Below are 72,089 nucleotides of genomic sequence, written 5' to 3'. Positions count from 1 at the left end.
GAATGGTCATAAAGTGTCTCCACTGAAATTGCAGTACTGTCAGAAAGTAATGAAGTATTTGGGTCACCAGATTGAGAAAGGGTCAAGAAAGATATCCAGAGAAAGGATTGCAACGATATTGCAGATAAGTCCCCCAACCACACAGAGAGACGTCAGGATGTTTTGGGGGATGGTGGGCTATTATCGCCAATGGATTCCAAATTTTTCAGTCATTTGAAGACCATTGCAGAAGCTGACTCATAAGGAGGTCACTGATCCCATAGTGCTAGATCAGAATGAAATGAAAGCGTTCACTGAGTTGAGAGAGAGTTTGTGCAGAGCTCCAGCACTGGATATGCCTGATCACACAAAGCCTTTCACTTTGTTTTGTCACAAGAGTGATATATGTTCTTTTTCTGTCTTGACACAAGTCCATGGAGGTGCACATCGCCCAGGAGCAAATATTTCAGCTACTTTGGACCCAGTCGCAGCAGCCTTACCAGGTTGTTTGCGTCCAGTTGCCGCAGTTGGTCAAAGTCTTTCACGGCGTGAAGGCATGGTGATGGGATGTCCCCTGACTGTAATGGTCCCTCACTCTATTGAGATTTTACTGACAAGGACGAAAACCCAATACTTGACTGGTGCGAGGCTGACTAGATATGAAACGAGTATTATGGGATCACCGAACGTGACATTGAAAATGTGTAAAGTGCTGAACACGGCAACCTTACTTCCCAGTCAAAATGCTGTAATTGCAAAAGAGGAAGATGTTGAACATGACTGTCTAGAAGTAACTGAGTTGTGCACAAAACCGAGACCTGACATTAGAGATACCCGATTGGTTGAAATTGACCAAATTATCTTTGTTGCTGGTTCTTGTCTGAGAGACAATACAGGGACACTGAGAGCAGGATATGCTGTGTGCACAAATACAGGTACCTTGGAAGCTTCCTGGCTTCAAGCAGTGTATTCTGCCCAGGTAGCGGAACTGGTAGCCCTCAATAGAGCGTGCCATGTTTCTGATCAACTGAAAGTTACAATCTATACAGATAGGCAGTACGGATTTACAATAGTTCATGATTTTGGTCAATTGTGGTCACAAACAGGTTTCCTGACCTCTTCTGGTTCACCAGGTGAGAAATGGTGAGAGAATCAAAGAACTGTTATATGCGATTCAAATGCTTGAAAAGATTGCTGTGGTGAAATGCAGTGCACATCTGAAGTCGCAAGACTATGTGTCATTGGGAAACGAATATGCGGATCAAGTCGTAAGGTTTTGTGCATTGAACTGTATTTCATTTAAAGACAAGTAGGAACTGTTACCTGAAGAAGACAAAACTTGTACAAGTTATGCATTGAAAATAATTGACACTTGGGAAGAACTAAAATCTTTGCAGAATAAAGTTAAGAGGGAGGAGAAATGTTCATGGAGCAAATTGAAATGTGTACAAAGATAAGATAAATTGTGGGTTTCTGAGGAGGTTCAATTGGTTTTGCCAAATAGCCTGTTGTCTCAAATGGCAAGATACTATCATGGTCAGGCACATATTGGTAGAGATGTCATGGTTCATCTGTTCAAACATGATTGGTTCAACCCAAAGTTTAGACAAGTTGCTTAGGCAATTTGCCATTGTTGGGTCATTTGCCAACAGTTAAATGCAGGGAAAGGGACAGTGGTTAATCTGAGCCACATTGGAAGAGTAGGCGGTCCATTCAGCAGAATGTAAATGATTTTTATTGAGATGTCTGTGTATGGAGGTTTGAGATATGTGTTGTTGATAGTTTGCATCTTTAGCCACTGGATTGAAGCGTACCCTACACAAAAAAATGATAGTCTCACAGTGGCGAAACTACTGCTTAGGGAACTGATACCGCGTTTCAGGTTTCCGATCTCTTTAGAATCAGATAGGGGAAGTCACTTCAATAGTGACGTAATTAAATTACTGTCTGCAGCATTGAACATTGAGCAGAAGTTGCATTGTAGTTACCGCCCTGAAGCATCAGGACTAGTGGAACAGATGAATGGTACCTTGAAGTCAAGAGTTGCAAAGATGGGTGTAGCTGCAAATTTGAGATGACCTGATGCGTTGCCTCTATTATTAATGTCAATGAGAAACAAACCTGACAGGAAGACAGAATTGTCGCCTCATGAGATCTTCATGGGCAGAGCAATGAGGTTACTAGCGGTGCCAGCAAATGCACTTGTCAAAATAACAGATTATATGGTGTTGGATTACTGCAAGGGTCTGACTGATGTAGCCCCCTCTTTTTTTTTCTCAGCGGGTGGAGGCCACCACACTGCCACAGATCCATGACCGAGGGCACAACCTGAGAGCTGGGGACTGGGTTGTCATCCGAAAGCACGTGAGAAAGACGTGTTTAGTGCCTCATTTGAAGGGACCTTACCAATTGGTCCTAACGACTACTAAAGCTGTGAAGTGTGCTGGGATTCAGAACTGGATTCATGCTGGCCACACGAAGAAAGTGGCATGTCCACTGGATAATGAAGAAGCGTTGTTGAGAGTACCAACAACAGTGAGACAGGTCTCAGGTCTGAAAGGAGATCAAAGAGGAACTGAGACCAGATCTGAGCTCGTTGAGGACGGTTCAGTCACTCCTGTGAGAGACGAGGGAGGAGACCTCCAGGAGAGTATTGAAGAGCCTATCTCAACTGAAGCAGCAGGAGAGCCTAGTCAGAGAAGAGCTTTCCCAGAAGCAGACAATCTTGAGGGACAGACAGAGCAATTGCCAGACCCAGAAGGGGAAGGAGTTGAGGTGGCTCAAAGTCAAAGTGATCTGACTCCTCCCGAACCAGTTGCAGGTCCGTCAAGAGAAAACACCACTGAGCAAGGAAAAGGTTCAAGTTCAATCTTGAAGAAAATACTGACTAAGGGACCACTGAAAGGAGATATGTGGCCAGAATCACAAGTGGAAAAAGAGAAAGAGGTGGTTGTCGAACCAACAATAGAGGAAAAAGTAGATACCACAAGGAAAGAAGATGTAAGGGAAGGGGAATTGAATGGTGATCGAAAATTGAAAAGAAAGAGAATAGCAAGTTGAAAATACGCAGGTCCTGAATGGGTGTATGCAACTACAAATGAATGGCAGCAAGAGTTTTTGTCTTTTTGTTTTGATAGGCAAGTTCTGGGTCAGTATTTTGGCATGTGAAGGAAGCTAATGAACTGAATTGTTGAAACAATCTGATAACATTTTTGAGAAAGAGACTGTTGAAAGTAACCAGAAGAGACATTGATAACCTGATTTGACTTTTGAAACCTGATTTTGACAAAGCAGCTAACCGATTTGGACAAGAAAAAGGGATCCTGTAAGTGAAACTGAACTGTTGAAAGAAGAATTGTCCATTTTTGATCTTTTGCTGCAAGTTTTCTAAATTTATTCTGCTTTCTGATTCTTTAGAGATCATGAGTAACATTAGTCAACAAGGTAGGGGTGCTAGCCACTGTATATATATGTGCATTGGTTTGGCAATTATGTGTGGGATATTGTTTGTGGTGTTGATTGTGGGTATGTCTGTTCTTGATACGAGAGGAGCCAACCATATGTCTCCTTTTGAGATGACTACTGCACTAACGGCATTGGAGAAGTTTAAGTTAGATGAGAAATATTTGCATGACTATACTTATGTGCAGGGAGACCTCTTTTCTAACGTTTTCTATCGCTTATTAACCGGTTCTGTGCCTTGGACGAGATGATCTCGTCCAAGGCTACAGTTCCCCTGTGCCTTGGACGAGATCATCTCGTCCTAGGCACAGGGGAACTTGGGGGCGCGCTAGCGTGCCCCCCGTGCACCCCCCTTCCCCCGCCCCCCCCACGGCAATCCGATGACGTCAGCGCGCGCACAGCGCGCTGACGTCATCTAGTGTTGCCGGCGTGCTGGAAGCCATTTGCTTCCAGCGCGTCTTCGGAGCAGGAGCTCAAAGGTGAGTCCTCTCCGTTTTTGGGGGGCGGGGGGGTTGAGACAACAGACACGGTGGGAAAGGAAAGGGTTTTTCCTTTCCCCCTGTGTCTGTTTTCTCAAGATTCCTGCTCGACGATCGCGGGCAGGGCCCGCGATCGTGGAGCAGGAATCTCCACTAGCCACCAGGGATTTTCTTTTTGCCTAAATTTGGGGGCGACCCCTTGGGCAAGGGTCGCCCCCCCTGGGGGCAATTTTTATTTGTATTTCACCCCCCCCTGGGGGCAGATCCGCCGATTTTTCGGCGGATCTGCCCCCAGGGGGGGGCGAAACCACTAGACACGAGGGATATCTTTTTTTATGTTTGTTTTTGGGGGCGACCCCTTGGGCAAGGGTCGCCCCCCCGGGGGCAATTTTTATTTGTATTTCGCCCCCCCCTGGGGGCAGATCCGCCGATTTTTCGGCGGATCTGCCCCCAGGGGGGGGGGGGGGGAAACCACTAGACACCAGGGATATCTTTTTTTATGTTTGTTTTTGGGGGCGATCCCTTGGGCAAGGGTCCCCCCCCCCCGGGGGCAATTTTTATTTGTATTTCGCCCCCCGGGGGCAGATCCGCCGTTTTTTCTGCGGATCTGCCCCCAGGGGGGGGCGAAAACCACTAGACACAAGGGATATCTTTGTTTATGTGTGTTTTTGGGGGCGACCCCTTGGGCAAGGGTCGCCCCCCCCCGGGGGCAATTTTTATTTGTATTTTTCCCCCCCGGGGGCAGATCAGCCGATTTTTGGGCTGATCTGCCCCCGGGGGGGTGCGAAAACCACTAGACACCAGGGATTTTGTTTTTATTGTTTATTTTGGGGGCAACTCCTGTGGCAAGGGTCGCTCCCCTGGAGAGCTTTTTTTTTTCTGTTTCGGCCCCCCACCCGGTGGCAGACCAGCCATTTTTGGGACGATCTGGCCCGGGGAGGTGGGTGGAAGCACACTAGGTGCCAGGGATTGTGTTTGGTGTGTGTTTGGGGGCACCCCTTGGGCAACGGTCGCCCCCCTAAGGTGGGGAAAATTTGTATCGCCCATCTCTGCCCATAATTTTGTAGGGCCATCTGCCCCCAAGGAGGGTAGAGACCACCAATACGGCAGGGATTTTTTTGTTTTGTGTTGTGCTGGGGGTGCCCCCTTGGGGAAGGGTCGCCCCCTGAAAGGGGGCACAGAGGTGTTGCCCATTTCTGCCCCCCTTGGGGTCAGATTGGCCAATTCTTTTACGCCCATCTACCCCGAGGGGGGCAGGATCCACTTAGGTACCAGGGACAACTTCTAAGTTCTTGGTGGTGGGGTGTTTGTCAACTGGCAAAGTATTTGTATTTGTGATTATAACAATTTATTTCTTCTTTTTCTTCTAGTTCAACGCTTTTGCTTCCTTTGCTGTGGATCTTTGCGGTTTTGGCAGTAGTTGTCCTGTGGTTTGCATAGTTGCATGTTTTAGGTAAGTGAACGCAATTTACTCCAAAGGAGTATTGTTGACATGTTTGTAGGTGGTGTACTAAATGCACTATTGTGTGTTTGACATTGTCCTTAGATTTGAGCACAGTGGTGTTTGTGTTGTCATATGTCTAAATTGCTTTTTTCTTTTTTTCTTTTTAGTGGGATATCATTGGTGATTGCTGTCTGTGCAGAGTAGTTGCTTGGTGAGTAGCTATTTCAGGCAACTGTGTGGTATAGTTTTTTGTAGTACATAACTCTTTGTGATAAAGCTACACTTTGTTTATTACTTATTTTAGTGCTAGTTGTTGTTGGCAATCCATTTGTTGTTAGGATCATGGCTAGCCTCAAAGTGACCGCTCAGCAGGTTGTTCGCATGCTCTTTGAGTCGTCTTCAGACCATGATTACGACACTGACTCTGCATCTGAGGCAGAGGAGGAAGCAGGAGATTCTGGAAGTGAGTTTTCTGTCCGAGAGTATTCTTCTGATGAGGAAGCTACTCTCAGTGCAGATGAAGAGCCTGTGTTAGAGGAGGACATTGATGTGCCAAGAGTGCAGCAGCCTAGGGCTGCAGGGTTTCCCATTGGAAGACCTGACACCTGGATTGCCCCAAACATGGAGCAGCCACAGTTACCTGCATTTACTGGTCTCCCAGGGTGTAGAGTTAATACGGAAAACTTTCTGCCTGTCCATTTCTTTCACTTGTTTATGGACGATGTATTTTTGGAAGAGATTGTGGAGCAGACAAATGTGTATGCAGAGCAATATTTGCGGGACAACGCTGCCAGACTTAAGCCTCAGTCTAGAGCTACTCATTGGGTTCGCACATATCTGGAAGAGATGAAAAGGTTTTTAGGTTTGTCTTTCTTGATGGGGTTGATCAGGAAGCCGTCACTGGCTTCTTATTGGTCTACTAGTCCCTTGATGGCAACTGCTATATTTCCTGCAACTATGACACGTAATCAGTATTTGCTTCTTCTTCGTATGCTGCATTTTGTAGACAATGCTTTAGCCTTGCCACGAGATCACCCTGATTGTGGCCGACTTTTTAAGATTAGGCCTGTCCTTGATCATTTTGTGGATCGGTTTTCAGAGGTCTATGTCCCAGGCAAAGAGATAAGTGTGGACGAGTCTTTGGTCCTTTTCAAGGGGCGTTTAGTTTTTAAGCAGTACATTCCTAGTAAGAGGGCACGTTATGGGATTAAATTGTATCTGCTGTCAGAAAGCAGTACAGGATATGTGTATAATTTCCGGGTCTACACTGGTAGGGATTCCAGTATTGACCCTCCTGGTTGTCCGGCCACTTTTGGAGTTAGCGAAAAAATTGTGTGGGAACTTGCTAGACGGCTGTTTAACAAAGGTCACCATTTGTACGTAGATAATTTCTACACTGGAGTGAAGTTGTTCAAGGAGTTGTTTAGGGTGGACACTGTTGCTTGTGGCACAATCCGTTCTAACTGGAAAGGCTATCCAAGGGAGCTTGTCTGTAAAAAACTTGAGAGGGGACAGTGCAGTGCCTTGCGGAATAATGAGCTGCTAGCTCTGAAATTTTCAGACAGGAGGGATGTGTACATGCTATCGACCATCCATGATGAGAGTACTTCCCCTGTGGCTGTTTGGGGTCAGGTTGCGGAAGTGCGCAAACCTGCGTTCATTTTGGACTACAATAGGCACATGGGTGGTGTTGATAGAGTAGATCAGAGGTTAGAACCTTACACTGCTCTTCGTAAGTCATATGTGTGGTATAAAAAGTTGGCCCTACATTTATTTCATTTGGCAACTTTTAATGCCTTTATTGTATACAAGGATTGTTCACCCGAGTCAAGGATGACATTTGTTAAATTTCAGGAGTCGGTGATAGAAAGCCTTATTGTGGTGGAACCGGCAAGAGTTCCTAGAGTAGAAGTGGTGGAGGATGTGGCTAGATTGAAAGATCAGCACTTTCCAGATCACATTCCTCCCACTCCCAAAAAAGACATGCCCACAAAGAAATGTAGAGTATGTGCCCGGAGATTAATCCGGAGGGAGAGCCGGATGTACTGCCCCGAATGCCCTTCAAAGCCTGGGCTGTGTGTTCCCGGCTGTTACAGAAGTTACCATACCCAAAAACAATTCTGGGAAATACCTTGAGCGTAAGCTGTCTGTTTTATATTTTCATATGTTTCACGGTTGGCATCTGTTGTGTATTTAGTTAGAGCTTTTGTGTTTGTAGTTTTGTGCTTATTTTATAATTAGTAGTTTCTTTGTTGTTTATAAATAAAAAAAAGTGATTGCGGTGTGCGTGGGGTGGCGCTTGGCTGGCGGTGTGCGTGGGGTGGCAGTCCACACTCCCATCAGCTGGTGTGATTCTTGTATCAGGCATGTGGGCGTATGTAAGTGATGGGCCCTTGAGTGGCGCGGTCTGTCGATGTGAGTGTTGTAATGTGCTGGGCCCGTGGCTGGCGGTGTGAATGGTCTTGTGCGTGTCATGTATGAAAGGTGTGTGAATGGCCTGTAAAGCGGTTGGTGCCTTGTCGCGGCTTTACAGCTCACGAGCGGTGAGTCATTGGTTCACTTTTTTGCCTTTCAGTTATTAGCAGTGCATTTCATTTTTGTGAAATCTCTTGTTAATAAAATTTGATCCACTGAACCATCACTCACCCTTGTGCCAAATCCAACCAGTATGTGTTGTAAAAAAAGACAAAACCTGCTCCGCTGTAATCAGGCGTCGCTGCACACCTGTGACACGCTAGGTGCCTCGGGTGGGACCCCGATGATGAAGCATGCCACCAACTTGGTTGGTGGGTGAGGGGTCTTCTTCACATAACCTAAGTGTGTTTCTTTTCACAATTTTAGTGTTTGGCACATCACGGACGTATGTGCACACATCAAAGTGATATATTCCAAAAATGCCTGTATTTGGGGGGGGAGGGCCCACCTATGTTTTTGGTCCAGGGTGCGGCTGTCATGTGGGGAAACCTACAAAACCCAGAAACTTTTTAAAAATAGGCACCCCGAGGAGTCCAGGGAGGTGTGGCTTGCGTGGCTCCCCCAACTATCCATTCTATCCCTTCAGGTTTTGGGCCTTATTCTGTTGCAGGCACCTGGCCCACCCACACAAGTGAGGTATCATTTTTATCGGGAGACTTGGGGGAACGCTGGGTGGAAGGAAATTTGTGGCTCCTCTCAGATTCCAGAACTTTCTGCCACAGAAATGTGAGGAACATGTGTTTTTTTAGCCACATTTTGAGGTTTGCAAAGGATTCTGGGTAACAGAACCTGGTCCGAGCCCCGCAAGTCACCCCATCTTGGATTCCCCTAGGTCTCTAGTTTTCAGAAATGCACAGGTTTGGTAGGTTTCCCTAGGTGCCGGGTGAGCTACAGGCCAAAATCCACAGGAAGGCACAGTTTTCTTTCAAAAAATGGGATGTGTCCACGTTGCGTTTTGGGGCATTTCCTGTTGCGGGTGCTAGGCCTACCCACGCAAGTGAGGTATCATTTTTATCGGGAGACTTGGGGGAATGCTGGGTGGAAGGAAATTTGTAGCTCCTCTCAGATTCCAGAACTTTCTGCCACAAAAATGTGAGGAGCATGTGATTTTTTAGCCAAATTTTGAGGTTTGCAAAGGATTCTGGGTAACAGAACCTGGTCCGAGCCCCGCAAGTCACCCCTCCTTGGATTCCCCTAGGTCTCTAGTTTTCAGAAATGCACAGGTTTGGTAGGTTTCCCTAGGTGCCGGCTGAGCTAGAGGCCAAAATCTACAGGTAGGCATTTCGCAAAAAACACCTCTGTTTTCTCCCAAAATTTTGGATGTGTCCACGTTGCGCTTTGGGGTGTTTCCTGTCGCAGGCGCTAGGCCTACCCACGGAAGTGAGGTATAATTTTTATCGGGAGACTTTGGGGAACGCTGGGTGGAAGGAGATTTGTAGCTCCTCTCAGATTCCAGAACTTTCTGCCACAGAAATGTGAGGAACATGTGTTTTTTTAGCCAAATTTTGAGGTTTGCAAAGGATTCTGGGTAACAGAACCTGGTCCGAGCCCCGCAAGTCACCCCTCCTTGGATTCCCCTAGGTCTCTAGTTTTCAGAAATGCACAGGTTTGGTAGCTTTCCCTAGGTGCCGGCTGAGCTAGAGGCCAAAATCTACAGGTAGGCACTTCGCAAAAAACACCTCTGTTTTTTTCCAAAATTTAGGATGTGTCCACGTTGCGCTTTGGGGTGTTTCCTGTCGCCGGCGCTAGGCCTACCCACGCAAGTGAGGTATCATTTTTATCGGGAGACTTGGGGGAACGCTGGGTGGAAGGAAATTTGTAGCTCCTCTCAGATTCCAGAACTTTCTGCCACAGAAATGTGAGGAACATGTGTTTTTTTAGCCAAATTTTGAGGTTTGCAAAGGATTCTGGGTAACAGAACCTGGTCCGAGCCCCGCAAGTCACCCCTCCTTGGATTCCCCTAGGTCTCTAGTTTTCAGAAATGCACAGGTTTGGTAGCTTTCCCTAGGTGCCGGCTGAGCTAGAGGCCAAAATCTACAGGTAGGCACTTCGCAAAAAACACCTCTGTTTTTTTCCAAAATTTAGGATGTGTCCACGTTGCGCTTTGGGGTGTTTCCTGTCGCCGGCGCTAGGCCTACCCACGCAAGTGAGGTATCATTTTTATCGGGAGACTTGGGGGAACGCTGGGTGGAAGGAAATTTGTAGCTCCTCTCAGATTCCAGAACTTTCTGCCACAGAAATGTGAGGAACATGTGTTTTTTTAGCCAAATTTTGAGGTTTGCAAAGGATTCTGGGTAACAGAACCTGGTCCGAGCCCCGCAAGTCACCCTTCCTTGGATTCCCCTAGGTCTCTAGTTTTCAGAAATGCACAGGTTTGGTAGGTTTCCCTAGGTGCCGGCTGAGCTAGAGGCCAAAATCTACAGGTAGGCACTTCGCAAAAAACACCTCTGTTTTTTTCCAAAATTTAGGATGTGTCCACGTTGCGCTTTGGGGTGTTTCCTGTCGCCGGCGCTAGGCCTACCCACGCAAGTGAGGTATCATTTTTATCGGGAGACTTGGGGGAACGCTGGGTGGAAGGAAATTTGTAGCTCCTCTCAGATTCCAGAACTTTCTGCCACAGAAATGTGAGGAACATGTGTTTTTTTAGCCAAATTTTGAGGTTTGCAAAGGATTCTGGGTAACACAACCTGGTCCGAGCCCCGCAAGTCACCCTTCCTTGGATTCCCCTAGGTCTCTAGTTTTCAGAAATGCACAGTTTTGGTAGGTTTCCCTAGGTGCCGGCTGAGCTAGAGGCCGAAATCTACAGGTAGGCACTTCTCAAAAAACACCTCTGTTTTTTTCCAAAATTTAGGATGTGTCCACGTTGTGCTTTGTGGTGTTTCCTGTCGCCGGCGCTAGGCCTACCCACGCAAGTGAGGTATCATTTTTATCGGGAGACTTGGGGGAACGCTGCGTGGAAGGAAATTTGTAGCTCCTCTCAGATTCCAGAACTTTCTGCCACAGAAATGTGAGGAACATGTGTTTTTTTTAGCCAAATTTTGAGGTTTGCAAAGGATTCTGGGTAACAGAACCTGGTCCGAGCCCCGCAAGTCACCCCTCCTTGGATTTCCCTAGGTCTCTAGTTTTCAGAAATGCACAGGTTTGGTAGGTTTCCCTAGGTGCCGGCTGAGCTGGAGGCCAAAATCTACAGGTAGGCACTTCGCAAAAAACACCTCTGTTTTTTTCCAAAATTTAGGATGTGTCCACGTTGCGCTTTGGGGTGTTTCCTGTCGCCGGCGCTAGGCCTACCCACGCAAGTGAGGTATCATTTTTATCGGGAGACTTGGGGGAACGCTGGGTGGAAGGAAATTTGTAGCTCCTCTCAGATTCCAGAACTTTCTGCCACAGAAAGGTGAGGAACATGTGTTTTTTTAGCCAAATTTTGAGGTTTGCAAAGGATTCTGGGTAACAGAACCTGGTCCGAGCCCCGCAAGTCACCCCTCCTTGGATTCCCCTAGGTCTCTAGTTTTCAGAAATGCACAGGTTTGGTAGGTTTCCCTAGGTGCCGGCTGAGCTAGAGGCCAAAATCTACAGGTAGGCACTTCGCAAAAAACACCTCTGTTTTTTTCCAAAATTTAGGATGTGTCCACGTTGCGCTTTGGGGTGTTTCCTGTCGCCAGCGCTAGGCCTACCCACGCAAGTGAGGTATCATTTTTATCGGGAGACTTGGGGGAACGCTGGGTGGAAGGAAATTTGTAGCTCCTCTCAGATTCCAGAACTTTCTGCCACAAAAATGTGAGGGACATGTGTTTTTTTAGCCAAATTTTGAGGTTTGCAAAGAATTCTGGGTAACAGAACCTGGTCCGAGCCCCGCAAGTCACCCCTCCTTGGATTCCCCTAGGTCTCTAGTTTTCAGAAATGCACAGGTTTGGTAGGTTTCCCTAGGTGCCGGCTGAGCTAGAGGCCAAAATCTACAGGTAGGCACTTCGCAAAAAACACCTCTGTTTTTTTCCAAAATTTAGGATGTGTCCACGTTGCGCTTTGGGGTGTTTCCTGTCGCCAGCGCTAGGCCTACCCACGCAAGTGAGGTATCATTTTTATCGGGAGACTTGGGGGAACGCTGGGTGGAAGGAAATTTGTAGCTCCTCTCAGATTCCAGAACTTTCTGCCACAGAAATGTGAGGAACATGTGTTTTTTTAGCCAAATTTTGAGGTTTGCAAAGGATTCTGGGTAACAGAACCTGGTCCGAGCCCCGCAAGTCACCCCTCCTTGGATTCCCCTAGGTCTCTAGTTTTCAGAAATGCACAGGTTTGGTAGGTTTCCCTAGGTGCCGGCTGAGCTAGAGGCCAAAATCTACAGGTAGGCACTTCGCAAAAAACACCTCTGTTTTCTCCCAAAATTTAGGATGTGTCCACGTTGCGCTTTGGGGTGTTTCCTGTCGCCAGCGCTAGGCCTACCCACACAAGTGAGGTATCATTTTTATCGGGAGACTTGGGGGAACATAGATTAGCAAAACAAGTGCTATTGCCCCTTGTCTTTCTCTACATTTTTTCCTTCCAAATATAGGAGAGTGTGTAAAAAAGACATCTATTTGAGAAATTCCCTATTATTCACATGCTTGTATGGTCACCCCGGAATTCAGGGATGTGCAAATAACCACTGCTCCTCAGCATCTTATCTTGTGCCCTTTTTGGAAATGCAAAGGTTTTCTTGATAGCAATTTTTTACTCTTTATATTTCAGCAAATGAATTGCTGTATACCCGGTATAGAATGAAAACGCACTGCAGGGTGCAGCTCATTTATTGGCTCTGGGTTCCTCGGGTTCTTGATGAACCTACAAGCCCTATATATCCCCGCAACCAGAGGAGTCCAGCAGACGTAACGGTATATTGCTTTCCATAATCTGACATTGCAGGGAAAAGTTACAGAGTAAAACGTAGAGAAAAATTGATGTTTTTTTCACCTCAATTTCAATATTTTTCTTTTTCAGCTGTTATTTTCTGTAGGAAACCCTTGTAGGATCTACACAAATGACCCCTTGCTGAATTCAGAATTTTGTCTACTTTACAGAAATGGTTAGGTTTCTGGGATCCAGCATTGGTTTCATGCCCATTCCTGTCACTGACTTGAAGGAGGCTGAAAGCACAAAAAATTGCAAAAATGGGGTATGCCCCAGTAAAATGCCAAAATTGTGTTGAAAAATTGGGTTTTCTGATTCAAGTCTGCCTGTTCCTGAAAGTTAGGAAGCTGCTGAGTTTAGCACTAGAAACCCATTGTTGATGCCATTTTCAGGGGGAAATCTACAAGCCTTCTTCTACAGCCACTTTTTCCATTTTTTAAAAAAAAAACGAAATTTTCACTGTATTTTGGCCAATTTCTTGGCCTCCTTCAAGGGAACCCACAAAGTCTGGGTACCTCTAGAATCCCTAGGATGTTGGAAAAAAAGGACGCAAATTTGGCTTGGTTAGTTTATGTGGACAAAAAGTTATGAGGGCCTAAGCGCGAACTGCCCCAAATAGGCAAAAAAAGGCCTGGCACAGGAGGGGGAAAAGGCCTGGCAGCGAAGGGGTTAAGTGAGCCTGTTGAGACAATGGATGTGAAGACTTGTTTTGTGTGTACACAGATTCCTTCATCAGTCGAGGAAGGAGTCACATATCATAGCTTACCTCTAACCTCCGGGATGGGTTGAAGTCTGTTACTAACACGGCTTTATAACCAGGAGTACATTCAGTACTTCTATTCAAATCAGGATCTTGTGTTTTCGTGTGTTCCTATAATTAGTTATTTGAGTAAAGTAGCTAAGGATAATGACATAGTATTAGTTAGAGCATTCTTTGAACCCGCATTAATGTTTGGCACAGCATATGCGCACTGCAACAATCTGACATGCTTGCTTACAACTTTAGAGAAGAGATTTTTAGATCACACAGATGACAGGAGAGAAGCGTTAAAGGAGAAATTAGAAAAAGACTTAGAGAAAAGGTCTTACATGAATGATTATGCTTATAGTGCAATTAAAACGCAAGGAAAATTAGCTTTAGATGCACAACACATAGGGAAGCTTTGCATATATATAGGCCTAAATTACACACTGATACTTTAATTGTGGGTAGGAGTGAATGCAGGCATGTGTTTTTGTTTCAAAGTAAATGGACTTTTATGTTGAATGGGCAGGACCCTGCAATTCCAGGGATATACTATATTTGTGGACTTAGTGCTTATTACCGTTTTCCCAGAGGATGGTATGGGACATGTTATTTGGGGATAGTTTTCGCAAAGATTTATCAAATGGAGGATTTGAAAACGTTTCAGAAAGTGACTGAATTACATCTTAAGAGACAAAGGAGGGAGTCCTATTCTGAGATAGTGGGAGATATATTTCCGACATTGGGCTCAGATCCCCTGACTGAGAGCTTGATGCCTTGCAGATCGACTGATGACCTGAGGACGAATACTGATTCTGCTTTGCTGACCCATGCCGAGGATAGGTATACATTGAAATGTGATTATTATGCATATTTTGCTTTTCCTTTCTAGGTACCAACTGTGCTGTTTTGTCTATGACTCTATCATAGTTAGATGTTTTCCAAATTTGTGTTACTAAATCATTTTGCATGAAGCCCAACATGCTGATGCTAATCTGGTGTTAGTTGAGGATTCTGACTTATGACGAAAGAGACTAATGTCTGATGGATTTCTCTGCTTAACTACATGCATTACATCTCGTTAACGCAGCTGATTCTGCTATTGATTTGCACTATCACTTTAAAATGTGTTGTAGTTCAAGCCTTGAATTAGATTATGTTTCTTCCACCGCTTTGGACAACCAGTGTTGTTTTTGTATGAATTTCATTTGATATTGAGATTAACCTACATGACCTTAGCATTGTTAAATAGGGAAATAAACTTACTAAACTTTTACTAAAGGTGTTGTTATTCATGGCTGAAAGGTCATGGTGCATGACACTTACTGACTCCATTGATTATTGATTTTATTGATTATTAATGATTGTTGATTATTGTGTATTGATTATTGATTATGTCCTGGAGCTATGGTAAGAGCTGCTTAGTTGTGAGTCAAAAGGTTCATTGACTTATTCGCGTCCCCTTGTAAGTATACTTATTAAGGTCTGACACAATAACAACAATCCAAAACAATCATGCAAATCAAACTTTGGAAAACTGTAAGAGGAGTGAAAAAAAAAGCTGTACTGAACTGGTTGAATTTACCATTGACATTACTAAATTGCCATAGTAAAATGTATCCTACCACATCTACTTGGAGAAAATGTCTTGTGAATCGGAGCTGTTGCATTTCAATACTAGGCTATTACCTCCGCTCCTTTGGTGGAGGATGGGCCACCTTCCAAACTTCTTATCGGATTCATAGCTCCTATCTGCATAACACTGTGATACTGATGTCTGGGTATTGATGATGTTATTTTTCAATTGCCTGTGGTGATCTGTTCTCACAATACTAGTGACTGTGCTGCTACCAAAGATCAAGAAATGATGTTACTGTTGAAAGTGCTCATGCTGCTAGCAAAAACAGAGCAACAGTGCTGCTGTCTGAAGGCAGGTACTTCTGTGTATTTCATTCCCATGCTCTACACTCATATTGAGCTGGCTTTAGCTGAGAGCACGTTGGGTGGCCCTACTATAACATAGCACTCTTGATGACCCCTATATATCAAAGCCAAAGTATTTTCGATGTAATTTTGTAAGTGGGATAAGCGCTCTATGGCATGTGCTCTTGGAAGGAAACACGAAAAATGTCACGTGGCACACAATAGCAAATATAAGTAAGGGGTGACTCTCTCATGATGAGAGACCTCTAGGAACTCTCCAATAATTTATTGGAAGATGTTGCAGGAAACTTCTTTGACTTTGAATGTATACGAATAACCCCACGGTACCTTTCCCACTGCCTTCAAATCATAGCACCTTCATTAAACAAAGTAATTAACCAGATTACAAATCCATAGCCACCATGTTGTGTCCAATTTCGAGGGAGCAGCCCATATGTGGCTATGGATTTTTGACCTGGTTAATAAACGTATTATTTCTTTCCAAGTGAGGTATGGTTAAACAATTGTGTTAGACATTCCCAGTATATTGTACATCGCAACATTCATTATATGCGTCGATTCCTTTTTCTTTGTTGGTGTAATGTTTTGAATCTCAATAAAAAATGAAAAACAGAGATCTGTGTATTGACCAGAGACTGTCGTGATTTCGTAATTCCATTCAAGGTGAGAGCCACACTGGAATTTGTCAAGAGTTCCTTTCCAAATAAATTCTGCCAAATATGCTGCTGCTTGACACACCTTCAACTTTGTAACGACGCTAGGAAGTGCTTAGAAAACTGAAGAGGTCATTAAGAGTTCTCCCTTTTGGTGTATCCCGATGATACGGAGGCTTGGCTCTTGGGACAATCGACAGTCATCATCAGGATGTTTTTCTTTAGTCATTTTGTTTATTCCCTTTTCTTTATAGTAAAAGTAGATCAGTCAGAATGTATGAGATAGAACAATGAGCAGTGCTAATTAATTGAGTCAGTAGTCACCATATTATATGACACACACATGAGTGTTTCATTTCTATTTGTGAGAATCAGTTGGATGAATAATAATATATTTCATTTTAAAAAAATCTTCCGCAATTTGGGAAATTGCTAAAAGACTGTACATGGTGTATAGTACGCAGGTCTCTTAAATTTCCACATATCCAAACAAACGTTGAGAAAACTAGTTGTGTGACTTTTGAGTTGTGAATGCAACATGGACGTAGGCACAAAAAACCCACGCAAACATTGACAAGTTTCAACGAACAGCGACATTAGCCACAGGCGATAGAGAATAATGTTTTAGGAGCAGTCCTAACTAGCTGGGCTTGAAGTAAATGTGAACATATTTCATTTTCCTTCCTCGCTATATAGCTCATTGAAATAACTTAAACACAACACAATCGGAATTGTCTCTGAGAACTCACATGATAGGTCACATTATAATCCTCCTCTGTGCGGTTCCTGGAATAATGAAATTATGTACCCGGTGATTGAAGTGAACCTTGCCCTTCCGATAACCTTGTAATATTGTGTCTGTGGGTGCAAACGAGCTTTGACTACTGATTGCCTATGGTGAATGTTCTGGGTGTGTTGACGGCACGCATGCATGGCTGCTCGTTTTGCGGTGTGTTGTGCTATGTGCAAGGAAAGATTGCAACTTTGATCCCCCTGTTATCTTACGGTTCCCCCAGTGCTTTCGGCATTCCCCGTCTAAATTATATATTTCTTCACTCAACCCAGCTCCCCCTCACCCTTCACCACTGACCTCCGGCTTTTCTAGCTGAACGGATCCGTTCCCTTCATAGTCACAATTATTTTGGTCTTATTGTAGTGAAATCATGATTACCATGCTTCAATTAAATACAACCGAGCTGTTAAGATCAGTACAGCACAGTCTCGAGCTCTATGCTGTATCACAGACACAGAATAGCTACAACGTGCAACGGATGTCTTCAAGAGTTGCCAGGGTTGGCAGCTGCAACCCCTGACTCTCCCCTTCTGACCTGTGGCTTTGTGACTCCAGCGCTCAGAGATCAGAAAGACAGTGCCAGGAACTGAAAGGAAAACGGTCCTCAAATAAGCCCTATTTACTTTCTGCTGCTTCACTACCACAATGGCCTTCAGCATGTCCATCACACTGAAGAATATTTTTATTTTGCAAAACAAAAACCCATACCTGTCATAAAAGTTTTCAAAACTGTATCACTTTCCAAAAAAGTGTTTATTCTCCATTCACCTTAATGGGATAACCCAGTTATAATCCTGACTTCACTCACATTTTTGAGTCAAGAGGATGACAGATACGAATACATTCTGAAGAGCATGGAATGCACTCTCTAAATAATTAGAAAGTTGCGAAGGACAAAACAGTCTCTTCTGTTCATTTCAGTCTGCACTCCAGCAAGTCGTGTTTCACTTTCTGCTGCTGTGTAGGTCGCACGTCCCTGGAAAGTCCCCTCTCCCCCCCCCCCCCCCCCTCACCTTCCCTGAAAGCTGGAGGAGAAAAGACAATTCATTTTGGTAGAAGGTCGCTCACATCGCCTGGGATCAGGGGAGGGGTTGGTATGGTGTGATACAAAACCCAGGTCCTGCTGCCTGCTGTCCAGGTTCTCAAATGCAGTGACCTGGTTACCATCTGCCTTCTTTAAAAAAAATTCATTTCCTACAGTTAAATACCCTTGTCCTGGCTGGTGCACCATTCCATGTTTGTCCCCTGGCACCCTTGATCATAGCTGTAAATATTAATAAAATACAAAAATAGCTATTCGACATACACGTGTTTAGTACTACAGGTGGCCTGGGGGCTTGTATGTTGAAGCTGCCAGAGCTTCCCTGATGCTTTGAGTTTGTGCAATGTAAGGATCGTAATCAGAATGCATTCCATGCCCCTCTTAGTGTTACTGCAGCCGGGTACATGGATCACAGAGTCTTTAAATGGAAAGGTAGTTGGTCGACAATTTCAGGTAGTTTCTGCGTTTATGCTACCATCTATTCACATCATTCTGGGATTTGCGGTTTTCACTTTACGATTCCAAGCGTATATTTTTAAAAATCACGACTAGGAATGTGTTGCTGCATAAATTCGTAGTTATCATGAATGTCAGGGTACCTCTAGCAAAGCTGGACATGTCTAGCCCAACTCTGGTGGTGAAGGAGTATCTATTGGTGAGGTAAGCTTGTATTGCAGCAGCTCGTGCTTTTCTTCTTTCATGGGCGAGGCTTGCACTGTTATTGCTTCCTGTACTGCATTGTGAGTGATAGGCTGACACAGAAAGGACCTGATTCTAACTGGCCTTTAAACCCGGTTGGTAATAACACCCATTAGATAGTGACATTAGTGGGTGCGGTATTTACAGGGTGTGCAATTATCACACATTTCGAGGTTAGAACTCCAGATTTAGCAATAGCATACTAAAGGCCTGATTATAAGCATAGGTGCTATTTATTGCACATGATAAATAATACCACAGGATATGTTGTTTTTTGGGTGCGATAACTAGCACCTACTACGAGTTGGTAAGGGAGTTACATTTGGATTTTTGTGTTTAATGCACTAAAATCCACTTGCTACATTAAATCCTGTATGCCATTCCCTAGTTAAATTTCAGTAGGCTTGAGCTGCTCAAATTTACCAAAGGATGAGGTATTTAATTATCGGATATGTTAAATACCTTCTAACGCATAATTCCATTCCCTGCTAAAACAGAGGTTTACACATGGGTCGGCATGCACCACCTCACTTGTATTAAGACCCTAATAGTATGTGTTAGAAATGGGGTTTTTGGTTGGCAGTCAGGTTGCCCTCTGTCCAAGCAAGAACCCTCACTCTAGTCAGGGTAAGTCACACACAATCCAAAATCAGCCTGTGCTCACCCTCCGGTAGCTTGGCACGAGCAGTCAGGCTTAACTTAGAAGGCAATGTGTAAAGCATTTGTGCAATAAATCATACAACACCATAGCATAACACCACAAAAATACACCACACAGTATTTAGAAAAATATATAATATTTATCTGGGTATCTTCAGGTCAAAAATGATCAAAGTTGCAATACGAATTTGTAAAGATATCACTGAAAAGTGATAGAAAGTGTCTTAAGTCTTTAGAATATAAACAAAGTCTCTTTCAAGCACAAGTACCTGGTTGGGAGTGGAAAAATCTCCTCAGAGGGCCACAAGAGTAGAGGTGCGTGGAAAAAGGGTGTGTGCGTCGATTTCTCCCCAGCACACATGGACTTGCGTCGTTATTTTCCACGCGGGGAAGTCGGAATCGTTTTCCGGCGCGTAGACAGTCTCTTTCTGTGGATCGCGGGGATTACCAGATGTCCCGGGTCTGTGCGTGGATTTTCCTGCTTGTTCTCCGGCTGCGCGTCGCTCTGCGGGGCTGCGCGTCGAAATTACGACCACACGGCAGGCATCGCGTCGATTTCTCCTCTAGACTTCGATCTGCGGGGCTGCGCGTTGAAATTACGATCTCACGGCACGCGTCGCGTCGATTTCTCCTCTAGAGGTCGGGCGGCGTTGTCCTTGCGAGGCCGTGCGTCGGATCTTCGATCGGCCCCAGAGCGTCGCGTTGATCAGCGTCGGAGTGCGGCGTTTTTCTCGCCGCGAAACAAGCTGTGCGTCGAAATTTTCGGCGCACGGAGCGTCCAAGTAAAAGAGAGAAGTCTTTTTGGCCCTGAGACTTCAAGGAACAGGAGGCAAGCTCTATCCAAGCCCTTGGAGAGCACTTTCACAGCCAGACAAGAGTTCAGCAAGGCAGCAGGGCAACAGCAAGGCAGCAGTCCTTTGTAGAAAGCAGACAGGTGAGTCCTTTGAGCAGCCAGGCAGTTCTTCTTGGCAGGATGTTGTTTCTGGTTCAGGTTTCTTCTCCAGCAAGTGTCTGATGAGGTAGGGCAGAGGCCCTGTTTTATACTAAGTTGTGCCTTTGAAGTGGGGGTGACTTCCAAGAGTCTCTAAGAAATGCACCAAGCCCCCTTTCAGCTCAATCCTGTCTGCCAGAGTCCCAGTAGGGGGTGTGGCAGTCCTTTGTGTGAGGGCAGGCCCTCCACCCTCCCAGCCCAGGAAGACCCATTCAAAATGCAGATGTATGCAAGTGAGGCTGAGTACCCTGTGTTTGGGGTGTGTCTGAGTGAATGCACAAGGAGCTGTCAACTAAACCTAGCCAGACGTGGATTGAAGGGCACAACAAGATTTTAGTGCAAAGAAATGCTCACTTTCTAAAAGTGGCATTTCTAGAATAGTAATATTAAATCCGACTTCACCAGTCAGCAGGATTTTATATTACCATTCTGGCCATACTAAATATGACCTTCCTGCTCCTTTCAGATCAGCAGCTGCTACTTCAACAATGTATGAGAGCAGCCCCAATGTTAGCCTATGAAGGGAGCAGGCCTCCCAGTACTGTGAAAACGAATTTAGGAGTTTTACACTACCAGTACATATAACCACACAAGTACATGTCCTGCCTTTTACCCACACAGCACCCTGCTCTAGGGGTTACCTAGGGCACACATTAGGGGTGACTTATGTATAGAAAAAGGGGAGTTCTAGGCTTGGCAAATACCTTTAAATGCCAAGTCGAAGTGGCAGTGAAACTGCACACACAGGCCTTGCAATGGCAGGCCTGAGACAGGGTTAAGGGGCTACTGAGGTGGGTGGCACAACCGGTGCTGCAGGCCCACTAGTAGCATTTAATCTACCTACCCTAGGCACATGTAGTGCACTCTGCCAGGGACTTACAAGTAAATTAAATAGTCAATCATGGATAAACCAATCAGTAGTACAATTTACACAGAGAGCATATGCACTTTAGCACTGGTTAGCAGTGGTAAAGTGCCCAGAGGTCAAAAGCCAACAACAACAGGTCAGAAAAAATAGGAGGAAGGAGGCAAAAAGTTTGGGGATGTCCCTGTCAAAAAGCCAGGTCCAACATGACCCCCCACCAGCCTAAAGCCAGGGGAGAACAATCACTATCCTGATGTACTTCCCTGTTTGAGGCGACAGAACAAGGACCCAGGCCCACAACAGCAGTGGCATGCTCCAGTTCTTCGCCTTCCTGACTCCAATTGGATCACTCTGTCCATACTCTCAGGGCCCACTAAGCCAACCCATGGGGAACCTTTCTCCTTACCTGCGGATCCCATCTGTGCAGCACCTAACCTTACTTTGCTCACAGATGTATTCCAGGAGCAGGATAGTACCACCATGACCAACACAGTGGTGTTGCCCACTCTACCCCCGGGGTGTGACACTTGTCCCCTCCCCAGGGATAACTCTGTCCACCCGGACAGCAAGCCACAGTGATTACTGACAGCTGCCAGGGATGAGAGCCAGGCCCCAGGCCTCTCAAAGCTCTCTAACCACTGTGGCTGTGGAGAGTGGGGGGCGGAAGCCCCAGGTGCTGGGCACCCTTTAACCACTCTCCCTTCCACCAGGTCAGGGATGACAGCCTGAACCTGGTCTTCCCCTCTGGGGCTCTGTACCCTCCCTCCTGGAGCGGTACCCCAGAGTCCAACATGGTCAGGGTGCTTACAGAAGTCGCCCTGTACCATTCCTCCACCAGTGCAGGGCTGTTAACCTGAAACTGGCCCTCCAACCTGGGGCCTGTACCTTCAGGTTGGACTAGAGCCCGGGGTGAGGCTTCCCTCCCCCTGCCCTCCCTTCTGGGGTCCAGCACCCTCCAACTAGGAGTGGCCTCCTCAGAAGACAACATGGTAGGGGCACTGTTATCAGTAGCCCCTCCCTCCAGGTCCGGGGGGACACCCTGAACCTGGTCTTCCAGCCCAGGGTCTGTACCCTCAGACTGGATCACTGCCTGGCAAACCAGGACTTCCTGGGGGGCACACCTACTCCCCACTAGGTCAGAGTTTAACCTCTGCACCTGACCATTCAACTCAGAGTCACCACCCTGAAGTTGAACAATTGCCTGGCACGCCAGGACTTCCGGGAGGGCACCCTGACCCTCCACCAGGTCAGAGTTTAACCTCTGGACCGGGTTCTCCAACCTAGGGTCACCACCCTGAGGTTGGGCAACTGCCTGGCACTCCAGGGCTTTCTGGGGGGCACACCTACCCCCCACCAGGTCAGAGTTTAACCTCTGAACCCGGTTATTCAACCCAGAGTCAGCACCCTGAGGTTGGACAACTGCCTGGTACACCAGGACTTCCAGGGAGGCACACCTACCTCCCACCAGGTAAGAGTTTAACCTCTGAACCTGGTGCCCCAACCCAGGGTCACCACCCTGAGGTTGGGCAATTGCCTGGCACGCCAGGACTTTCTGGGGGGCACACCTACCCCCCACCAGGTCAGAGGTTAACCTCTGAACCTGGTTCTCCAACCCAGGGTCACCACCCTGAGGTTGAACAATTGCCTGGCACGCCAGGACTTTCTGGGGGGCACACCTACCCCCCACCAGGTCAGAGGTTAACCTCTGAACCTGGTTATCCAACCCAGAGTCAGCACTCTGAGGTTGGACCACTGCCTGGTATACCAGGACTTTCTGGGGGGCACACCTACCCCCCACCAGGTCAGAGTTTAACCTCTGAACCCAGTTATCCAACCCAGAGCCAGCACTCTGAGGTTGGACCACTGCCTGGTACACCAGGACTTTCTGGGGGGCACACCTACCCCCCAACAGGTCAGAGTTTATCCCTTGAACCTGGTTAGCCAATCCAGAGTCACCACCCTGAAGTTGAACCATTGCCTGGCAGGCCAGGACTTCCAGGGAGGCACTCTCACCCCCCACAAGGGACATACCGTCCCCAAGGGTCACACAAGAGTCTGGTTGGCGCAGGTCTCCCGACCTCTGCCCATTCGGCAGAGTCTGGGTTTCTCCCAAACCAGAAACGGTTTCACCTGGGTCATTCCTGGGGGGCTCTGCTCTCAGAGCTGTCCCCTGACTCTCAAGGTCCTCCACTGGGGTCTGCAACCCCCTCTCAACCCTATGTCTGGACTTCTGCACCCCCTCACTTGGAGGGGTACTGCCAGACACCAGAACTGTTGGGATGCTGGCTACAGTCACCCCCCCCCAGTTCTTCTGACACTGCGGGGCTTCCCTCAAAAGGTGGCTCTACGGTACAGGCTAGGCTTGTCGCGCCGCGCCACGCGGCGCAAGCCGAGCATTCGGCTCGCGCCGCACAGCGCGTTCTCAGGACGCGGCGCGCCCCGAGCCTTCTCTGCACAGCGCGAGGCCCCAGATTTTACTTGGGGCCTCGCTCTGCCTTTTGTTGCGTCCCCGTTTTTCCTTGACCTCTCCTTACCTGTTTCTTTTTCTTCTTCTTTTCTTCTTTCCTTCCTGAGGCATTTTCTGTCCTTTCTTTATGTCTTTCCCCCTTCCCATGTTACCTTTTTTCTTCCCAGCATTCCTTGTTCCCTATTTTCTATGGTTCCTGTTCTATTCTATCCTATGTACTTTTTCCCTATCCAAGATGGTGTCTTTTTACTTCCTGTTGGTCACTTCCTGTTTCTTGGTATATAAGGGCTCTGTTTTCTCTCCTTCCTTGCGCTGCATCACTATCTGCTCTGATTGTGTCTTCGCTCCTGATTCTAGCCTTCGGTTCTGGATCTTGTCCATTTGTTTCTACCAGCATTTTTGTATCTTTTTGATTCCTGTTTTTGTTCTTGTTTCAGGAATCCACTGTTTGGAGGTTTTTTCCCCTTTTGGGGTTTTTTCCCTCTGGCACTATTTCTAAAGGGCACGGTCTGTTCTTGGCGGTTCCATTGCCGACAGCACCGTGGCTACTAGAAAGAGTTGCCCCTTTCTGGGCCAGAGCCGAACCTTCAAGACCCACGCCACTAGATCTGTGGTTTCCTGGCGCAAGCAACACGTAAGTCGTGACAGATTGCAGCGCCCAACCATTCCGACGTCCTCTGACACTATGGATGATACAGTGGCGGCGGCTGCAGATCCTGATCCATCTCTTTTGACTACCATTCAACAACAAGCTCAGGAATTGCAACAATTGCGCAACGAGAATGCGGTGTTGCGACAGGCTTTGGCCCTCCGCAGTGGCGATGTTCCGACTATCTCTGCCTCTACTCCTCGCTTCTCTGGTGAACCAACTAAATTGCGTGAATTCCTGGATGCACTAACGGTGTACTTCGCCTTCAGACCTACCCAATTCTCTCATGACAGAACAAAGGTGGGATATCTTATTAGTGCATTATCCGGTTCTGCCTTGGCCTGGGCAACCCCGATGGTGTCGTCCAACGATCCGGTATTGTCGGACTATTCTGCCTTCGTGACCCGCTTCAAACAAATGTTTAGTCGTCCAGGATTGGAAGCCTCGGCAGAGGAAGCCTTATGTGATATCCAGCAGGGTTCCCAAGATGTCCTTCAATATATCACACGTTTCCGTCAGTTAGCGGCAGAGACCACTTGGGTGGAGCGTACCCTGGTAACTTTGTTCCGCAGAGGGCTTAAGGAAGAAATAAAGGATGAATTAGTACATTCCACTAGAGTTGAAGATCTTCGTGGCTTGATGGATCAAGCACTTTCCATCGAGTATCGTCTTCAAGAACGACGAATGGAAAAGAGAAGGAGTAGAGGATCTTCTCAGCCAAACTCTTCACGGATGTATCTACCTCGTCCTGAGGAATCTCGTCCTCCTGTTAGAGACACAGAAGGGGAACCCATGCAAGTGGATACTACTCGAGGGCCGCTCTCCGCTAGTGAGAAGGAAGACAGACGGAAGAAAGGATTATGCCTATACTGTGGTTCTGCTGGTCACATGCTTCGTACCTGTCCTGTGCGTCCATCTAGACCCTCGGGAAACGCCACTTCCCGTCCTCTGTAAGAAGGGAGGGGACGGGATCATCGGCTATACCTTCCATCAGTTCATTCAATGACAATACTACATACTTGTTCGTGTTATCTGTCATATTACAGCTACCTGATGGCCGCCAAGAAAGAACTCTGGCATTGTTGGATTGTGGCGCTAGTGGTATATACATGGATAAGACCTGGGCCACTAAGCAACAGATTCCCACACAACCCAAAGACATTCCTGAACAAGTACACACCGTGGATGGATCCTTGATATCCTCAGGTCCAGTCGGCACTACGACCTTGATGTTAAATTTACAGTTTGGTAATCATCAAGAACACCTCTCCTTTGATCTCATTTCGTCTCCCAACCATACCATTATTCTCGGAATTCCGTGGTTTACAAGACATAATCCATATGTGAACTGGGTAACCCGGACAATATCCTTATCCTCACAGTTTTGTCTAGAAAACTGCTTTGCTTCCGATAAGTATTGGTCACCAAACAGACTAACACCTATTAAGAGTACTACGGAGTATTCCATCAATACTATCCAAGGTGTTCCTGAACATTATTTAGAGTTCCAAGACGTGTTTTTAAAACCATCCAGACCTGTATTACCTCCACATCGAGAGTACGATTGTGCTATTCCTTTGGAACCTGGAACAGTCGTCCCCTTTGGGAGGATGTATTCACTCACGGAACCTGAAAAGGAAGTTCTTAAGGAGTATCTGGAGGAAAATGTACAGAGTGGTCTCATTGTTCCATCGTCTTCTCCGGCAGGGGCTCCTCTCTTTTTTGTACCAAAGAAGACCAAAGATCTTCGCCCCTGCCTAGATTTTCGAGGCCTAAACAAAATAACTATCAAGGATCGTTATCCTTTGCCCCTCATCAAGGATATTCTAGAAGCGGTCAGAGGGGCTCAACGTTTTACCAAGTTGGATCTTCGGGGAGCTTACCACCTTTTACGTATAAGAGAAGGAGACGAATGGAAAACAGCATTCAGGACACCGTTTGGTCATTTTGAGTATAAAGTCATGCCCTTTGGTCTTACGAACGCCCCTGCAATATTTCAAAGATTTATGGACTCCATATTTTCCGATCTCTTGAACCAGACAGTCGTAATTTACTTAGACGACATCCTTATTTTCTCCAGACATCCCGCACTCCATTCTGCTCATGTGAAACAAGTCCTTCAAAGACTCCGAGCACATCAACTATCCTGTAAGCCCGAAAAATGTGAGTTCGATAAGACGGACGTCAAGTATCTGGGTTATCATTTAAGTCCCACCGGCATAGCTATGGACCAAGAAAAGGTACAAGCAATTCTCGATTGGCCTTCTCCTTCTTCTATTAAAGAAACACAATGTTTCCTAGGATTAGCAGATTTTTACCGGCAGTTCATTCAAGACTTTGCTAAACAGACCAGCCATATAACCCATACTTTAAAGAAGGAAAATCTTAAACAAGGGTTTGTCTGGACTAAGGCGGCTGAAACAGCTTTTCAAGATTTAAAAAAGGCATTCACTCAAGCTCCCATCTTAAGACACCCAGATACCAACAAACAGTTTATTGTAGTTACCGATGCCTCCGAAAGAGCTATTGGGGCTGTCTTACTCCAACTACAAGAGGATGATGGTCTTGAACATCCTGTTTTCTATTTGTCCCATATTCTCTCTTCAGCAGAACAACACTACTCAGTGCTAGAAAGAGAGTTGTTAGCCCTGAAGACAGCCTGCATCGAATGGAGACAGTTTCTGATGGGTTCCAAGGAGCCTTTCGAGGTGAGAACAGATCATCGTAATCTGCAATGTCTACGTAATTTTGTATGCCAAAATAGTCGCCAGGCCCGTTGGGCCTTTTTCTTCAGTCAGTATGACTTTTACATCACCTATATTCCTGGATCTCAAAACATTCTGGCTGATGCTCTGTCTCGCCGTTATCCAGATTGTACTCCTTCCCCGTCTCAGTTTCTACTGGAGCCTAGTAAGATCATTGGAGTTGCTCAATCTTTTCTGGAGGAGGTACAACTGGAGTACTCCAGCCTGTCTAATAGTGAAATAGAGAAATTAAGAACCTTTTTACGCAAGAAGGAAGGATACTATTATCATCAAAATCTGTTATTCCTCCCTACTAACAAAGTTCGAGACAAGGCATTACAGATGTGCCATGATTCACCGATTGCAGGTCATAGAGGTATCAAGGCCACACAAGAACTTCTTTCGCGATCTTTCTGGTGGCCTACCTGGAAATCAGATGTTGAAAGATACGTTCAGGCTTGTCCCATATGTGCGCAAGTCAAGATTCCCCGTAGTAGACCTGCAGGATTACTACAGCCTTTGCCAGTTCCACCAACTCCATGGCATACTATTTCCACTGACTTCATGTGTTCGCTTCCATCATCAGCTGGAAACCAGGTTATCATGGTCACTGTTGATTCTTTCGCTAAAATGGCTCACTTCACTGCCCTAAAGAAGTTGCCTACATCCCAAGAATTGAGCCAGATATTTATCGACCATATTTTCCGTCTCCATGGACTTCCACATACCATTGTGTCTGACAGGGGGCCTCAGTATATTTCTCGGTTTTGGAGACATTTTTGCAAGACACTAAACATCAATATAGCACTATCATCCGGGTTCCATCCTCAGACCAATGGGCAAACCGAGCGTTTAAACCAAGGATTAGAACAATACCTTCGCTGCTTTTGTAATTCCAGCCAAAGCAATTGGAACACTTATCTTTCTATTGCTGAATATTCCTACAACAATACTGTCCATAGTGCCTCTAAGGTCACTCCTTTTTTCTGTTCCCATGGCTATCATCCTACCTCTTTTCCTACTTCTCCTCAATCTACCTCTCCTCTGCCTGCGATTACTTCTTTTTCCAAACGTCTCCTGCAACTCCATAAACTCATTAGATCTAATTTATTGAACACCAAGAGATATATGAAGAAGATCGCTGACAAAAAACGTGGACCCACTCCAGATTATCACCCTCAAGATAAAGTCTGGCTTTCTTCCAAATTCTTGCCCTCTCGCCTTTCTCTGAATAAGTTCACGCCTCGCTATTATGGGCCTTTCCGTATTCTTCAGTTGATCAATCCTGTCACTGTTCGTCTTCGCTTGCCTCATACTTGGAAGATTCATCCGGTCTTTCATGTATCCCAACTCAAACCTTTTGTCCCTGATCCTTTCTCTCGTCAGTTTCGTTGTCCTCCTCCTGTGTTGGTGAATGATGCCCCTGAATATGAGGTTCAGGAGATTTGTGACTCTCGCCTTTTTCACCGACATCTTCAGTATTTGATTCACTGGAAGGGTTATCCTCTTAGTGAATGCTCTTGGGAGGATGCATCTTCTGTTCACGCCCCTCTTCTGATTTCTCGTTTTCATCGTTTGTTTCCCTTCAAACCTGGACCTTCGGGGGGGGGACCTACTGTCGCGCCGCGCCATGCGGCGCAAGCCGAGCATTCGGCTCGCGCCGCACAGCGCGTTCTCAGGACGCGGCGCGCCCCGAGCCTTCTCTGCACAGCGCGAGGCCCCAGATTTTACTTGGGGCCTCGCTCTGCCTTTTGTTGCGTCCCCGTTTTTCCTTGACCTCTCCTTACCTGTTTCTTTTTCTTCTTCTTTTCTTCTTTCCTTCCTGAGGCATTTTCTGTCCTTTCTTTATGTCTTTCCCCCTTCCCATGTTACCTTTTTTCTTCCCAGCATTCCTTGTTCCCTATTTTCTATGGTTCCTGTTCTATTCTATCCTATGTACTTTTTCCCTATCTAAGATGGTGTCTTTTTACTTCCTGTTGGTCACTTCCTGTTTCTTGGTATATAAGGGCTCTGTTTTCTCTCCTTCCTTGCGCTGCATCACTATCTGCTCTGATTGTGTCTTCGCTCCTGATTCTAGCCTTCGGTTCTGGATCTTGTCCATTTGTTTCTACCAGCATTTTTGTATCTTTTTGATTCCTGTTTTTGTTCTTGTTTCAGGAATCCACTGTTTGGAGGTTTTTTCCCCTTTTGGGGTTTTTTCCCTCTGGCACTATTTCTAAAGGGCACGGTCTGTTCTTGGCGGTTCCATTGCCGACAGCACCGTGGCTACTAGAAAGAGTCGCCCCTTTCTGGGCCAAAGCCGAACCTTCAAGACCCACGCCACTAGATCTGCGGTTTCCTGGCGCAAGCAACACGTAAGTCGTGACAAGGCTTCCCTCCTGGTGTTCCCTCATGGAACCCTCTAGGACCTGGGACCTACCTGGGACACTACAATCCTTTCCCACCTCACTCGGTTGGGAACCACCTAGACCACTCCCTTCAGGAGCACCCCCTAATGCCTCTTCAGACTCTCTGGTACTCACCCAGAAGTCTGCCTCCATTGTAAGTTCCCTGGGGTCAGAGAACTCACACTCCACCTGGTGTTGGCGTAGCTCTGGAAAATAAGGACCAGACATATGCTCTCCAGCAATTACATCATTCTGCCCTTCACATGTATTAACCACAGTACCCTTCACCCAACTACCCAGTAACGCAACCTTGGAAAAGCACTCTACTTCACCCTCCTGAGACTGGTGAGACAGTATCTGTCTGTCCCTGACACTCAACCCATACTCTTCTGGGATGTCTCTACACTCTATATCCAGGACGTCCACCAGGGGGGAACCCTTTTCTCTGTCACTCTCTGCTAGAGTCAGTAAAGTGTCCCTCCCCCCAGTAGGAATATGACTCCCTGTGCCAGTTCCCCAATCCTTATCAGGGACCCTGTGCATAACGGGAACTACCTCATACCCTTGAACTGCCTGGGGTGTGTCAACTCCCTTCTTCAAGTTGGGCACCACATCTCTGGGCTTGTGCCCTTCTTCAGCAGTACTAGATGCAAGATTTTTGCTGCCACCATCTGAACTGGACTCAGCCCTTCCGGCCTCCAGTTTCAGCTCTTTACAGCTCAGCTCTTGAGCTGCAATCTTTTCTTCTTCCAGGGCTAAGAGTCTTTTTGCCTCAACCTCTGCAAGATACTCCTCTAATTGTTGCTCCTGTCGCCTTTGACCTCGGAGCCATTCATCTATTTCTGGGTCACTGTCCAACTCTGAGTAGTCTTCCTCCTCATCTGAGTAGTCTTCCTCCTCATGTGTGTAGTCCTCCTCCTCATCTGAGGGGTACTTAGTCATTTGGTTTCTTGCTGCCTCTCTCTCTGCCCATCTTTCCTCCCCCCAGACTATGTAGTGATGGAGCATCTCCGCTTTAGTAGATCTCCTTGCTACAGGAAGGCCCCATTGTCTGCAAAGCTTCCTTAGGTCAGCCTTAGTGAGGTGGTCAGTACGAACAAAGAATGAGTAGGTAAGCAATCCCATTCTGATAAGATCTTACAAGCAAAAACCAAAATCCAAAGTCCAAAATATCAATAGTATATCCAGGAGGACATCAGAGAACCAAAAGCCAAAAAAAGATGAAAAATCAAGTTGACCTTCAACTGTGGGTAGGTAGTGAAATACTTAGCTACTGTATGTCACTGCACAAACACAAGTCCTATCCTCACCGCTGATCACCAATGTTAGAAATGGGGTTTTTGGTTGGCAGTCAGGTTGCCCTCTGTCCAAGCAAGAACCCTCACTCTAGTCAGGGTAAGTCACACACAATCCAAAATCAGCCTGTGCTCACCCTCCGGTAGTTTGGCACGAGCAGTCAGGCTTAACTTAGAAGGCAATGTGTAAAGCATTTGTGCAATAAATCATACAACACCATAGCATAACACCACAAAAATACACCACACAGTATTTAGAAAAATATTTAATATTTATCTGGGTATCTTCAGGTCAAAAATGATCAAAGTTGCAATACGAATTTGTAAAGATATCACTGAAAAGTGATAGAAAGTGTCTTAAGTCTTTAGAATATAAACAAAGTCTCTTTCAAGCACAAGTACCTGGTTGGGAGTGGAAAAATCTCCTCAGAGGGCCACAAGAGAAGAGGTGCGTGGAAAAAGGGTGTGCGTCGATTTCTCCCCAGCACACACGGACTTGCGTCGTTATTTTCCACGCGGGGAAGCCGGCGTCGTTTCCCGGCGCGTAGACAGTCTCTTTCTGTGGATCGCGGGGATTACCAGATGTCCCGGGTCTGTGAGTGGATTTTCCTGCTTGTTCTCCGGCTGCGCGTCGCTCTGCGGGGCTGCGCGTCGAAATTACGACCTCACGGCAGGCGTCACGTCGATTTCTCCTCTAGACTTCGATCTGCGGGGCTGCGCGTTGAAATTACGATCTCACGGCAGGCGTCGCGTCGATTTCTCTTCTAGAGGTCGGGGGCGTTGTCCTTGCGAGGCCGTGCGTCGGATCTTCGATCGGCCCCAGAGCGTCGCGTTGATCAGCGTCGGAGTGCGGCGTTTTTCTCGCCGCGAAACAAGCTGTGCATCGAAATTTACGCCGCACGGAGCGTCCAAGTAAAAGAGAGAAGTCTTTTTGGCCCTGAGACTTCAAGGAACAGGAGGCAAGCTCTATCCAAGCCCTTGGAGAGCACTTTCACAGCCAGACAAGAGTTCAGCAAGGCAGCAGGGCAACAGCAAGGCAGCAGTCCTTTGTAGAAAGCAGACAGGTGAGTCCTTTGAGCAGCCAGGCAGTTCTTCTTGGCAGAATGTAGTTTCTGGTTCAGGTTTCTTCTCCAGCAAGTGTCTGATGAGGTAGGGCAGAGGCCCTGTTTTATACTAAGTTGTGCCTTTGAAGTGGGGGTGACTTCCAAGAGTCTCTAAGAAATGCACCAAGCCCCCTTTCAGCTCAATCCTGTCTGCCAGAGTCCCAGTAGGGGGTGTGGCAGTCCTTTGTGTGAGGGCAGGGCCTCCACCCTCCCAGCCCAGGAAGACCCATTCAAAATGCAGATGTATGCAAGTGAGGCTGAGTACTCTGTGTTTGGGGTGTGTCTGAGTGAATGCACAAGGAGCTGTCAACTAAACCTAGCCAGACGTGGATTGAAGGGCACAACAAGATTTTAGTGCAAAGAAATGCTCACTTTCTAAAAGTGGCATTTCTAGAATAGTAATATTAAATCCGACTTCACCAGTCAGCAGGATTTTATATTACCATTCTGGCCATACTAAATATGACCTTCCTGCTCCTTTCAGATCAGCAGCTGCTACTTCAACAATGTGTGAGAGCAGCCCCAATGTTAGCCTATGAAGGGAGCAGGCCTCCCAGTAGTGTGAAAACGAATTTAGGAGTTTTACACTACCAGGACATATAACCACACAAGTACATGTCCTGCCTTTTACCCACACAGCACCCTGCTCTAGGGGTTACCTAGGGCACACATTAGGGTTGACTTATGTATAGAAAAAGGGGAGTTCTAGGCTTGGCAAATACCTTTAAATGCCAAGTCGAAGTGGCAGTGAAACTGCACACACAGGCCTTGCAATGGCAGGCCTGAGACAGGGTTAAGGGGCTACTGAGGTGGGTGGCACAACCAGTGCTGCAGGCCCACTAGTAGCATTTAATCTACCTACCCTAGGCACATGTAGTGCACTCTGCCAGGGACTTACAAGTAAATTAAATAGTCAATCATGGATAAACCAATCAGTAGTACAATTTACACAGAGAGCATATGCACTTTAGCACTGGTTAGCAGTGGTAAAGTGCCCAGAGGTCAAAAGCCAACAACAACAGGTCAGAAAAAATAGGAGGAAGGAGGCAAAAAGTTTGGGGATGTCCCTGTCAAAAAGCCAGGTCCAACAGTATGGTTTCCCCAAATACAAAGGGGCATATTTCTGGGGATTTGGTGTAGGGCAGCGCTGCCCGACACCAAAGTGAAAGGGCAGGAGTGCACAGTATTTATGGAATACAGTACATTCCTGTCCTTTCCCCCTGTGCTGGCTCCATTTCGACCGCTTAGCGCCAAAGCAGGCACCCTTGCACCATGATGCAAGAGTGCCTCTGTTGCATGCAGGATTGTATAAACAACCCAAGAGGCATGTATCTCTTTCTATGTGTGCTGTAGAATGCAGCACACATGGAATGAGGAAAAAATGAGGAGGAATACATATATTTCACCTCACTATGCCTCACGTCAGGTGATGTAAGGTTTTGGCGCTTCCCCAGGTTTACATGATTTTGTTAATCTGGGGCGATGTCAAAATCCATGGGTGTTGCATGAGAAAACCTACCACAAAGCCCATGGAATGCCTCACTGGCACATAATAAGGCAAGGCCGCAACTTGTGCTGGCTTGCCTTACTCCATATCTATGAGGCCATTCAAAGCCAATTTGTGATGCACTTAGTATAAGAAGTGGGGTGTTGTCAATGGCTTTCTACATTAGGTAAGTGCAAGAAGAAGCTCTCTGAAGCATGCGTCACATTCTAAGATCCCGAAAATATACCATTATGCATATGGGTTTCTAAATTATTGATCGTATATAACAATGAGTTCATATTTATAAATTCAAACAGCAGTCCATTCAGATTGTCATGCAACATGGATTAAAATATTTTACATAGCTTTCACACTATGAACTTCTTGATTTCAAATGAAGGGTGATAATCACCTGAGAGCAATGTTACTGAATGCCTTGGCTGTCAGTGGTTGTGCTTGGTCATTTTAGTCTACAATTTCATTTGGCTATGTTTAGCATTTAATGGTCGTACATGGGTGGTCAATGCTTGTACTTCTCGCATATTATGCAAGCACCTTGGTTCATTAAACGATTCTTGGTAACTAAAATAGACACATATCTGGTTTAGTAACCAGTGTGGTACTTTATTATTCTTGCACTTTTTGTAGGGATCTTAACTCTTAGGTGATGTAATTAAAGTGATGCTAGCAATAAAAAAAAAGGCCACATGACGCATTACTGTCTGACATCAGAATCAAATGATATCACCCCCTGTGAGGTGATTGAGGACAAAGGTTTGAGATTTCACTTCTGCTGGACCTATGATTATTATGAACCAACAACTATGGCACGTACAGCAGCATTTCATGAGTTCCTACGGAAACAAACATTCAAATGTCTTTTCAACATACAAAAGAAAAAACTACTACTATTCCTAAAGAAGGGATGAATTATTACTGTGCACATTGATAATTCCGCACCTCAATCCTGGAGAGTCCTTATTTTCGCCCGTTATCCTCCTGGAGGCTTATCCCTGCTTGTTACGAGTGAAATTTACGGGCGGAAAAACACCAGGGTTCCAGTACACTGGTGGGCCTTGTATTTCTGATGGGGGCAGGAAAAAGAGACAGTGACTGATTTGGTCAGGAACAGTGTTTTGAAGGCCCGTAGGAACTAAAAGAACCCTTGTAAGGAGGTCCTAAGGGGCTTTTCTTAACAGCATTTTTATTTTCCCACCATCCCCTTCTAGTCTAGCATTTTCAGCATCCAAAATATTTTTTATGTTTTGCAAAAAATTAATTTTCTCTCCTTGAATTCAAAGTGTGTGCACTTCGATGTCCGTTTTTGTTATTATTAAAGCCATTTGCATGAACCCAACTTCCAGGGACTAACATTCATCATTTTCTGTAGAAAGTTAAGCGCCTCAGCTGGAACTTCGCACCTTTTATTATTCGTAGTGATCATGTTTTTGTTACACAGAGGGCTTCTGAAAAGTATGTCAGGCACAGTTTGGTTTTCCCATTATGAGATTACAGGAACTCTATATTTATCAAAAGGGTCCTCGAGCAGAAATGAGAAAATAGTTTAGCACATGAACTTAATGTCTAAAGCAGCTCCAAATTGCGGCAAACAGTCATTGATTTTAGTATACACAAAACTTTAACTCTGTCAGGTATTGATTAAAGAGAGAAAGCCTTGTCCTTCCTCAGCTCTCAAAGGAGAAAAGCTGCATTTCTCAGGCTCAGAAGAAGAAGAATGCAATATGAGTAAGTCATTAAAGCTAGGCCAAGTTTGTATAGTTCCGAATGGGGCTTGTTTCTCCCAGATGGATACATCAATTGCTGTTTTTAATCATGTGGTTACAGAATGGGACTTTTTTTCTCCATTCTGTAGGCGATGATTATTGTATTTTGCTCCTTTGCAGTCTCAATCAGAGACAATATTCGCAGCGATGTTAACACAGTAACTCATAGTGTGAACATTTCTTAATTGTGAAAATGGGAATGGACACTACAATTTCATGTCAGATGATATAACTAAACAATGGTTACGATTTGTCATATACCGTTATCTTTTCTTTTCAGCATGCATTGAGATTACTGTCATAATGTAATACAAGTGAATTTCACACAATCGTGATGTTTCTGCCAACATATCATAACCTGGTTCATCTTGCTACAATTGTGCCTTAACAAGTATGGAACAATAAGCACCAACATGTTTTGTGTTTGATTGAAAAAACGGCATGGACTGACAATTGATGGTACATGCATGAAATTTCACAAAGTCCCCACCCTCTACCAGAGAAGCACGGGAGCAGTTTCCTCACTAGCTTGGCCCTCTTTGACGTCTGCTATGTGGTGGAATTGTATGTGTTACTTACAAATAAACATTCCCAAAATTTCAAAAAGATGGTTCAAGGGTGTAATGAAGGCACATGCGAAATTTTTATACACAAATGTATCCTACATTAAGACCAAATAATGGATTTCACGTACATTACAACTGTTTTCCATTTAAATTTACAATTGTGCCATTTTCGCATGCAGAAGATCCGTTCGAGTAGAAAATACCTTGCAGCAGCAGTAAAACTGAATGTGCACTGTCCCAATATTTTGGAAATTTTGTGAAGAATAAATTGAGCAGCTATCTTTTATGAATTTCGTACACAAGAGTAGATTTACACACGAACGACTGAAATTTGAATGCACATTTTACCTGGGGAAAAACTCTCAGGGCCAGATTTATGGAACGTGGCGCTGCACAGAGTGAAGCACCACTTTCCCTGCACCCCTTAGCACCCCTCGTAAAATATGGTGCACCATGGCGCAGGGTAGGGGTTATAGCTTCATCTTTCATGATGCTATTTATTTACTCTGCAGGAGTAGCGCCAAAATATTGGCGCTACCCCTGCAGAGTACATAGGGCCCCATTCTAAAGTATGGAAGGCCCCTTTCAACGCCTGCTAATGAAGTATATATGAATTAAAAATATATAATTAGGTTTGTGTTTCCATAGGAAATGCTTTTTTTGAATTTGTAAATAACTTTACTGCTGCTTGACAAAACTCCACTAAACATTCCACTGCAACTTTTTGACTAGTTTGCACAGGGTGATCCATCAAGTGAGGGCCAAAAAAAAAGAAGGTTTCAAAATTCATACTCTCCATTCATTTCTTCATGGGAAATTTAGACACAGCTACAGCCCAAAAGGCTGAATGGATTTACACCAAATTTCCCAAAAAGCTAGATCTTGCTCCAGATAAAGTCCTTTTTTGATTTTATATAAATCCATTTATACGTTTTGGAAAAACTAGGATTCAAATACTTTGAGTAGATCCTTTGTGATAGATTTGAAAATCTGTAAGCCATACCTCACATAGGGGGTGATTCTGATATTGGTGGGCGACGGGAACCGCCAGAAGACCGTACCGCGGTCGAAAGACCGCGGCGGTCATTCTGGGTTTCCCACTGGGCTGGCGGGCGACCGCCAAAAGGCCGCCCGCCAGCCCAGTGGGAAACAGCCTTCCCACGAGGACGCCGGCTCAGAATTGAGCCGGCGGAGTGGGAAGGTGCGACGGGTGCAGTGGCACCCGTCGCGTATTTCAGTGTCTGCATAGCAGACACTGAAATACTTTGTGGGGCCCTCTTATGGGGGCCCCTGCAGTGCCCATGCCATTGGCATGGGCACTGCAGGGGCCCCCAGGGGCCCCGCGGCACCCCCTACCGCCATCCTGTTGGATTCTCAAGGGCAGCGGAAAGTCGGCGGTACACCGCCGACTTTCCGTTTCTGGCCGCGGCTGAACCGCCGCGGTCAGAATGCCCAGCGGTGCACCGCCAGCCTGTTGGCGGTGCTACCGCGGTCATTCGCCCTGGCGGTTTAGAATGACCCCCATTGTCATTAGCTGGCAGCAACTTGAACAGCAAGTTGTGACTGCCTTCCTAAGACTTGGGGACTCGGTCCCAGTGTCATCTGTAAAATTGTGAAAGAGATAGAAGGGAGCACAGTCAAGATACCCTGAGCCCCTGGTTCAGTTGAGTGTGTCGTGAAGGATCCCCCTGTGTAAATGAACCTGATTGAGAAAATATTTTTTTGATCATACAGTGGATCCGTGGAGCCATCCCAGCGCTCAGGATTGCTCTTCGAGTCTTTGTGATGGATCCATGAATCAATGCAATCATTTTTATTTATAAAGATATACACAAAGGGACACATGCACACACAGACATTCGTACAGTTACACAATGCCATATGCACACATTTACACCCACACAATCATTAGCACTCACACACATAAATCCCTGTAAACAACCCCACATACATCCCCTCCCATACATTTACACAATTACACACACACACACACACACACAAACACACACACATACACTTACACAATCCAGCACACAGAGCCATATAAGATCCCTGTTAGACCTGACAGCCTTAGGGTGGTCACCCCTAACTTTTTGCCTTCCTCCCTCCACTTTTTGGACACTGTTTTTGATGGTTTTTAGACTCTGCGCACTTTACCACTGCTAACCAGTGCGAAAGTGCATAGGCTCTCTCCCTTTAAACATGGTAACCTTGGATCACACCAAATTGGACTATTTGATTTACTTGTAAGACCCTAGTAGAGTGCACTATATGTGCCCAGGGCCTGTAGATTAAATGCACTTTAGTAGCCCCTTTACATTGTCTCAGGCCTGCCATTGCAAGGCCTGTGTGTGCAGTTTCACTGTCACTTCGACTTGGCATTTAAAAGTATTTGCCAAGCCTAAACCTCCCCTTTCTCTACATATAAGTCACCTCTAATGTGTGCCCTATGTAACCCATAGAGCAGGGTGCTGTGTGGGTAAAAGGCAGGACATGTACCTGTGTGGTTTACATGTCCTGGTAGTGTAAAACTCCTAAATTCATTTTTACACTACTGTGAGGCCTGTTCCCTTCATAGGCTAACAATGGGGCTGCCGTCATACATTGTTGAAGTGGTAGCTGCTGATCTGGATGGAGTAGGAAGGTCATATTTAGTATGGCCAGAATGGTAATATAAAATCCTGCTGACTGGTGAAGTTGGATTTAATATTACTATTTTAGAAATGCTACTTTTAGTAAGTGAGCATTTCTCTGCACTTAAATCTTTCTGTGCATAACAATCCACGTCTGTCTGGGTTTAGTTGACAGCTCCTTGTGCATTCACTCAGACACACCCCAAACACATGGTACTCAGCCTCACTTGCATACATCTGCATTTTGAATGGGTCTTCCTGGGCTGGGAGGGTGGAGGGCCTGCTCTCACACAAAGGACTGCCACATCCCCTACTGGGACCCTGGCAGACAGGATTGAACTGAAAGGGCACCTGGTGCACTTCTAAGCCACTCTTTGAAGTCTCCCCCACTTCAAAGGCACATTTGGGTATAAAAAAGGGCCTCTCTCCTACCACCTCAGACACTTCCTGGAGAAGAAACCTGAACCAGAACCTGCACCCTGACAAGAAGAACTGCCCGCCTGCCTAAAGGACTCACCTGACTGCTTTCTGCAAAGGACTGCTGCCTTGCTGTTGCCCTGCTGTCTTGCTGCTCTCTTGCTTTGCTGCAGCAGTGCTCTCCAAGGGCTTGGATAGAGCGTGCCTCCTGTTCCCTGAAGTCTCAGGACCAAAAAGACTTCTCTCTTGCAACTGGACTCCTTGTGTGGCAAAAAATTAGACGCACAGCTTGTTCCACAGTGAAAAATTCACCCCACGCCGGACCGGAAAGATGGCGCTCGACTTCGCTAGGAAAAGATCGACGTGGCGCCTGAGGTGCGACTTGAACTTTGACGCACGGCCCGCCTGGACAACGCCGCCTGACTTCCAGAGGGGAAATCGATGCAGAGCCTGCCGTGAGGGAGAAAATTCCACACACAGCCCACAGGAACAACGCGCAGCCAGACAACAAGCCCAGGATTCCACGCTCAGACCCCGGGGCGTCTGAAAACCCCAGGACCCACAGAGGATATCTGTCCACGCGCCGGAAATCGATGCAACATCTTCCCCGCGAGAAAAATAACGACGGAAGTCCGTGTGTGAAGGGGCGAAACCGACGCACACATCATTTTTCCACGCATCTCCTCCTCTGCGGTCCTTCGCGGAGATTGTTCACTCCAAACCAGGTACTTTGTGCTTGAAAGAGACTTTGGCCCTCATTACGAGCCTGGCGGTCTGTGACCGCCAGGCTCGCGGTTGGCGGGAGCACCGCCGACAGCCCGGCAGTGCCCCGCAGGGCATTCTGACCGCGACGCTTTGGCCGCGGTCAGTGCAGGAAAACCGGCGGTCTCCCGCCGGTTTTCCGCTGCCCGTTGAAATCCTCCAAGGCAGCGCAGCTTGCTGCGCCGCCGAGGGGATTCCGACCCCCCCTACCGCCATCCAGTTCCCGGCGGTCCGCCCGCCGGGAACCGGATGGCGGTAGGGGGGGTCGCGGGGCCCCTGGGGGCCCCTGCAGTGCCCATGCCACTGGCATGGGCACTGCAGGGGCCCCCGTAAGAGGGCCCCTAAATGTATTTCACTGTCTGCTGCGCAGACAGTGAAATACGCGACGGGTGCAACTGCACCCGTCGCACAGCTTCCACTCCGCCGGCTCGATTCCGAGCCGGCTTCATCGTGGAAGCCTCTTTCCCGCTGGGCTGGCGGGCGGCCTGAAGGCGGCCGCCCGCCAGCCCAGCGGGAATGTCAGAATTACCGCCGCGGTCTTTCGACCGCGGAACGGTAACCTGACGGCGGGACTTTGGCGGGCGGCCTCCGCCGCCCGCCAATGTCAGAATGAGGGCCTTTGTTTGCTTTTTAAAGACTTAAGACACTTTATATTACTTTCCAGTGATATCTTTACAATCTCCTATTGCATCTTTTATCGTTTTGACCTTCAGATACCCGGATAAATATTATATATTTTTCTAAACACTGTGTGGTGTATTTTTATGGTGCTATATTTTGTTATTGTATGATTTATTGCACAAATACTTTACGCATTGCCTTCTAAGTTAAGCCTGACTGCTCAGTGCCAAGCTACCAGAGGGTGGGCACAGGATAATTTGGATTGTGTGTGACTTACCCTGACTAGAGTGAGGGTCCTTGCTTGGACAGGGGGTAACCTGACTGCCAGCCAAAGACCCCATTTCTAACAATCCCCATACACGCATGCCCTACATACACATCACAATCACACACAGTCACAGCCACACTCACACTTCCACTCACAAAATCATACATACAACACAACACCACACACATTCAAACAGATAGCACACACAAAAACCCCCCACACACTTAGACTAATGTCCACCTCTTACACACACAACCACCCCCACACATAGAGTGACACCCACCATCACACTCACATAGCTATTGCCACAATCACACATCCACATAAGCCCACAAACTCAGTTTTACACACACACACACACATGTACACAATCACAAAAACACATATTCACCTACACTTTCACTTACCCACACAGCACAGATACACACAGTGACATACACAACCACATAGTCACATATGCACTTACTCACATACCCACCTTCACAACTACAGCACACTTCCATACACACCCTCATAACTCTGTGCACTCAGATACAGAGACACATGCACACAATCCCACACACACATACCCACCAACAGAACGCCAAACACAGACTTAGACTCAACCTCACAATATAGGCACACAACTACACAATATCATATACACATAGTCACACATGTACCCAAAGAACCCTAGACACTGAAATATATATATAGCCCTTTCCTATGACACAACCAACCGCATACACACATATTCACACAGATACACTGACAAGTATACATACATGCAGATAGCAACACAGCCCCACACACAGTCCCACACAACCAGACACAAACCTGCACACACACACACTTAACTGTCAAGATATACATTCACATACACACTGATACACCCACTCACTCTGACACACAGCAAGTCAACCACACACACAGTCACACAATTACACACACAAGTTGACACATGCACAGTAACATATACACCTACACATATACCCCTATACCGACATAGAGACACTCCCATACAAACATGGAAATAGACCTACTAATACACACATTTAGTCATTCACACACACTTATTTGCATCCTTACTCACACACACACATTCAGATACACTTTCACTTATAGATGAACATAGACTTCCACTGAAATGTCTTTGTACACATATATACAGAGATGTAACTATTTCTACACACTGGTGCTCAAAGTCACACAAAGAGAGACACATGTAGAAATAGACACAATTCCATACTGAGGAATACACTTAGCCACACATACACACACACACACACACACATTTACTCACACACCTCTATAGACACACTTTGAAACAATGTATTATTTTAATTTTAACTGGCTCTGAGCCAAAAAATTGTCAAGTGGGCAGAGAGACAGATGCATGCAAGTAGCAGTATTTATTGCATTGAGGCTCCCCTGTGGCCCTCAACACCAAACATCGGGTGCTCTGGGTGGAGCCAGGGTACCTAGCATGAAGTGGCCGGGCCCCAGAGAGTTAGCTCCCCTTTGCTCTAATTGGCCAGGCAATGGGGAATAGGGTCCACAGGGCTGTTTTTGGCTTGGGGAAGGGGGCCCTGCAGTTCCCTTGCACTAAGTGGCCAGGCCCCAGGAATGGGGTCTCTGGGGGCCAACATTGCATGCAGCCCCCCCTCCCCTTGCACTAATAAGCCTCAAGGGATGGGATGCCCAGGGCTGAAATCAGCCAAGGGAGAAGGATGCAGGGACCCCTTCCCTTTTTTGTAATTGGGTGGACTGCCCGGGGAAGTGGTCACTGTGGCTGTAATTGGCCTGGAGTGGGGGCCTGCATTTTGAGGATGGACCACAGGGACTTGCTGCAGGCTAGGCCCTGTGGGTGACCCTGTGCTGAGCATGGATGAAGGCTGTGCAAGACATGGTGGTGGGTGCCTACAGGGGGTTGGCAACAGTGCCTGGCCACAGGACAGGCGCTGTGGCTGACCCCGCAGCAAGCACATCCAAAGGCCGTGCATGGAGTGAGGTTGGGTGCCTGCAGAGATTGACCGTATGCCATGCGTGGTGCTGGGTTAGGCGCCTACCGAGGGTTAGCTGCAGGGCCTGACCATAGGCCAGGCCCTTCAGACAATCCCCACTGCGCACAGCCAAAGGCTGTGCACAGCGGGGTTCGGATTAACATAAGCCAATTAAATATTACTTGATATTTAAAAAAACTAGAAATTCACTGAAAAACAAAAAGGTTACATGGCGGTTAAAGTTAGGTTCAAAGTTTACACACACAAAACTATAGAAAGGCAATAGTTATAGTTATACTTATCTAAAAGTACTAAAACTTGTGCCCTAAAGTAACTACAACCTGCACCGTCACCATGCAGTTCTACTTTCCCCCCATATATTACATCAGTAATTACATCTTCTATGACACAATTTTATAATATAACTGCAACATTTGCAAAATAATTATTGATAAGAAGTCTGTGCATGGTGGGGGAATGTGTTATAGTTACCTCAGGGTACAAGTTTCAGTTTTGTGAGATAAGCACATCTATACGATTGGATTTCTATGTTTTTGTTTATGTACAATTTGAACCTAACTATAACACCCCTGTAACATTTGTTTTTCTCATTTAATGAATAACCTCATACACCCACAGACATACATTTAGATACCCTCTCTCTCTAGGTTAGATGGAAATTTACTAGTTCTGGGCAGAACTCGTGGAGGTTTGCTTTGTGGACTTCCATAAAAAGTCTACAAGATTCCACGGTGTTCCAGGAGTGGGAGCAATTTGGGCACTTGGTGCTGCTATGCTGATTTTTAGCATGGGGGCTTTTCCCATGCTGTAAAATCAGCACACGTGGCACCACACAGCACACCAGAGAGTGATGCTTCTTTCTGCTGCTCAAGAAGATTTTCTACATGAGCAGCATCTTTTCTGACATGAATGGTCATGATCTGCTATGACCATTTGTGTCGAGAAATCTCGTTGGGACGCATTTTAGCATTTAAAAATCAATCAATCAATCAAAGAGATTTATAAAGCGCGCTACTCACCCGTGAGGGTCTCAGGGCGCTGGGGGGGACGGGGAGGGGGATGGGTCTGGGAGGATCACTGTTCGAAAAGCCAGGTCTTGAGTTTCTTCCTGAAAAGAAGTAGGTTTTGGGTCTTGCGGAGGTGGGTTGGGAGGGAGTTCCAGGCTTTGGGTGCAAGGTAGGAAAAGGATCTGCCCCCGGTGGTGGTGTGTTTGATGCGGGGGATGGAGGTGAGAGAGAGGTCGGCTGAGCGGAGGTGGCGTGTGGGCGTGTAGAAGGTGACTCTTTCGTTGAGGTAGGCAGGGCCTGTGTTGTGGAGTGATTTGTGTGCGAGGATGAGGATCTTAAAGGTGATCCTTTTGTTTATGGGGAGCCAGTGGAGGGATTTGAGGTGTGGTGAGATGTGTTCGTGTTGGGGAGGATGAGGATGAGTCGTGCCGCTGAGTTCTGGATACGCTGTAATTTGCGCTTGAGTTTTAGTGTGGTGCCAGCATAGAGGGCGATTCTGTAGTCAAGTCTGCTGCTGATGAGAGCGTGAGTGACAGTCTTTCTGGTCTCTGTGGGGATCCACTTGAATGTTTTTTTCAGTATGCGGAGTGTGTTGAAGCATGAGGAGTTGAGAGCGTTGATTTGTTGGGTCATCGAGAGGGAGGAGTCCAGGATGATGCCGAGGTTACGTGCATGGTTGGCGGGGGTGGGTGCGGGGCCTAGCGTGGTGGGCCACCAAGAGGGGTCCCAAGTGTTTTTGTGTGGACCAAAGAGGATTATTTCGGTTTTGTTTGAGTTGAGTTTTAGGTGGTTGGCTGTCATCCATGTGGCGGTGTCGAGGAGTGCGTTGTGTAGGTTGGATTTGGCAGTGTTGGGGTTGCGGGTGAGGGAGAGGATGAGTTGAGTGTCATCGGGTTATGAGAGGATGGTGATTCCGTGGGGTTTGATGATGTTGGCTAGTGGGGTCATGTAGATGTTAAATAGTGTGGGGCTGAGGGAGGAGCCTTGGGGGACTCTGCAGGTGATTTTGGTGGTGGGAGATTGGAAGGGGGGAGACGGACTTTTGGGTGCTGTTGGTGAGGAAGGAGGTGAGCCAATCCAGGGCTTTGTGTCTTATCCCTGCTTTGTGAAGGCGAGGGCTGAGTGTGTGGTGGCAAACAGTGTCAAAGGCTGCGGAGAGATCCAGGAGTATGAGTGCTACGGTTTTGCCCATGTCGACCCTGGATCTGATTTCGTCGGTGCATGCTATGAGAGCTGTTTCTGTGCTGTGGTTCTTGTGGAACCCAGATTGGGAAGGGTCGAGTGTGTTGTTTGTCTCAAGGAAGTGGGCTAGGCAGGAGTTGACTATTTTTTCCGTAACCTTGGCTGGGAATGGGAGGAGGGAGATGGGGTGGTAGTTGGAGAGGTTGTCTGGGTTGGCTGGGGGACACAAATTCTCTGCCTTTGCTGTTGGCTGAGTTTTGCTGGAACTCCATACTCCACCAGCAGAGTGTAATTTTTCACCCACCCCTAAAAATGACATACTCTCCCAAACAGTGCATCACACATACATAAAAAAAAAACAAATATGCCCTCATTTTTTCCCTGGTGGTCTTCTGACCACCAGGGTTAATGTGGCAGTATTACCGCCAACAGGCTGGTGGCACATACCGCCATGGCGGTATGAGCCACAGGGCCGGAGATTTCAATCTCCGACCCTGCGGCCCACAGAGTACCGCCAACAGCATTATGAGCTGGCCTACCACCATAGTTTCCGTGGTGTTAGGAATGCCACAAAAACAATGGCGGTAGGCCCTACCTGTGACAGGGAATTTCTTCCCTGTAGGCAGCTCCCCCAACACTCAGCTGACACCGCTCACACACCCCTCTGTCCAAACACCCCCACCCCTGATTCAAATACTCCCCCGCACCCTCTGATACACGCATTCACCCCGCCCCCCATAAATGCACATAAACGCACACATCACCCTCTCCCCCACCCCAACTACAATCACATTGCCCCACACCCGCCTCCCCCCATACACCCACACACACCACTCATACACCCATTCACGTACACTGGCATACGCACATTCACTCATTCACTGGCATAGACGCATTCACATACGCAGGCGTCCAGACATACTCACACACATTCTTACACACAGACACACTGACATGCAGACACGCACTCACTTCACCATTCTTACACATATTCACTCGCCCATACAACCATGCATACAACACAACACACACTCACATACACACATGCACAGTATTACACACACATACTCTGTCACACATGCACCCAACTCCCCACTTACCTACACAGTGACACAACTATACACATTGCTATACAACCACAGAACCTTACACACTAATAGACATTGTGCTGAACTCTCTCCACTTTGACATAATGACAGATATATTTATAACACACTAAACATACATTCACACACTAATTAATGCACACAACATGTGTAAGGAAATGGCTCCCTGTTGCAATTACTCCCCCACTTTTTGCCTGATACTGATGCTGGCTTGACTGAGAAGTGTGCTGGAACCCTGCTAACCAGACCCCAGCACCAGTGTTCTTTCACCTAAAATGTACCATTGTCTCCACAATTGGCACAACCCTGGCACCCAGGTAAGTCCCTTGTAACTGGTTCCCTTGGTACCAAGGGCCCTGATGCCAGGGAAGGTTTCTAAGGGCTGCAGCATGTCTTATGCCACCCTAGGGACCCCTCACTCAGCACAGACATACTGCCTGCCAGCTTGTGTGTGCTGGTGGGGAGAAAATGACTAAGTCGACATGGCACTCCCCTCAGGGTGCCATGCCAACCTCACACTGCCTATGGCACAGGTAAGTCACCCCTCTAACAGTCCTTACAGCCCTAAGGCAGGGTGCACTATACCACAGGTGAGGGCATAGGTACATGAACACTATGCCCCTACAGTGTCTAAGCAAAACCTTAGACATTGTAAGTGCAGGGTAGCCATAAGAGTATATGGTCTGGGAGTCTGTCAAAAATGAACTCCACAGCTCCATAATGGCTACACTGAATACTGGGAAGTTTGGTATCAAACTTATCAGAATAATAAACCCACACTGATGTCAGTGTTGGATTTATAAAAAAAAAGCACACAGAGGGCATCTTAGAGATGCCCCCTGTATTTTACCCAATTGTTCAGTGCAGGACTGACTGGTCTGTGCCAGCCTGCTGCTGAGAGACGAGTTTCTGACCCCATGTGGTGAGGGCTTTTGTGCTCTCTGAGGACAGAAACAAAAGCCTGCTCTGGGTGGAGGTGCTTCAAACCTCCCCCCTGCAGGAACTGTAACACCTAGCAGTGAGCCTCAAAGGCTCAGGCTTCGTGTTACAATGCCCCAGGGCACTCCAGCTAGTGGAGATGCCCGCCCCCTGGACACAGCCCCCACTTTTGGCGGCAAGTCCAGGAGAGATAATGAGAAAAACAAGGAGGAGTCACCCACCAGTCAGGACAGCCCCTAAGGTGTCCTGAGCTGAGGTGACCCCTGCCTTTAGAAACCCTCCATCTTTATTTTGGAGGATTCCCCCAATAGGAATACAGATGTGCCCCCCTCCCCTAAGGGAGGAGGTACAAAGAGGGTGTAGCCACCCTCAAGGACAGTAGCCATTGGCTACTGCCCTCCCAGACCTAAACACACCCCTAAATTCAGTATTTAGGGGCTCCCCAGAACCTAGGAAACTACATTCCTACAACCTGAAGACGAAGAAGGACTGCTGACCTGAAAGCCCTGCAGAGAAGACGGAGACCCCAACTGCTTTGGCCCAGCCCTACTGGCCTGTCTCCCCACTTCAAGAAAAACTGCAACAGTGACGCGTTCCCCAGGGTCCAGCGACCTCTGAAGCCTCAGAGGACTACCCTGCATCTAAATGGACCAAGAACTCCTGAGGACAGCGGCTCTGCTCCAAAGAAGAAACATCTTTGCAACAAAGAAGCAACTTTTAAAGACCACACGTTTCCTGCCGGAAGCGTGAGACTTTGCACTCGTCTCGACCTGCGGAGAAAAAATACAACAGGGAGGACTCCCCGGCGACTACGACCCTGTGAGTAGCCAGAGTTGACCCCCCTGAGCCCCCACCAGCGACGCCTGCAGAGGGAATCCAGAGGCTCCCCCTGACCGCGAATGCGTGCTTCTAAGAACCCGACACCTGGTAAAGACACTGCACCCGCAGCCCCCAGGACCTGAAGGATCCGACCTCCAGTGTAGAAGCGACCCCTAGGTGGCCCTCTCCCTTGCCCAGGTGGTGGCTACCCCGAGGAGCCACCCCCTTGCCTGCCTGCTTCACTGAAGAGACCCCTGGGTCTCCCATTGAACTCCATTGCAAACCTGACGCCTGTTTGCACTCTGCTCCCAGCCGCCCCCTTGCCGCTGAGGGTGTACTTTTTGTGCTAACTTGTGTCCCCCCCGGAGCCCAAAAAAAAAACCCTGGTCTGCTCTCCGAAGACGCGGGTACCTACCTGCTGGCAGACTGGAACCGTGGCACACCCTTCTCCTTTGAAGCTTATGCGTTTTGGGCACTACTTTGACCTCTGCACCTGCCCGGCCCTGAGCTGCTGGTGTGGTAACTTCAGGGTTGCTCTGAACCCCCAACAGTGGGCTACCTTGGACCCAACTTTGAACCCTGTAGGTGGTTTACTTACCTGCAAAACTAAAAAACACTTACCTCCCCCAGGAACTGTTGACAATTGCACTGTCTCTAGTTTTAAAATAGCTTATTGCCATTTTTGTGAAAACTGTACATGCAATTTTTCTAATTCAAAGTTCCTAAAGTTCGTAAGTGAAATACCTTTCATTTGAAGTATTACTTGTAAATCTTGAACCTGTGGTTCTTAAAATAAACTAAGAAAATATATTTTTCTATACAAAACACTATTGGCCTGGCATTGTCTTTGAGTGTGTGTTCCTCATTTATTGCCTGTGTGTGTGTACAACAAATGCTTAACACTACCCTCTGATAAGCCTACTGCTCGACCACACTACCACAAAATAGAACATTAGAATGGTCTCTTTTTGCCACTATCTTACCTCTAAGGGGAACCCGTGGACTCTGTGCATGCTATTTCTTGCTTTGCAATAGTACATACAGAGCCAACTTCCTACATTAACATGCGTCACACATATTCACACAGACACTGACCACTGCACAAATGCTCTCATGAAACTCACTCACTTATATATGTGTGGACTCTGTCAGGCCGTCAGTGACATACACATACTCAAACAACCACAGCTGTCTGTTTGAATTGAGTCACACAGAAGCACAATTGCAACCACACTAACTTAACTTGACAGTCTCACTCAAACACATGTACAGTTGGACAACTGTGCTTGAACATATATACCCAAAAGTCAGACAAGTGCACTAACAGCCTGAGCACAATCACATACACACACCCTGAATCATATACACACAGACTCTACCAGTGAGTGTATTAAACCAAAACAAACATATATACACTTCACCACAGTGAGTTATTTTAACTTACTCACAGATACATTTTCTCACATATTCATGTGGAGTTGTGCACTCACAGTCTGCACTCACTGACTCACTTAACTACATATAAGCTTAACTAATACCTCTGTCACACTCACAATAACACATATGTACATACATGGCAACAGTCATTCATATTTTGACAAACTAACAAATAACATATCGTTTTTCTTTCTTCAGACCAAAATAGGTGATTCTGAAAAGAAACATTTCTTTTTATTTTTTTATTTTTTTAAAATGTTTTTTTTAAGTAAAGCTAACTTGTATAAAAACAGACACAGGACGCCTGTAAACAGGAACAATAAAAAAGCAAAAAATTACATTTGTGGCTGACCTCAGCCTGAATAAATGCTGGCATTAATTGGTCTCCCACACTCACAATTTTATTGCACCACAGAGGAATGTTTGCAGTTACTGAAAGTGACACTGCATCTCCAGCAGTCAGATGTGGTTGGGCTGTGCAGGTTAAGGCTTCTGGTTCATCATGGGCAATTTCAGCTCTTGCCATCTGGAGTCGATGTATTATGCGCACATGTTTTTTTAGCATGCTGCTGGTCCTGTGCACACACAGTTTTGATGCTCCTGAGGCAATTCTTTTTTGTAAACGTTGCATTTTACAACCTTTGCAATAACTTGTCTACTGAAGGGATTGAAAAGAACTGCCAAGCTACTGATTCCTTGTTTTTGCAGGAAGTTCTTTCTCCTCTGCTTCTTGATGCTCTGCCTCCTCCCTTTCTTCATCGGTTACCATAATTTTAGGTTTTCTCATATAATAAAACAAAACACCAGAAAAAAAAAACTAGCTCAGCTAGAGATGTTCCAACAATAACCATACACACCCAAAGAAGAGTAAATGGATAGGAGCTTCCTCTACAGGATGGCAGACCTTCCAACCAATTAGAATTCTTAGGTTATCACTTGACATATGCAGCGCTGTTGTGGTCCTACCACAATACAATTCTGGAAATATTTAAGAAAGGTTATAATCAATAAATGATTATTGCAGTAGAAGTTGCTATACTTTAAAAAAAAAAATGGATTCAATGTTCAATGATGCATTTCCTATATATGGTTCTAACTATTTTAAAAATCTTGTTGGATCTGGAGTGGTCCTGTGAATCCCAGAACAGGGAGTATGGGCTCAAGGAGACCACATCATTGGACATTGAGATTCATGGTGGATCTGCAAATCCAAAACAGTTCATAAAAAACAAAACTCTGATTTCATACTGTTCTTGTGTATAAGTTAAATATACTCATGCACCCATTCCCAAAATCACTAATTAATATAATAATAAATCTAGAATATGTACTTATTTTTAATTCTATGTACGTATTTTGACATTGCAACACCTTCAGGCTGTGGGGTAATGAAACAGGATAGGGATGGTTGGAGATGGGGTGGTCTCATGATCTCTTTCAGAGAACATCTGAGTTGCATGTTTGAATGTAATAAAACAGTGGTTGCAGGTTGTGAGATAAGGCTTTTTACTATCCTATAGAAAAAGTCAAAGAGATTGGAGAGTTTGTTAATCTATTGCCCCCCAGATCCTGAAAAACAATTTATTGATCATTGGTGGCAAGTGCTGGAGCCTCTTGTTGTATGTAAAAATATGGTCATCTTGTTGGATTTTAAATTTCATTTAGAACAGGCACAAGATCCAGATACAAGGGTGTTGGGAGATCTCATGAGTGGTTTTGGCCCAACCCAATGGGTCACGTCTTCAACTCATGTAGCAGGGCACACCCTTGATGGGATTATTAGTTTTTTGGAGTAATTGAAGGTTAGCGACTGCCTGCAGTTAAACTGGCCCGACCATTACCTCATTGCATTCAATGCCATCAGGGTCCGGGTACCGGGAGGGGTGAGGCGTTTTATGAAGAATACCAGGAATAGGGAGAAAAGAATGTGAGAGAGTTTTTCAGTGTGTTGGAGGTCAATAAGTAGAATGTTTTCTTGATACACAGTCCCATAGCTGAGAAGTTTAATAACTGGGTTAGCCAGGCAGTACAGGAAGCCACCCCACTGAGAAAATCAGGCCCTAAGAGCAAGTTGACAGCTTCTGCACAATGGTTCTCTGCTGAGCTCAAAGATCTCCAAAGACAACGTAGAAGGTAGGAGCATAGGTCGAGATTGGACCCTAATCAGGATGAGACAGTCAATTTGAGAGAGCTCACACTTATATACAAACAGGCCATTAGGACTGCAAAATCAAATTGCTTAGATCAGAAGATATAATCTGCCATAAATACTCTGAGAGAATTATTCAATACTCTGTGCATTTTAAGTGTCCTACCTTCATCACAGGGCATTGAAAGTTTTCAATCATTCTGTGAGGGAGTGGCTGAGGTTATAAGTAAAAGATCTTGAAGTTCTATGCAGAGTTTGAGTCTCCTAATGAGGGTGTAGTGGCAGGTACAGTGACAGGTGGGCTGACTCTACTGGTAAGTGAGGAGGGTAGGTTGTTAGCATCATCTGGTCATAATGGCCTAGACAGTTTCTCCCCATTTCTGGCTGTCAAGATCAAGTCCCTGTTAGCTGGCTGTACTTCTGTCTCACCAGATGATCCTTGTCCTCCGAGAAACCTACAGTTAGCTCTGGACTTGATATCAGAGGTGTTAGAAAGGATCTTTCAGGAGATCCTGGATTCTGGAGATTATCTTCTGGACTGGAAAAAGGCAGTGCTTTTTCCTTTGAAGAAGAAACCGGATGCAGGCCACAGGCAGTTGAAGACTTTGTGCCACATTTCCCTATTGCCCTTACTGGCCAAGATTTTGGAAAAGAACATCAATAAGAAAATTGTCTGAGTATCAATATGATATAAACAATCTGGATCTATCACAGTATAGATTCCAGAAACACCACAGCACAGAATCAGCTCTCATTTCTGACGGATCTGATCTGTAGACAAGTTGATCAGGATAGGTCTGCCATTTTGGTCCTGTTGGTCCTGTCTGCTGCCTTTGACACCATTTCACCTGAGTTTATGGTGCAAAGGCTGCAGCAGGTCTGTCTGAAGGGCAAGGCCCTGAGGTTACTAGAGATCTTTTTTTTCAATAGAACCATCACTGTTAGCTGTGGTGATTTTAGAGCTACCCCTTCCAGTTGCCCCGTGGGGTGCAACAGGGGTCTTCACTTAGCCCCACTTTATTTAACATAAATGTCACCCCTTTGGAAAACTGATTTAATCATTTAGCTTTTTAGGTTTTGTCATATACAGGCGACACCCAGATCATCATGCTCATCTCTGATGACTGAAGAAGTGGCTGACGAGTTTAGGTTGTGTACAGTGGAGATCAGTTGCTGGATAAAAAAAGAACTGGTTAAAGATGAACGGTGAGAGATCATGCTTTTCGGGATAGACAGTGTTATTTGGAATGATCATTGGTGGCCAGGTGACTGTGGTACGTCATCTGTTGCAGTGAAAGAAGCTAAGAACCTGGGGGCTTTGTTTGATGACACCTTATCATTTGATGCTCAGGTTAACAGAACCATAAGCTCCTGCTTTTGGTTGGTTACTATGTTGAAGACAGTTTTGGTCTTTCTTCCTAGAGATGATAAGGTGGCAGTAACCATTGCCTTAATTACATCTCATTTGGATTACTGCAATGCTCTCCAGCTCAATGTGAACCAATTCTCTATCAACAAGCTTCAAATCATTCACAACATGGCTGCCCACCCGGTACATGGTCTTCTTAGACATTGCACAGTGAGGGAGGGGCTGAGATCCATGCACTGGCTCCCAATTAAGAACAGGGTGCTTTTTGAAGAATTGTGTTTTATGCATGAAGCTCTTCATGGGCAGGGCTCAAATTATCTTAGGTCAACTCTGAATTGGTATATGCTAAGGAGAACGTTGAGATCCTTGGGACAGTTTAAGGTGACTGTACCACTGTAGGAAAGCTGGGATGCTCGGTCCTTCACAGTTGCAGCTGCCAGGCTTTGGAACTCTCTCCCTATCACATTAGGTGTTTAAGTTCCCATCTGCTGTTTCATAAACAGGTTAAAACATGGCTTTACCCATCTGAGTAGCTGTTATAGATGGTTTACTTGCTCTATAGTGATCTGATATTTTTCTTGTTTTTTTTCTTTTACTGTTCAGTCTTTCTCTCGGGTTTCCCCTTCTTTTAGCGCTTTGATACCTTTTTGACTTAACACGCTATACAAATTACAAATACAAATACATATTACTTAATTTGTAGCCTATGAATATATCCTCAGAGAATTTTTCCCACTGTGTTTGAACGGTGATATATTGTAACATCCTGCTAAAAAAAGTCTAGAACACTGAAAAACCAAAGATTAAAGGGATGTTATAGTTAGGTGTGATGATTGCATCAGATTTTGTTTATAAAAAAAAAATCATTTGAAATTGACTGAAAAACAGAGGTTAAAGTGACCATAATTAGGGGGAGTGGGGCAGCACAGGCCCCCTCCATCAAGTCTATTTTGGCCCGAAGACTCCATCTCTTTGGGATAAATGTTATAAAAAAGGAGAAGCGGGCCCCCTTTCCCTAAGCCTTTTTAGGCTCTTGGGACCCATCCTCTTCGGCTGGATTTTATTATTAATGGGAGGGGGCACTTTTGAAAAGTTTCGTAAAGATTTGCCAAATGGAACCAAAGTTATAAGCAAACCAATAAAAGCTCTTTCCATGGAAAAGCAGCCCTAACTATAACCACCCAGTGGTTGACTGCTACTATATAGTGAGCTGGGAAGAGTGTATATTAAGGTACACAACCTATAATAATTTGAAGGTGGAAGATAAATTGTAAATGAAAGTTATAACTATAACTTCAAAATTTCTAAAGGTTGTGTAGGTTAACCTTGGTTTGTATAGAGAAAATATGTTTTTGTAACAATAAATAGGCTCTAACCTTTGTTTTGTTTTATTGCATTTCAATGTTGTTTTTTTAATCTTTCATAAAAATATTTTTCAAATCATTGTTCATTGTTGCAAGTGGAGAGTTATGTGGAGTGTTGTACAGTACAGTGGGAGAGAGTGTTTTGAAGTCTATTGTCATAGACTAGGATATTGTAGATTCAAATTGAAGGGAATAGAGAATGGTGGAGTAGCTTACTGTACTTTGCAGTAGAGTGCTATATGGTGTAGTGACATGGTATCTCATATATTGGAGTAAAGTATTGTAGACTGGAGCAGTGAATTGTACAGTGGAATGCCACGTCAAAAAGTAGAGTAGGGTGTTGTAGACTGTCATAGAGTAGCATAGGGTGATTTAGAGTGGAATAGGGTGTCATAGTGTGGAGTACTGTTGAGTGTAATGTTGTACACTGGTGGGGAGTGTTGCAGAGTGGAGTGTTGCAGAGTGCTGTGGCATATTGTAGAGAGATGTCAGGTAATGTGTCGTCAAGTGTCATAAAGCGTTGTACGGACGTGTAAAGTGGTTGGGTATAGAGTGGAGTAGTGTGTCATAGAGTGGCTTTGAGTGTTGTACAGGACAGTTGAGTGGTGTGGAGAAAAGTATAGTATAGTGGAGGAGAATGTGATAAAGTGTAGAAGAGTAGAGTATAGTGGAGTGGAGTACACTGGAGTGGGATAGTCTAGACTGAAATAAAATGTCATAGAGTAGAGTGTGATGTTGTAGACTACAATGTGTGGAAAGCAGTAGAGTGGAGAGGTGTAGAGTGGAGTAGGGTTCAGTGGATTAGCGTGGAGTGAGGCGGCATACATTGAAGTGGCATAGTACAGAATCAAGGAAACATAAATTGGAGTGGCATCTATTACAGTAAAGTGGAGTGCTGTGTCAACAGTCTTGGAAACTGTCATAGAGTAGAGCACAATAGAGTATGCAAACATAGAGTCGAGTACAGATTTGAACAGTGGAGTGTATGGGTATAGAGAGAAGTAGAGTCTAGTAGAGTGGCATAGAATGTGGTAACATTTTGTAGAATGGAGTTATATAGAGTGGAAGAGAGTACACTGGAGTAGCTTACAGTTATAGTGGAATAAAGTAGAATAGCATAGAGTAGAGTAGCTAGACGAGTGGCATACAATAGAGTGGCATAAAGTGTCACAGTGTATAGTGTAATAATATACAGTGGAGTGCAATAGTGTGTAATAGTGTATAGTTTAGGTAACGTACAGTCGAGTAGTGTTGTACAGTAAAGTGGTTGAGATGGGAGCGGAGTATTGTGGGGAAGGGTAGAATGTAAGAGCATTTAGTACAGTGGGATACAGTGGAATGGAGTAGAGGTGAATACCACACAGTAAAGGGGCAAAATTAAAGCTGCCAACAATGTAATAATGTAGAATGTAGAATGGAGTGGTGTACAGTAGAGTGGCATCAACCTGAGTAGCATATGGGGAGTAGTGTACAGTGCAGTGGTGTGCAGGGAAGTGGTGTAGACTTGAGTAGCATACACTGGAATGAGGTTGCACAGTGGAATGGTGTGCAATGGAGCAGCATCCAATGGAATAGAGTAGAATGGAGTGGGATAGAGTGGAATACACTGGAGTGACGTATGATGGAGTAGCATATAGTGGAGTGGCAGACAGTGGAACAGCATACAGTGGAGTGACATACAGTGGAATTGGGTTGAGTGGCATAGCATATACTTGGGTAGCATATAGAGAAATGGTATACAGTGGAGTGGCGTACACTGAAGAAGCATGGTGTGGAGTTGCATACAGTGTAATTACTTATAAGTCCCCAGTAGAGGGCACTATGTGTGCCCAGAACCTGTAGATTAAATGCTACTAGTGGGCCTGCAGCACTGATTGTGCCAATCACTTAGGTAGCCCCTTAACCTTGCCTCAGGCCTGCCATTACAAGGCCTCTGTGTGCAGTTTCACTGCCAAATTGACTTGACATTTAAAAGTACTTGCCAGGCTTGAAACTCCCCTTTCTATGCATATAAGACACCCCTAAGGTATGCCCTAGGTAACCCATAGGGCGGGGTTCTGTGTAGGCAAAAGGTAGGACATGTATCTATGTAGTTTACATGTCCTGGTAGTGTAAAACTCCTAAATTAGTTTTTACACTGCTGTGAGGCCTGCTCCCTTCATTGGCTAACATTGGGGCTGCCCTAAATACATTGTTTGAGTGGTAGCTGCTGATATGAAAGGAGCAGGAAGGTCATATATAGTATGGGCAGAATGGTGATATAAAATCCTGCTGACTGGCGAAGTTGGATTTAATATTACTATTTTAGAAATGCAACTTTTCGAAAGTGAGCATTTCTCTGCACTTAAATCTTTCTGTGCCTTACAATCCACGTCTTGCTGGGTTTAGTTGACAGCTCCTTGTGCATTTACTCAGACACACCCCAAACACAGGATACTCAGCCTCACTTGCATACATCTGCATTTTGAATGGGTCTTGCTGGGCTGGGAGGGTGGAGGGCCTGCTCTCACACAAAGGACTGCCACACCCCCTACTGGGACCTTGGCAGACAGGATTGAAATGAAACGGTACCTGATGCACTTCCAAGCCACTCTTTGAAGTCTCCCCCACTTCAAAGACACATTTGGGTATATAAACAGGGCCTCTGCCCCTACCAACTCAGACACTTCCTGGAGAAGGAACTTGTAACCAAAACCTGTATCCTGCCAAGAAGAACTGCCTGGCTGCCCAGAGGACTCACCTTCCTGGTTTCTGTGAAGGACTGCTGCCTTGCTGTAGCCCTGCTGCCTTGATGCTCTCTGGCTGATGTGAAGAAGTGCTCTCCAAGGGCTTGGATAGAGCTTGCCTCCTGTTTCCTGAAGTCTCAGGACCAAAAAGATTTAGGTGGTCATTACAACCCTGGCGGACGGTGTTAAAGCTGCGGTAATACTGCAAACAGGCCGGCGGACAAAAAAATGGAATTACGACCCTGGCGGAAACCGCCAACAAAGACAGCCACTTTAACACATCGCCCGCCACGGCGGTACAGACAAACAGCGCGGCGGTCACCGCCAACAGACAGGTGGAAGAAAATGTACCGCGCACACTATCACAACACACCAATCCGCCACCTTTTCCGGGGCGGATTCAACGTGGATAAAAACACGGCGGAAACAGCTTTTGCAATGGGAAAACGCTCACCTCAACACATCCCACGAGGAACGAGGACTCCATGGACCCGGAACTACAAATCTTACCTGCCCTTGCATTCTTGCTCTTCTACGACCAACAGCGACGTAGGCGCAGAACATACCGGTGAGTACTGCACCTACGACACGGGTGAGGGGGTAGGCAAAACTTACGGGGACACCCACCAAACACCCCCACCCCCACCCACGCATATTACAACATACACACCAATGCAGTCACAAAAATCACAGTAACAACCCACAACCCCCCCCCCCGGAAGAATGCAATGACAAAGCTAATAGCGCCCAAACTTTGTATTTAGCCAATATACAACTCATTAAAAAATATACGGATATATATCACGAAATCTGTAAAAAAATAAATGTACAAAACAAGAAGTAGTGCAGATATGTACACAACAATGTCCGTGCACCAACAGTCTAAAAATGCATGGGCGACGCCCACAATAGATACCTGACCAAAATCCGAGAGAACACTGCTGGGGCATCAGATAGAAACACTACAGGCACCTCAGGGGGAAGGGAAGGGGGGGCACCTCAGCCACATGAATGCAAAGCCAGATCTACGATGAGGCTCCATGCCCATTGATGTATCCTGGGGAGTGCAAAGCCACAGTCTCTCAAGTCTCTACAGTGGGTGGGTTGCCCACTGTGCCATCCTGGGGAGTGTAAAGCCACAGTCTCTCAAGTCTCTACAGTGGGTGGTTTGCCCACTGTGCCATCCTGGGGAGTGCAAAGCCACAGTCTCTCAAGTCTCTACAGTGGGTGGATTGCCCACTGCCATATCCTGGGGAGTGCAAAGCCACAGTCTCTCAGGTAGATGCAGGTCTCCACTGGTTCTGGAGGGGGACTGGTGCCCAGTCTGGATGAGTCTCCCCGTGAAAGTACCTGTCCTGTCACTGTCCCTGCTGCACATGGGAGAACGATGCCTGCTGTGCCGGACTATTCATACCCACACGGTCTTTGCCCTGTTCAGCGGTCTTCACCATGGCGGTCTTGGCCTTGTTCAGCGTTGCTTTGCCATGGCTGCCTATGGACTGTTCAGCGGTGCTTTGCCATGGCGGTCTTTGCCCTGTTCAGCGGTCTTCACCATGGCGGTCTTGGCCTTGTTCAGCGGTGCTTTGCCATGGCTGCCTATGGACTGTTCAGCGGTGCTTTGCCATGGCGGTCTTTGCCCTGTTCAGCGGTCTTCACCATGGCGGTCTTGGCCTTGTTCAGTGGTGCTTTGCCATGGCTGCCTATGGACTGTTCAGCGGTGCTTTGCCATGGCTGCCTATGGACTGTTCAGCAGTGCTTTGCCATGGAGGTCTTTGCCCTGTTCAGCGGTCTTCACCATGGCGGTCTTGGCCTTGTTCAGCGGTGCTTTGCCATGGCTGCCTATGGACTGTTCAGCGGTAGCCTAAGATAGCGGTTCAGATACTGACATTGGTGTGTGGCATGACGTTCCATCATTGCCCAGCGGGGCTGTGAGATTCTGGACCCTCCTGGGCTGTGACTCCGGCGGTTGCGGTGGTCTCCTGACCAGTAACAATACTTGAGCCCTACTGGGCTATGACTCTGGTGGTGGTCTCCTGACCAGTAACGATACTTGAGCCCTCCTGGGCTATGACTCTGGCGTTGGTCTCCTGACCAGTAACGATACTTGAGCCCTCCTGGGCTATGACTCTGGCGGTGGTCTACTGACCAGTAACGATACTTGAGCCCTCCTGGGCTATGACTCTGGCGGTGGTCTCCTGACCAGTAACGATACTTGAGCCCTCCTGGGCTATGACTCTGGCAGTGGTCTTCTGACCAGTAACGAGGGTGCTGGCGGTTGTGTCTGGACCGCCGGAAATGATGGCGTACTTCTCCACCGTGACACTCAAAACAAGTTGGGGAGACTTCCTCGGGACCTTCCCCACCTTCTTTTGAGTTACATATGACTCACCAATCGCCTTGGATCCCATTTCACTGTTTGTAACACCAGGAGTCTTGACACGGTCCCATCGTCCAATCTCCAATTTCGGAGCCTTCACAGGGGGTGGGCTGACAGTGCCTTGGCTCCGGGTCCTACTGCCTGCCCTGGTGGACGGGGCACTCCAAAAACCTGGAACACGCACCACTGGTACTGGAGGCATTTTGGCTGAGGAGCTACGATGGGACTGATGAATTGGAGGGGGGGTGGGGGCAAAAAGGTCAATTTGACATAGGGACAGTTTCTGACGTACACTGGGATGGGTAGTTGGAGGGGCTCTGGGAGTGGAGGAAGAGAAGGTGGTTGTAGGAGGTGTCACTTTAGGTGTTTTGGGTGCAGGTGCAGGTACTGGAGGCTGTCGTGAGGTGGATGGATGTTGGGTGAGTGACTGCCGGCGTTTGTGTACTTTGGGAGGGGGCGTCACAGACACTCTGGGAGAGGACACAGGGGACGTGTATATGGCAGTGGAGGTGGTGAGTGCAGGTGAGCGGCTTGTGGTGCTGGGTGTCCTGGTGCGAGTCCTAGTGCCTGTAGATGTGGTGCATGCAGGTGTGTGTGTAGACGAGACTGGGAGGGAGGAGGGAGAAGAAGAGGAGGGGGACACAGTGGAGACAGTGGATGTTGCTGTGTCTGTATGGGTCTGATGCTTGTGTGAGTGCTTGTGGTGAGTGTGGTGCCTATGTTTGCTTGAGCTACTTTTGGGTGTTGACTTGTGTGCATGCTGGTCTGTAGGTGTGCTTGGGATGGGCTGGGGTACAGGGGATTTGGTCTGGGTAGAGGAAGTTGGAGGGGGGAGGCTAGACACAGGGACAATGGCTGCCATCAGTGCTGAGGCCAGAGATTGCAGGGTTCGCTGAAGGACAGCCTGACCAGAATGAATGCCTTCCAGGAATGCATTACCGTGTTTCAACTCTCGTTCTACACCCTGGATGGCATTCACAATGGTAGACTGCCCAACAGTGAGTGACCTGAGGAGGTCAATGGCCTCCTCACTGAGGGCAGCAGGGGTGACAGGGGCAGGGCCTGAGGTGCCTGGGGCGAAGGTGATGCCCACCCTCCTGGGTGAGCGGGCACGGGGCAAATGCTGAGGGGCTGCTGGGAGGGCGGTGCTGGTAGGGGAGGTGGCGGCTGTACCTGTAGAAGTGGGGCGCACAGATGGTGCCGCCACCACAGGGGAGCTCCCATCGGGGGACGAGTCCGTATCGCTGTTTGGTTATCCTGTGGCCGAAGTGAAGCTCCCCTCGCCCTCCGTCCCACTGGTGAAATCAGAGTCTGTGGTGTGGCCCTCCATGGCCATGTGGGATGCAGCTCCCTCGTGCTCCGGTGCCACTGTACCTCCGCCTGATGATGCTGATGCACAGAAGGACAGGGAGAGCAGAAAAAGGTGGAGACAGAAGAATGAGAGTTTTAGTGCATGGCATACCGCTACCGTTGGCGGTCAAGACAAACGCAGCAGCCCCCTGCATTACGCTGTGCTCCTGCCCTCTGCACATGCAATTCCTGGGAAATGGCCTACATGGCAATGGTAGACATCTGCCCACATGGATGGCAAAGGGGCAACTATACATCAATTTGCATTTTTTTTTAGCTGGGGTAGAGTGCCACATGGCCTACATAACGGAGGGGCCTTGCCTACCTAACTCGCCCTGGCCTAGGGACACCCACAGCCCACCACCCCCAACCCAGACAGCTCCACAGCACGCAAAGTCCATTGCATGAGGTTGAACTCACCCCCTTGTGTCTGCTGTGATGTCCTTAAGCTCCCATCCAACTCCAGGTAGGCCACCGCCTGGATCCGGAACATCAGGGGGGTCATGGTGCGACGGGCACCCCTCCCAGGTTGGGAGGCCATCCCCAGCTGAGCCTCTGGCATCTTCTTGCTGCAGCGGCGAATGTCCTCCCATCTCTTCCGGCAGTGGGTGCCCCATCTCTGGTGGGCCCCCAGGATCCGGACCTCCTTGGCGATGGCATGCCAAATGTCCCTCTTCTGGTGGGCGCTGACCTACATGACATGCACAAGGAAAGAGGAACAATCATTACCTACTGCACCGTCGTTGTAATTGGCCCCCTCCCAACTCTATCCCTGTGGCCCATTCATCCCCATGCATGACTGTTCTATGTACTCTGCCCCCTTCCATCATCCACCCAGCCCTCTCCACCCAGGCCTAGCCCATACAACGTGCTCCCTGTGTACTAACCTGTTGGTCTGGAGGACCGTAGAGTAGTGTGTACTGGAGGAGGACCCCATCCACAAGTTTCTCCAACTCCTGTGCAGTGAAGGTAGGGGCCCTTTCCCCAGACGCAGCAGCCATCGTCACTTCCAGACCGAGGTCACAGCAGCACTAGCAGTGTAGGTCCTCTCCTGTCGAAGGTCAGGTATCTAGTGATTGAACAGATAGAAAATGGTGGTGACGTCCGCGGCGGTGACGTCCGGGGCGGTGCGCATCATCACCGCCAGCGCACTTGTTCATTGGCTCCTGGGACCCATAGGGTCCAATGTTAACCAATGCAGCATTGCGCCGCGCTCTACGACCGCCTACCGCGACGGTGTGCAACACCAGCGCAGTTACCCCACAATTCCATTGTCCCATTTTAGAGGTCAGGCAGCTGCCATTTCAGGGTCCCACATGGCTTAATTTACTACTGCGTCACACATACCGAGGCCTACACTCAAAACCTTTCCCGGATGGGTTAATTGTCTGGTGTAGTCTTGTGTGTGACTGTGGGTACATACCTGGAGGAATGCTGACAGTTTTTTCGCTGTTGTCCTGCTCAGGCACCGTCAGTTGGGACATATTGGAAGATGGCGGAATCCGCCAGTGTACTGACCGCTGGTGGACCTGTTGACAATGGAAGAGCGACATGTCATCGTGACCTACCGGTTTGACCGTGCCACAATCCGGGAACTATGAACCCAGTTGGAGTCTGACCTGATGTCACCAATCCGCCATCCGACTGGAATACCCCCTGACGTGCAGGTGCTGTCAGTGCTCCATTTCTTAGCAAGTGGGTCTTTTCAGACAACAGTGGCCATGGCATCAGGGATGTCCCAGCCTATGTTTTCCAACGTCTTGTCCAGAGTGTTGGCTGCCCTGCTGAAACACGTAAGGAGATACATCATTTTCCCTGAGGTGGCGGATTTGCCTACAGTGAAAGGTGACTTCTATGCCCTTGGACATATCCCCAACGTCATAGGTGCCATTGATGGGACCCATGTAGCTCTGGTACCCCCCGCAGGAATGAACAGGTGTACAGGAAAATGCAATGTTTCCTGGCTCAGTGCATGACGCCTACATCCTGCGGAATAGCAGCATCCCTGATATGATGGGTGAACTCCATAGGCACCGTTTATGGCTATTGGGGGACTCTGGTTACCCCAACCTGTCCTGGCTACTGACCCCAGTGAGGAATCCCAGGACCAGGGCATAGGAACGCTACAATGAGGCCCATGGGCGGACTAGGAGGGTAATCGAGCGGACCTTCGGCCTCCTGAAGGCCAGGTTCAGGTGCCTCCATATGACAGGTGGGTCCCTATTCTACTCACCGAAGAAGGTGTGCGACATCATCATCGCCTGCTCCATGCTCCATAACTTGGCATTGCGACGCCAGGTGCCTTTTCTGCAGGAGGATGATCCAGATGACGGTATTGTTGCAGCGGGGGGGCCTGGGGAGCCTAGGGACAGTGATGAGGATGAAGCTGATGAGGATGAAAACGACAACAGGGAGTCAGTCATACAGCAATATTTTCAATGAGACACAGGTGAGTACAATTTCATGTTTCACATTATATTACATCTCACACGTCTACCTCTATCCTGTACCTACATTTCACTCCCTATTTGTTAACTGAGTTGTCCCCTTCCATTTCAGTTTCACTAATGTGGTGAACTACGTGTCAACAGCTTGCACCCTTGAAAGGCTTGTGATGTGTGACATAGGTATGTTGACCTTCCAATGGCTAACCTTTTTTAACACTGTAGTTGACAATACAAAGTTCACAATCATTGACTGACTCCAATATTATTGAGGTTTCAAGGGTGTTTATTGAAGTGCATACAAATGTAGGGGGGTTGTGAAATGGGGAGAGGTCATGGTGGAATAATGTCCATGGCAGAGTCCAGTCTATTAGTCTCACAGGTACATTGCACATCTGGCCATTGGAAGTGGAGCTGGGGCAGTTCCAATCTGGACAGGGTAACAAAGTGGGACAGTGGGGGGACAATCAAGGTAGTCTTATTTCCTGGCGGGGGTCTTGCCATCTTGCTGTGTCCTGTTCCTGGATCTCAGGGCCCGCTTGCGTGGTGGTTGTCCATCTGCAGGGGGTGGGGTGCTGGTCCTGTGGCGGGGCGTCCTGTCCACTAGCGCCGGCGGAGGTGGTGGGCAGTTCGTCGTCCTGGCTAGTGTCAGGGGCCCCTTGGAGTGCCACGGTGTCCCTCAAAGTCTTTTGAATGTCTGTCAGCACCCCTACGATGGTGCCCAGGGCAGAGCCGATGGTCCTGAGCTCCTCCCTGAACCCCAAATACTGCTCCTCCTGCAGGCGCACGGTCTCCTGCAACTTGTCCAGGACCGTTGCCATCGTCTCCTGGGAGTCTTGGTATGCTCCCATGATGGAAGATAGGGCCTCGTGGAGAGTGGGTTCCCTTGGCCTGTCCTCCCTCTGTCGCACATCAGCCCTCCCAGTTCCCCTGTGTTCCTGTGCCTCCGTCCCCTGGACTGTGTGCCCACTACCACTGCCCCCAGGTCCCTGCTGTTGTTGGGGTGGTGGGTTAGCCTGGGTGCCCTGTAGTGGTGGACACACCGCTGATTGACCTGTGCTGGGTAGGGAGGTATGGGTCCGCTGGGTGGGTGCTGTGCTGGTGTTCCCAGAGGGTGGCAGTTCGGAGTTGGGCTGTGGCTGGGAAAGGGAACCAACTGTCCTGAGGCCCACGATGGTCCGGGCTGGTCATCAAGATCCAGTAGGGCAGAGCTGCTGTCGTCACTGTGGGCCTCTTCTGGGGGTGGAGTGGTGTTGTCTGGACCCTCTGGTGTGGTGACGGTCCTTCGGGTTCCTGCAGGGATATGAGAACATGATTGTTGCATGTGTGTGTTTCATGGTGTGCTATGGATGGGTGTGCGTGAACCCCAGTGCAGGCATTCCTGTGTGGGGGCTTGTGTGGTGATGGTTGGGGGGTGTTGTGGGTCTGTGCAGTGGGCATGCTTTAGTGATGGGTGTCCATGCTTAGTTGTGTCGTGCAGGTCTTGGGGTTGGGATGGGTGGTTGGTGTTATGGGTAGATTAGTGAGGAGTTAGGGTGATAGGGGAGGGTGTGAGGTTTGGGGTGTGTGATAGCATGCAGGTAGGGTAGGGGATATGATAGTGAAGATTAGACTTACCAGTGTCCGCTCCTCCTCCGACTCCTCCGAGACCCTCAGGATGTAAGATGGACAAGACTTGCTCCTCCCATGTTGTTAGTTGTGGGGGAGGAGGTGGGGGTCCGCCGCCAGTCCGCTGTACCGCGATGTGGTGCCTGAATACCGTTGAACGCACCTTCCCCCGTAGGTCGTTCCACCTCTTCCTGATGTCCTCCCTATTTCTTGGGTGCTGTCCCACAGCGTTGACCCTGTCGACTATTCTTTGCCATAGCTCCATCTTCCTGGCTATGGATGTGTACTGTACCTGTGCGCCAAATAGCTGTGGCTCTACCCTGATGATTTCCTCCACCATGACCCTGAGCTCCTCCTCGGAGAAGCGGGGGTGTCTTTGGCGTGACATGGGGTGGTGTGTGTGATGTGTGGGGTGGTGTATGTGTTGATGAGTGTGGTGGGTGTAGTGGTATGTGGTGTTTTGTGCGTGGATGTTGTGTGGGTGATGGTGTAGTGTGCCTCTGTGTGATGGTGTTATCTATTCTGTGCTGTCTCTCTCTGGCCTTCGTCTCTAATTTGTGGTCGTAGGGGTTTGTGGGTAATGTGAGTGTGTGTTTTATATTGTATTGGATGTGTGGGAGTGGTGTTTGTATTTGTATCAGGTGTGTGTATTTTGAATTGTCCTATGTGGCGGTGTTTTGGAGAGGTGTGTGTATTTTGAGCGCGGCGGTGTGTACCGCCAATGGAATACCGCGGTTGAAAGACCCCCACGTGGATTCTTGGGTCGTAATAGCATGGGCGTGTTTCTGTTGGCGTGGAGGTGGAGGATTTGTTTCCGCATATTTATCGCTGACCTTTGGTGTGGCGGACTTGTGTGGGTGTCTGAATTTCGGCGGATTCCGTGATGTGTGTCATAATAGCTGTGGCGATCTCCCGCCGCCGCGGCGGTGTATTGGCGGTCTTCGGCACGGCGGTAAGCGCCTTTTACCGCCAATGTTGTAATGACCCCCTTAATCTCTTCAAGAAGGACTCCATGTGTGGCAAAATATGACGCACAGCATGCCAGAAACGACGCACAGCCTGTACTGCGGTGAAAATTTCACTGCACGCCGAACCGGAACGACACAGTCCGACTTCACAATGAGAAGATTGACGAAGCGTCAGCATAGCGACCGGAAATTCGACGCACGGCCCACTGGATCGACGCATAGCTGAGCCAGAACAACGCAGCCTGATTCCAGAGAGGAATCAATGCAGCAGTGCGGTACAAAATTCGATGCAACACCCACCGAATCAATGCAGATCCTGTGAATTCGTCCTTCCAGCTCAGAAAATCCACTCACCATCCCTGTGGCGTCTGAAAACCCAGCAACCTGAAGAGGATCCAAGACCGAGCACCAGAACGTGGAAACTAAATGACACATCGCCATGTGCAGCCCACCAAATCGACGCACACCCCTTTGTTTACACGCTTCTCCTCCTCTGCGGCCCTTTGCAGAGATTTTTCACGCGAACCAGGTACTTTGTGCTTGAAAGAGACTGTGGCCCTCATTACAACCCTGGCGGTAAATCCCGCTTACCGCCGTGCAGAAGACTGCCAACATACCGCTGCAGCCGCAGAATTCCACTACAGGTATTACGACCCACAGCTCGGAATCCGCCACAATACAGACACCCACACAAGTCCACCACACCAAAGGTCAGTGATAAACTGGCGATAACAAAACCGACACCGTCACGCCAACAAGAATACGCCCACGCTACCACAACCCACGAATCAACACGGCGGACTTTCAACCGTGGTAAACCATTGGCAGTACACACCGCCACACTCAAAATACACACAGACATACAAAACACCACCACATTGGACAATTCGAAATACACACACCTGATACACATACACACACCACATCCACACACCCAATCCAATATAAAACACTCACCCACATTACCTACAAACCCTTACTACCAGAAATTTGAAAGTAGGCCTGAGAGAGACACTACCTTAAACAACACCAGCATCCACAGACACACAACACCATCACTTACACTACATCCATGCACCTCAAACCACACACACCAACACATCCCCTCACACATCACAACACACATCATCCCACACATCACCCACACCACATCATGGCACCTCAACAACACCCCAGGTTCTCTGAGGAGGAGCTCAGGGTCATGGTGGAGGAAATCATCCGGGTAGAGCCACAACTTTCGGATCATAGGTGCAGCACACCTCCATTGCAAGGAAGATGGAGCTATGGCGTAGAATTGTCGACAGGGTCATCGCAGTGGGACAGCATCCTAAAACACAGAATGACATCAGGAAGAGGACCTACGGGGGAAGGTCCGTTCCATGGTCTCCAGACACCAAATTGCAGTACAGAGGACTTGCGGTGGACTCCCACCTCCTCCCCCACAACTCACAACATGGGAGGAGCAAGTCTTGGCAATACTGCATCCTGAGGGCCTCGCAGGAGTAGCAGGAGGACTGGACTCTGGTAAGGCAAATCTTCACTACTTTATCCCCCACCGTACCTGCATGCCAAAACATACCCCACCCTTACCCTCACACCCATCACCCCAACAACCCACTGATACCCCACCAACACAACCCACACATCTCAAAAACAAGCCCTGCATGTAACACCAATGCATGGACACCCATCCCCAAAGCATGTCCAGTACAGATACCCACACAGACCCCAAACCAACTATCAAACAAGGACCAAGCCAAGAATGCAAGCACTGGAGTAGAGGGTCACTCACCCATTGCACACGATGGCACACACAGATGCAATAATCATGCTTTTACATCCCTACAGGACCCCTACCCAACGTCACCGGGCAGGAGGTGCCAGACATATCCAGTCCCCCCACAGAAGAGACCCGCCGTCATGACAGCAGCTCTGCACAACTGGATCAAGATCACCAGCCCGGCCCATCAGGGACCTCGGGACAGTCGGTTCGCATGACACAGTCACAAGTCACCACAGAGCCTCCCCCCTCATAAAACCCCAGCACAGCACCCACCCAGCGGGCCCATCCCTGTGTCCCCAGGACACGTCAATCAGCAGTGTGTCCACCACTACAGGGAACCCTGGCAACCCCACTAACACAGGACGATCAGGGACCTGGGGGCAGTGGGCACACGGTTCAGGGGACAGAGGCACAGGACAACAGGGAAGCTGGGAGGACTGCTGTGCGACAGGGGGAGGACAGGCCCGGGGAACCCACTCTCCACGAGGCACTCTCCAACATCATGGGAGCTTACCATCATTCTCAGGAGACGATGGCAACGGTACTGGACAAGTTTCAGGAGACCCAGCGGCTGCAGGAGGAACACTACCTTGGGATCAGGGAGGACTTGAAGTCCATTAACAACACCCTGGTCACCATTGCAGGGGTGCTGCAAGGCCTTGTCAACACCAGGAGGGACACAGTGGCACAATAAGGGGCCCCTGACACTAGCCTGGACGATGAACAGCCCTCCACCTCTGCCGGCGCTAGTGGACAGGAGGCACCACCACAGGAACACGACACCAGCACCCCACCCCCTGCAGATGGAGAACCACCCCACAAACAGTCCCTGAGATCCAGGAACAAGACAGAGAACATTGCCAAGACCCCGCCAGGAAATGAGACCACCCTGAATGTGACCCTTCTGTCCCACTTTGTCACCCTGTCCATCCTTCAACTGCCATTGCTCCACTTCCTATGCCCCTTTGGACAATGCACCTGTGAGACAGATAGACTGGACTCTGCCATGGACATTCCTCCACCATCCCCCCAGCCCATTTTACAACCTCTCCACTTATTTGCACAGAAATAAACACACTTCAATCACAAAACAATCTGGAGTCAGTCTGTGCTTTCACAAATCTGTAATTGCAATAACCACAGAATATAGCAATGTAAATTTACTTGTGCACATACCGATGTAACACAGCTGTAGGCCAGGAGGAAATATAGCAGAGGGTACAAAGTGCGACCCACATCTGTGAAATGGAAAGGCAAAGTGACAAGTCAGGGTCCATACACTGAGTGAAAATGACTGACTTATGCTAGCTCCAACAATTGTATGAGATGTGGGAGGCAGTGACATCTTCTTACCTGTGTCTCACTGGAAGTATTGCATGATTATGTTGTTTCTATTGTCGATATCCAACATCCACTACCTGCACGGACTCTCCCACCACCCCACCTTCACAGACCCTACATCAGACACACCTGCAGGCATCACACCAACATTCAATGATCCAGCCTCCACTCCAATCCTACCCACAGTCAGCAGAATAGCAGACCCGCAGACATCCACCCAAGTCACCACATTAGCAGCCACCACAACCACCCACATGCAGCACATCGTTCATACCTGCAGACACCACCTCAACAGAAAGTCACCCACCCAGCATGGCATCTCCCAGCACCTCCTCCACCATCCTCCCAAGACACATAAAAGCCCACACTCACCCACATGCACCCAAGACATCTACCAAGACACCTCCTACAACCTCTCCCTCTCCCTCCACTCCCAAACCCCTTTGCCATGACCATCCCTGTGTCTCTAAAAAGGTGTTCCTCTCAGAGTTATCCCTCATCCTTACTCCTTTCTCAACCCGTCATACCCCTGGTCTGTGTCCCTCCCCAAGTCCAGCCCTTTTACCTCCAAGTCCTCCCCTACCACCTTGCTAGTACCCATGCCCCTCTCTCTGCAAAGAAGTCAACCCCTCCCAAGTGTTTCCAGCCCTCCCCTAAAGCTCGCCCTAGGCCCCCCAAGTCCAATAACCCCCCTCTCAAACTCGAGCCCTAACCACCTCCGCCTCCCCCAATCCCTGAGGTGCCTGCTTGCCCCATTGATGCCCCTACCCTGTGGAGGTCATTTAGAATTCAGGAGTCATGTTGCGGCACCCAGAAAGGCCATTGGTGCATTATGCACTTTGTACTTTGGACTGGCCTATGGCCTTATATATTGTACACACTTATTTATTTCTTGATTTTTAATATATCTGGGCCAGCCAGTTGTTGGTTCCATAGTCACATATTTGTCCTGCCTTTCTTTCCATATGGCTGTTCAGGTCTTGCCTGCTTTGGTTTGTGTGTGTTTGTGACATGTGTGTGTGTGTGTTGGTTGTGCTAGCTGTTGTGCCTGGGCAGCATGTGTGGGTGTGGCCCTGGCATTTTCCCCACTGTGGTGGCAGTATATTGTGTGTAGGAAATGGTTGTTTGGAACTTCTATGTATGTTGATGTTTCATGTATTGTTTGTGTTGACATGTGTAATGGTGGTGTTGTATGCCCTTATTTGGTTGTAGTGTGTGTGTGGGTGTGTGTGGTGATGAGTATATCAGAAGCATTGTGTGGTGTCTTAGCATGGTATGACGTATGCTTCATTGTATGGCTGTGTGATTGTGTATTGGTTGTCAGGTGATGTTACGTGTTGTTGTATTGATGTAGTTTCAGGTGGAGATGTGTATTATATGTGCTTGTTAAGGCCTTTATGTTGTTGCTGGGAATCAGTGGTTTGTGTATTGTTCTGTTCTACTGTGCAGTGCTATGTGTCCGCCGGTTGCTGTGTGTATTGTATGTGTGTGTTGGCTGTGGTTTGTGTAGTGTGTGTGTGCTTATGTGTATATGGCTGTGTGTGAATATGTGTATCAGTGTGAGGTAACGTGTGTGTTGCCCTTGCCACTCGTCCCAGATGTGTATGTTGTTGGTGCATGGGTACTTTGGCTTTTTCTTACAGTATCAGGTAGGTGTGTGTACTCACGGTTATTGTCATTGTCGCTGGTTTCTGAGTCGTTGTGCGAGGAGTAGCAGTTGGAGGTTCCATGGCGGTTCCGTACGGATATGTAGAAATTCAATGAAAAAAACAAAGGTTACAGGACATTATAGTTAGGAACTAGAATTGAAAACACCTTAGAAGTTCACTAAAAAAACAAATGTTACAGGGTCTCTTGGAAAGCGTGTAATTGGAAAGGGCAGGTAGGTACCTACACTTAGCAATAGGCCACAAACCTCCACTAGGTCCAGTCAAGGTCTCAAAAAATTAATTCCTGCTCATCCCTTGGTAGTTTGGCTCATGAGCAGTTAGGCTTAACTTAGGAGACAGGTGTGTAAAGCATCTAATATCAACATAACAATAAATATGTGAAGCACAACACACAATAAAAATCCAGAACCAATTAATAAAAATGAAAAATGGTTTTATCTTTAAAATGACAAACGTCCAATGTAAACAACCGGAAATGTGAGTTTTTAAATATTAAATGAAAAACAATGCTTTCTAGCACCTAAAAACCAAATGCTCCAACCAGTGACATTTGGTCACACTCGACCAGGGCAAAGTCAAAAGTTGAGGCCAACCACGATGGAGCCCTTCTCGGATAAACTGCATGTGGAGATCTCAGTCAAAGTTTTACCTTTTAACTTAGAAACTTTTCTGGAGCTTTTTCTCCTCAACATCGGATGGTCCTCCTCACCAAGCTGATTTTGATGTGATGTAGTGGGATTGCCTTTCCGTGAGTCCCTGGTTATTTATACTCTGTCTGCGCCGAATGTGCGTCCAAAATTTTGATGCACATTCGCCGCAAACCTTGCCCCATATTTAAACTTTGACGCCCGAGGATGTCAAAATCCCACTGTGTGCGTCATTTTCTGGATGCGGGAAACCGCCTTGCATTAATGACATGCAAGGTAGGCGTTCCTGTCCCAAAAATGACACAAACACCCATGCGTCGTATTTATGCTACCGCGCAAAAATCCCGAACGGCCGGGCGGCGGAGTCAGAAAATGACGCACAGCCCGATTTGCGTAAAAAATTAACGCCTGGGTCAGGGCAGGCGTTAAAATGTGGCAAACACACCTGTATTTAATTAAAACACACAGAAGCAACAGTAGAGCTGCAAAAGGAAGACATGGAGGTGCTTCTCATCCAGCGTGCATGCAGACACAGAGCACAGCAACAACAACAGCAGCTTCCACAACACCGGCAGGGACCCCAAAGGCAATGCAGAAGGCAGGAGAGGATATTCCGCACCAGGACAACCCTTCATGGCCTCAGGGAACATGACATCAGCCACAGGTAAAGGTTGAACTGGCAAGCCATTCAGCAGCTGCTGCGCAACATTGAGCCACAGTTGCCACCCACCTTGCAGACACCCCGCACCATCCCAACAGAAACCAAGCTGCTAGCTGCACTACACATGTTGGCAGGTGGCTCCTTTCAAACCACTGGTGCCCTGGTTGCTGGGATATCACAGCCATCATTCTCCGCCTTCCTGCCCAAGGTACTGGATGCCATCATCAGACTCACACCCCGCCACATCTGCTTCCCAAACACACAGCAGAAGCAGCAGGAGACCAAACAGGGGTTTTACCTCATTAATGGATTCCCACATGTCCTTGGTGCCATTGACTGCACACAAGTACACCTTGTGCCACCTGCTGCAACTGAACATCTATACCGCAACAGGAAGCACACACACTCCATCAATGTTCAGGCCATTGTGAATCACCAAGGATTGATCACCAACATCGTGGCAAAGTATCCTGGGAGTGTACATGATTCATTCATCTTTCGTCAATGTACCATCAATCAACACTTCCAGGATGGACGATATGGAAATGGACTACTTGTTGGTAAGTACAGAAACCTACTCATATACACACTGCACTGCAACCCTCTAGGCCAAACAACACATACACTACAACAGCGACATGTGTACAGGAACATACTGAGGTTGTGACACCACTATGCATGTTTGATAGGTCTGCAGTGAACCTGTCACACATGTGAAATTAGTGTACAGTCAAATGTTAAGACGTCAATGATCACAACGTATGGAGAGGTTTGGCTAATTGTCACCTTATAAAATGTAAGTGTCTCACTGATGTTTAAATTAATCGATTGCATATGTCTAAAGG

Source organism: Pleurodeles waltl, chromosome 5 (assembly GCF_031143425.1).
Source record: "Pleurodeles waltl isolate 20211129_DDA chromosome 5, aPleWal1.hap1.20221129, whole genome shotgun sequence".
Lineage (NCBI taxonomy): Eukaryota > Metazoa > Chordata > Amphibia > Caudata > Salamandridae > Pleurodeles > Pleurodeles waltl.
Note: the sequence above shows the minus strand (reverse complement) of the source record.